This window comes from Salmo salar, chromosome 16, assembly GCF_965601325.2.
Source record: "Salmo salar chromosome 16, fSalSal1, whole genome shotgun sequence".
Classification (NCBI taxonomy): Eukaryota; Metazoa; Chordata; class Actinopteri; order Salmoniformes; family Salmonidae; genus Salmo; species Salmo salar.
Window position 1 is genome coordinate 83,935,463 of NC_138306.1, and position 72,089 is coordinate 84,007,551.

The following is a 72,089-nucleotide window of genomic DNA, read 5'->3' on the forward strand; positions in this document are numbered from 1 at the left end:
CATTTAGGATTGTGACAAATATTTCTTACTTTAAAAAGATTACTTTTGGTTTAGGCTACTTCTCAGCTCTTTTGTTCCCAGTAGCAGGTATTATATGCAAAGTTGCAAGCCCCTCCCCTGTGTTTTGAGTAGTTTCTTTCCCTTCCAGTAGAGCCAACTTCCATTCCCTGTTCTCTACATTAAATATTATATTAGTGATAGTGATTATGAAAGATATTAGTCATCCCACTATGTAACATCTGCTTGTCAACCTTTTTTTGCCCAAGGAGCATTCCTTTGGGTTATAGAGTCTGTGTGTGAAATGTGGACTGCGCTTTAAAGCAGAACTACAGCTCTGACTCTGTCCCTGAAAAAGATTAGCAGCTTGCAGAGGAGCCGCCCCTTTTTTTTGTGCTAACAGTCGCTCCCGCCAAGAGAAAATAATACAGCTTCCTGCATCCCCCCCTCCACCAGACAGTATAAAAACCCCACCTTGGCCCCCTCCCCCATTACAGCCTTCATTCTCCGAATCCTCAACGTCGGCCGAAGGAAAGAAATCTGTCAAAATGGTGAGTGCCGAGTACTGCAGTTGATTCTGAAAAAAAATAACTACATTTTAGACAAACAGTGAGAGAAGTAAAAATGTCCTTGGATTGAACATTTGTACATTTTCGGTCAAATATATAGGGGTATATTTATTTCTAGTTTGTTAGTGTTTGATAGCTATACACTATCATTGGCTAATGTTACAGGGTTTTTTTTATCTTATAGATAGCATTAAAAGCCACGCTGCCGTTGTTGGATAGGCTGTGGGTTTGGGTGCAGTGGAGGAGACGGACTCAGCACTGTGACGAAGGGGACTCAGAGCATGTGGGGCTGACGCCAGAGAACTGGCACGGTTTCCTCCACCAGCGGGAGGAAAGCACACTACAGTCAGAAGCACTTGCCTCAATTTGATGTAGAAATGAATTTTCAAGAACAATTATTCCATTTGTTTGGGTGGAGGGGTATTTACAAAATTGTTTACGTGACCATTTGTTTTGGCTAAATGCCATTTTTTTGTACTTTCCTTCTCAAGTAATAACAGGGGAGGGGATATTTATATCTGGGTTGAGCAGTTATGAAGAAAAAAAAAGGTTTCAGTATGTTCTAGAGGACACAATCAGATATCCTGTCTGTGCGTTACACAAAGCAGCGCGCTTTGGCACTGAGGGCAGAGTGGGGAGTGGCCTGCCGGGCTATGGATTTGCCCCCTGTAGCACTGGGAGTTCATAACTGCACTGCTGGTTTCATTGGAGAACGACTGCCCCCTCTCATTGAAGACAGGGTTAGTTCAAGACCGACCGCAGTACTACAGGCATTGTTAGCAGAAAACAGGATCCCCCCATTATAATGAATGGAACAAACTGCAATCATCCTGGTCAATCTTCCTGTAAATAAATGTTTTTTTGGAAAGACAATCACGGTACCAATAATTGGGATTCACACAGCTCAGTCTCTGTGGGGCTGCAGTAATAACCCTCATATGACTCAGCATTCAGCTGCTCAAAGCTTCACAGCCTACAGAGGAGCAACCCCACCCTTTAACCAGCTGTCGTTGGGCTAATATAAGATTTAAAGATGGGACAGGTGTTAGACACAGTAAAATGCCAACTTTCACTATTGATTTATAATAATTTGTATCCTAACAATAGGACTACTGATTTGCAGTTGGTAAGGATGGTGCTTGTTGCCAAGCAGCAATGACATTGAATCCCTGGCCTATGATCGATTCAGATATCTAAACTGGGACAGTGAGAGAGTATCATTGGAAACTGTGGGCTATATGCATGTGACCAGTCTGCAGCCAGGAATCTAAAACGGAAAACAAAGGAAAGGACCAGAAATAGAAGGTCCTACCTTCATCATGAATAGGATTCACAGATGACAGGGCTGATTTAATTGTATGTATCATTTTCAGATTTTCTTCCACAGCCAGTTCCATGAATAACACTTGCTCTTATTCATCCAACAGAGCTCTTCAGAGTTTGTGGAGGTGTAAGCGGTTTCTTGGCCACAAACAGTTTGGCCTGTGCCTAGAGCCATTCATGAATTGTAGTGTCAACATTTGTCTTTTGTGTTTGATTGAATAACACTAACAGATAGGATATCCATAAAAATTCATCAGTTGAGGGATGACGTTTTCTTGACCTTGAGCTTCATGAAGGCCATAAGTTGACATCTCTGTTTCTCTGCAGCGTGAGTGTATTTCTATGCATGTCGGTCAGGCCGGAGCCCAGATGGGTAATGCATGCTGGGAATTGTACTGCCTAGAGCATGGGATCCAGCCTGACGGACAGATGCCCAGTGATAAGACAATCGGAGGGGGAGATGACTCCTTCAACACCTTCTTCAGTGAGACTGGGGCTGGTAAACATGTTCCTCGTGCAGTCTTTGTAGACCTGGAGCCAACCGTTATCGGTAATGCACCTATCCTCAATCACAAAATGTAAAACATGCCTAGTAATATTTTTTGTTATTTTTTTAGCCAGTATTTATACTTTAATTCTAACTGGCTTTCATCCTGTCATTCCACAGATGAGGTACGCACAGGTACCTACCGCCAGCTGTTCCACCCTGAGCAGCTGATCACAGGCAAGGAGGACGCTGCCAACAACTATGCCCGTGGTCACTACACCATTGGCAAGGAGATCATCGACCTGGTACTCGATAGGACGCGCAAACTGGTAAGATCCATTTCAAAGCTAGGCCTTGTGTTGACCTTGTACTAAAACCAAAAGGTATACATTTGAATGAAGGGTACATTTCTTAATTTTCTTCCCTTTGTTTCTTTCAGGCTGACCAGTGCACTGGTCTCCAGGGCTTCCTGATCTTCCACAGCTTTGGAGGAGGCACCGGTTCTGGGTTCACCTCCCTGTTGATGGAACGTCTCTCTGTCGACTATGGGAAGAAGTCCAAGCTTGAATTTGCTGTTTACCCTGCTCCCCAAGTTTCTACTGCTGTGGTGGAGCCTTACAACTCCATCCTGACCACCCACACCACCCTGGAGCACTCTGACTGTGCCTTCATGGTGGACAATGAGGCCATCTATGATATCTGCCGCAGGAACCTGGACATTGAGCGCCCCACCTACACCAACCTCAACAGGCTGATTGGTCAGATCGTCTCCTCCATCACCGCCTCCCTGCGTTTCGACGGGGCCCTCAATGTGGACCTGACAGAGTTCCAGACCAACTTGGTGCCTTACCCCCGTATCCACTTCCCTCTGGCCACCTATGCTCCAGTCATCTCTGCTGAGAAGGCCTACCATGAGCAGCTGTCTGTTGCTGACATCACCAACGCCTGCTTTGAGCCAGCCAATCAGATGGTGAAATGTGACCCACGTCACGGCAAGTACATGGCCTGCTGCCTGCTCTACCGTGGTGACGTTGTGCCCAAAGATGTCAACTCTGCCATCGCCACAATCAAGACCAAGCGCACCATCCAGTTTGTGGACTGGTGTCCCACTGGCTTCAAGGTCGGTATCAACTACCAGCCACCCACAGTGGTCCCTGGAGGAGATCTGGCCAAGGTCCAGAGAGCTGTGTGCATGCTGAGCAACACCACCGCCATCGCTGAGGCCTGGGCCAGGCTTGACCACAAGTTTGATCTGATGTACGCAAAGAGAGCCTTTGTGCACTGGTATGTGGGAGAGGGCATGGAGGAGGGAGAGTTCTCAGAGGCCAGAGAAGACATGGCAGCCCTGGAGAAAGATTATGAAGAGGTGGGTACTGACAGCATCGGAGAAGAGGATGAAGAAGGAGAGGAGTACTAAAGAGTAACTCCTGATCTGCTGATGTTCCATTAATATAGTGTGCAAGTAGTAAGAAAACAACAAAACGGGTGTAACAGACTAATATTGGAAATCATTCCATAGAGTAAGCACATTCCACCCAGCTACAAGAAGAACCTTCCTGCCTCACATCAGCCAGTTTGAATAAAATATGAAAATAAAATTAGTGTCTTGTGTTTATTGGATGAAACCTCTTGGTATGTCAACATGAAGTAGCAGATCTTTCTGACGCGTTGATCACAACGACAGCGTAATTTCGCAAAATAATATGCAGCATCATCAGGATGTGTGGAACAAAAGTTCAACATTCCTCTTCTGCTACCATTTCTGTCAAGTCGTCTATGTATACAGTTTGAAACATATGTTCAATAAACCCAACGTATGCACCACACAGAACGCACTGCAACTGCCTCTGCAACGCAATGCTGCAAGGCAAATGCAGCATTCCATGGGAAATGAATGTACTTCTGGTGTACCAAAAAATATAATGACGCTGTCGGTGTGATCGAGGCGTGAGGTGATGTGCCAAGCTGAGAAAAAGATTCAGCATACAACTGTAGGACATTTTAAAGTGAGCAGTTTCTAAAATGGGTGGTAGGCCAAGCTATACGGAGCTGCAAAACTTACAAGTTAGACATTTAGAGAGGTTTACTAAACCAGATTTGATCAAACATTAACCCTCTCCGCAATCTCCCCAGATGTTTTCTGACCATACAACCTTATGCTACTGCATGCTATAGTACAGCTCCTGTACATCAAAATGCACTCAAGTTATAATACTGTATGCTTGAAATGTATGGAATTCACATTCATTGGTAAACAATCTCCACTTTGAAAAACAACCCAATCCTCTTACTGAGCTCTTCACTGCCTTACTAGCAGTGAAGAGATTAAAACATGCATTAGGGCCTAAATGTAAACAGCCTTTCCCTTCTATGGTTGATTGAAGTGATGGTTATGCTGCATCCTCATGTTAAATCCCACTTTGTTAGACCCTCAAAGTCAAAATATTGCTGTCTACCAAACCCAGTATCAATAAGAGGACTTAAAGTATAGGCATATATCAGAGAAAACAATAACCCATTGTTTTCGCGGATTGTGTGATTATCTACCTTATGGCATACACTCTACACATTTTCTAATAGTGCTTTCGTGACAACTGGTGCCGTTCAAAAACAACTGGGAACTCCCAACTGGGAACTCTCTGACATCTGACTTCAGGGCGTTCAAAACAACTGGGAACTAGGGGGGAAAAAACGAGCTCCGACTGGGGAAAATCGAACTTGGGTACTCTTTCTGGAGCTCCGACTTTCCGACCTAAATATAACTGACGTCATGATTTGACCTCGTATTTTTCAGAGTTCCCAGTTGTTTTGAACGCGGCATTGGGAACTGAGGACAAAAACGAGTTCAAATCATGACGTCAGTGATATTTACGACGGAGTTCAAGAAAGATGCCCGATTTGGAATTACGAGCTGGATGACCGCTCAAAACCGTTTTCTGAGCCGAAGCTAGTTTCCCCACCTCTTGCTATCAGATTATAGTCGAACGTAAACTAGACTGGACAATAAAATACATTGAGTTGCATTGTTTTTTTTTCACCAAAGGACAATACGACTACCATGAAATTCGTCAGGAGACAATCTTAAAAGTACACATTTTCGCTAATTCTTTTTGTATGAAGGGGATGCTATGCCTGAAGTTTGCTAGCTCTTCTAGCTAACAGCAGAGGTGTGGCCTCCCTGGCGCGCGATATGCCTTCATGGCTGGCCAAAACTTTTATTTTAAATTGAATCAAAGGACTTCGTGGTTGAAAGCACATTTATATTACTGTAACGTTATTCATGTTCATAACACTTGGATTGGATGACTTTGTCAGCATATTGGGATGAAACCTTACCTCACACTAGCTCTCGTTGGCAGGTACCACCCTCGTGATAGGAGACGTCAGACAGTTTGCATGGCAAATAGGACACGTGCATGTTTGAAACCAATTTGACCCCTTGAACGATTGTGATTGGTAGGACTTGAATGTCCAAATGACCCAAAAATTAAATCCTGAACAATAAATAAGTAAACATTGAAAAAAAAATAGAGAAAACAGCACTCAGTCTATTAAGCATTTGCAACACACACATCAACGTTTATTAGTTACCACACAAAGTTACAAAATAGGCATTTTTCATATTTTAACATTTTTTGTTTATTTTTTCTGGTTTGCTTGAAGTAAACAACAACAATTGAACAAATCATTTACAACAATCTATATGGCACAGGAAGAGAAGAGGGAAGTAACGTTTAGTCATTTTACCCAAAGGGTTAGTAAAACACGAGAACATGGAATGTTAATGAGCAGGGTTTGAGATTTGGGTAAATTGTAAACAAATACACTCTGAGGAGCAGGGAGAATCGGAGAGTGACAGCTGGCAACCCTTCTTGACTCACATCCATCCTCAATCACCAACCACAGCCGAAACATTTGGGATGACACTCTCTGAAAAGGACATAGTTCTTTGATGTAAAACATTAAAATATTATGATTTTTATCTACCTTTGAGAGAGAGAACAATAAGCCATCTCAGCTCACCCCAATAACCTGGAAACCGTTGACAAGGGGACTCGTCAGAGGACACGTATAGAAGATGACAGAAACACCCTCTTCCTCATCCCCACCACCACCAAAGAGAATAGCAAGAAATCGAAGGCATCATTCAAACAGGAGAGAAAGCACAAAGAACAGCTTGGTCATTCTACACCATATTGTAGAGAAAAGGTGAGGTAAGACACAGTTGATGATTGAAGATATAATTCCATGGCGCAAGGGAAGGATCATTGAGTGGGGGAGGTCTGTGGTACAGGCATGTAGGCAGGTCTGAATCGAGTTGGTTTCACTGGGGCAGGGCTTTCAGGATGGCATTCACCTCCTCCGCCACAGCGGTCAGGGCAAACTCAAACTGCTCCTGTAGGGAAAATTATCATCATGTGATTTAAATTGAACAGTGAATATATAGGTTATAGTCCAACCTTCAATTGTGGATGTGCATTATGGTCTGATGACACAATGCATGTCATGTTTGGGAATTTATCCACCATAGATGATATACTATACATACACAAGGTTGTGTTTATGACAGTACCTTGGTGCGCACCATCCCTGGTCTCTGGTCACGGACGTGTTCCAGGGTAGCAGCAATGTCAATCTCCTTCACTCCTGAAATAAAACTTCAACTTTAAGCCAAAAATGCATGCAGAAAACACTCCTATACCAAAATCACATACATACACGGAAATGGACAGTAATATGCTTACCCTTGGCCATGCGGTTCAGAACCATGTCAATCAGGATGTAGGTCCCAGTCCGGCCTGTACCATCACTGTGTAGGAAAACATGAACATCTTAACATTAATAATAGACCAAACCACTGACTGAACAATAAACATATCAACTTACAACTGTTGTTTGCTGAGGAGGCTGGTGGGAGGAGCTATAGGAGGAAGGGCTCATTGTAATGGCTGGAATGGAATCAATGGAACAGAGTCAAACACGTTGTTTCCATGTGCTTGGTACCGTTCCATTGATTCCATTCTAGCCATTACAATGAGCCTGTCCTCCTACAGCTCCTCCCACCAGCCCCCTCTGGTTGTTTGTTTCCTGCTGTGTTTTGTGTATGTAATGTGCAAGCTGTGCCAAGATTTCTCGCTTGTTGGACAATAAACGTCAATCTATATTGCATGCATGATTTAGTCATAACACCACCATAGATAATGGAGTGTATTCAGAGAGGAAGAGGCGAAGTGAGAGGGAGAACTCGGCCCAAAATCTCTGTTCCCCAGCAGGTGGCGTTTTTTCATTTTTTTCCCCGCTCACCAAGCAAGGAGTTTTTGTATGGCGGTCAATGAATGTCGAATTTGGTCAACAAAAAATGTAATGGTTCATTTGATCGAATATAAGTGTTGTAATTCTTAGGTTGTTGCGCGTGTATTGATATAAGTACAACACGTGACATCCAGGCAACTTGATATCGAAGTTGTACCTGTGCTTTGCGGGATCTTTAACCGTTTTACACTTTAACGGGATAGGAACATCCCAAGGATCCCAGCTAGCAAATACCATTGCGGTTGTTCACACGCGTATCTGCCCTCTCATTGGCTAGAATTACATTTTTACGTGTTAGTCATTTAGCAGACACTATTATCCAGAGCGATTTACAGCAGTGAGTGCATACATTTTTTGTAACCCTGGTGTTGCAAGCGCCACACTCTACCAACTGAGCCACAGGGGTCAGAAGGGTCCCACCTGTCTTGCCTCGTCCCGACTGTCTTCCATTTTTTAAGACATTTATTTTCATTGTTAGGGCGGCCAATAGAGCATCTGGGTCAATATAGTGGAACATCTGTGCTACATTTCCACTCTCCAACACCTGAGCCAAGCAGCATCTGAAAGAGAATGGCGAGGTTCTGCCACCGTGTGGACAAAAGTTGTATTGCAAATGTTGGTTTACCTGCAGTGTACAATGATCGGACAAGATCTGCCTCTGTAGCACTTATTCACCTTTCTGTGGAGATGCAGAGAGAGAGGGAGATCTAATATAAGTGAATACTGAATGAATACTGAACACTGATGGAGAACATATATCATGCTTGACATTGGCAAGTCATACAAACGTCAGACAAGCTAAAATGAGGACGACAACACACATCCTAACTCGATTGCAGCCGTGTCCTAATTAATAAAAATGTTGTTTACATTGCAGATGTTGCATTGCATCAACCAATGGTTGCGTGCCAGGTCATCCGACTGTGCAGTTGGGCATCAGACTGCGTAATCATACGATGTGGCTCGCTGATCTTTTTTAAAGACCTATGCAAGCATTAGATCTGGCAGCAATATAGTCACACTGGAACGCAGCCTAGCGGTTCTAAACAAGCAGTCAGTGTGTATTCAATATGGAGGAAAACAGCCCTGTTTGAGCTCCACTCCAGTTTAACAATCATTATAGGATGAAAATAACTTTTAGATAAAGAGGAGCGTTCGCAGCATAGTGATGAGGAGGAGAGTCAAAAGGGTGAGAGAAATGTAGACAGAGAGAGTATAAAAAAGGGAGAGAGACGAGGGAGCAAAGGGGTTAGGCGATGGACCTCCTGCTGCAGCCACACCTGTCCATGATCATTTTTGTGACTATGCAACTGGACCCAGACTACTAGCTGCAAATCACAAAGATGACACGGACAGATATGTAAAATATCATGAGCCCGCTGACCTCCATCGCAAGATAGATGTGTGAGAGCAAAGAAGAGGAGGGACAGAGGGAGTGTCCAAGGGAGAGATGTGAGGAGGGATTGAAAGGGAAAGAGAAAGGCTAATTAAGTAAAGAAGCCCCCCCACACACACACACACACACACACACACACACACACACACACCACACACACACACACACACACACACACACACACACACACACACACACACACACACACACACACACACACACACACACACACACAGAGAGACAGAGCGAGACAGAGAGAGGGTAAAAGGAAAGAGAGCAGGATGAGTGAAATGACACATGTTTTATATGTTTTGGTCATCCCATCATCTAGTAGGGATCAGATGAGTAAAATGGATTGAGGATTATAAGGAGTTGTGGACAGAGAAAAGTCTGTGAAACTGACACTGTTGACGAGTGACAAAGGAATTTGAGACCAAACAAGATAGGAGCATTGTCTGGCAAAACCATAGGATGCATCATATAATAAAATCCCTTCCAAACCTCAAAATGTCAGACATTCTGTTGTCCTGTATATCTGGGTTGTGTTCATTATAGCATGCAATATTTTAAAGTGTTTTTGAAACGGAAAACGAAAATGACCAGTAGTCAAACTCCCTGTTTCAATCAATTTTTTCCCCCATTTCATGCCTAGTAAACAACCCTGCGTTCAGTGTCCATGCGGTACCTGCGGAAGTCCAGTAGGGTGCGTGTGGAGGTGGGGATGCCCTGGGCAGGCCAGCTCAGGAAGTGGAACTGGGTGAGTGTACGGGTCTCCTGGGTCTGGACGTTCTTCAGGTAGAAACTACGAACCAGGAAGTCATTGCACCAGATGTGCTCCGAAACCAGGTTCACCTGATGGACACACAGACCATTGTTACAGATCAGGACAGACAGACAGACACACACACACACCGAGTCTCACACACACCTCATAGATGTGGTAGAGGGAGGATCCCTCGTCAGGCCAGTAGCGATCACACTGTTTCTCTCCGTCCTCAACCAGGGCTGTCATCATCACTATCACCGTGCAGCCATTCTCCCAAACCATCTATAGAGGAACACCATCACACACACACACACACACTAGAACATGTAAACATAGAGCTTGGAGACCAATAACATCATAATGTAGTCCATAGTGTAATCTTCTTTCATCATCACATCGGCATGTGTTTTGAGTGTTGATTTATGTGAACAAATGTTTGTACACGTTATATGGTTCAAGTTAGGGTACATTCTTAAAACATTTAGATTAAAGCAGCAGCAGCAACAAATTGTCATTTCCCTTAAGGGACAATAAAGTTTTGCATTTGAATTGTATTCATATTACGCACATATGAATACTCATCCGGAGTGACTGACCTGCCAGAAGTCGGAGATGGTGTGAGACAGGGGTCCTTGGGTGGCGATGTATGTTGGCATCCGGGGGTCATGCTCGATCTAGGGGTCACAGAGGGGAAAGGTCATCATGGGTCACCTCCTGGCGTCCACAATAGAGGACACTATGGACACTGGTGGTCACCGTGGCGATGGTTCCATTCACTGACCAGTGGCATTTACGGGGCGGGTGAGTGGATCTGCTTCCCAAATGGCACCCTATTCCCTATATAGTGCACTTCTTTTGAGCAGGGCTCATAGCGCTCTGGTCAAAAGTAGTGCACTGGGTAGGGGACAGAGTACCATTTGGGAAGCATTATGGGAGAGATTCCACAACTAGTGTTCCAGTTTGATCAATGGAGGGTGGGTGTCGGAGACGGCTATAGGGCCATAGGTGGGACCAGGGCCGTATTCAGAAAGAGTCTCAGAGTAGGAGTCCTGATATAGGATCAGTCTTTTAGATCAAAATGACAGATCATATGGATCCTAGATCAGCACTTCTACCCTGAGGCACTTTTCTAATACAGATCAGAGTGATATATAGAGAAGGCTTTGGGTGGGGATCTATCCCTATGAGCACAAGATGTTGAAAATACATATTTTTGGTTGCAAAGACGTTGAAAAGATGTCTTTCAACCAATTTTGCTCACTGGGATGGATTTGAGTTAACCAGACAGGTACCATGGTGACAGCGGGGATCAGGATTACTTCTTACTATGGTGCTGGCGTTGATGTAGTCAGTCCTGGAGGGGTTGTTCTCCGCCTTCATCTTCACCCTGGAGTGATCATCTGCAGCGCAAAGACACAAAACACAAACCTAGGATCACGGAGGCCACCTGGGTGGTTTAACCTAGGATCACGTTGGCCACCTGGGTGGTTTAACCTAGGATCACGTTGGCCACCTGGGTGGTTTAACCTAGGATCACGGAGGCCACCTGGGTGGTTTAACCTAGGATCATGGAGGCCGCCTGGGTGGTTTAACCTAGAATCACGGAGGCCACCTGGGTGGTTTAACCTAGGATCATGGAGGCCGCCTGGGTGGTTTAACCTAGAATCACGGAGGCCACCTGGGTGGTTTAACCTAGGATCATGGAGGCCGCCTGGGTGGTTTAACCTAGGATCATGGAGGCCACCTGGGTGGTTTAACCTAGGATCACGGAGGCCACCTGGGTGTTTTAACCTAGGATCACGGAGGCCACCTGGGTGGTTTAACCTAGGATCACGGAGGCCACCTGGGTGGTTTAACCTAGGATCACGGAGGCCACCTGGGTGGTTTAACCTAGGATCACGGAGGCCACCTGGGTGGTTTAACCTAGGATCATGGAGGTCGCCTGGGTGGTTTAACCTAGAATCACGGAGGCCACCTGGGTGGTTTAACCTAGGATCATGGAGGCCGCCTGGGTGGTTTAACCTAGAATCACGGAGGCCACCTGGGTGGTTTAACCTAGGATCATGGAGGCCGCCTGGGTGGTTTAACCTAGGATCATGGAGGCCGCCTGGGTGTTTTAACCTAGAATCACGGAGGCCACCTGGGTGTTTTAACCTAGAATCATGGAGGCCGCCTGGGTGTTTTAACCTAGAATCACGGAGGCCGCCTGGGTGGTTTAACCTAGAATCACGGAGGCCACCTGGGTGGTTTAACCTAGAATCATGGAGGCCAGGCCACCTGGGTGGTCTAGCTGGTGATGCCGCCGGTCACCCTCAGCATACAGTCTGTGTGGGTTTAATCTGACCCACTGTCATTTGACTGAATCTCCTCCTAACTTTCCTGTCTGTCCACTTTCCTAGCCTGGTCTCAGATCTGTTGACATGACATGTTTGGTGAGAGATTGACAAGGAGCAAAACATCCCAAACAGCTCTGGGACCCAGGCTATCACTTTCTGTTCAACAAAAATCACCCAAGAAAATACAAAGGGGAAATAAATCAAGGAGGAGATGTGGAAGAAAGGAGGGAAGAAGAAGGAGGAGGATGAGGGGAAGAAGAAGAACTTACAGGGCACAGAGTCAGGGCAGCGGTTCTTCTTCAGGTTGGTGTCACTCTGGGCCACAGACATGGTGCTGGGTTCAGCCTGGTAGGAACACAGGGCCTCCCACTCCTTCAGCAGACGGTCCTTGTTCTTCAGGTGGTCCTCCATGTAAGCCTGTGGGTTAGGAGGACAGAGGGGGCTCTCAGTACTAGGATGACTCTTACTTATATAATACACTACACTTTTCCTCTGTCAATGACTTCAACTGGATGAATCTGTCTTTTAGAGTCTGATGGTTAATGTGTATTTAATTGTCTGTACTCACTGGGATGGATTCAAATAGCATTTGTTATATTTCAAATATTTTTAGGGTTTGATTGAGCCTACCTGCAGTGCCAGGTGGGTAAGATTTGCACTTTTGGGACTAGTCCATTGGTTCCATTGCGCAAAGCAGCTAGGCAAGTTCAATCAAGCGCAGCAAAAGTATTTGATAGAAAACAATAACTATTTTAATCCAGGTGTTAGTCCGAACAGCGGTAGAGATCTGAGGCTGAGTAGGAATAAATGAATGAATGAATAAATGAATGAATGAATAGAGTAAATGTTCAGAGTGACACTGACCAGGATCATGTGACCGGTGGAGATGTCCATGTTGGTCTGCGCTGGTTCCTCACACCAGGAAGAGGTGCTGCTGTGGGAGCTCGGGCTGGGCTGGGGTGCGTCGCTGGGCTGGGGCGCGTCGCTGAACTGGGACGACACACTGCTCACCCTGGACGTGTCCGTACCTCCTCCTCCACCAACACCTCCTCCACCACCTCCACTAGCACCCCCACCGCCCCCCGCTGCTCCTGCCCCCTCCTGACGCTCGAAGAGTCCCCTGGATCCCATGTGCTGACGACACAGGTCCTGACAGAAGGAGATGGGGACCATGACAGTCAATGGGCTTTCTATGAACACAATGTATTTCTAAATCAGGGATCAATGTCCCGTGGATACAGTCACACTGGTAGTCCTGGGATCAATGTCCCGTGGATACAGTCACACTGGTAGTCCAGGGATCAATGTCCCGTGGATACAGTCACACTGGTAGTCCTGGGATCAATGTCCCGTGGATACAGTCACACTGGTAGTCCTGGGATCAATGTCCCGTGGATACAGTCACACTGGTAGTCCTGGGATCAATGTCCCGTGGATACAGTCACACTGGTAGTCCTGGGATCAATGTCCCGTGGATACAGTCACACTGGTAGTCCTGGGATCAATGTCCCGTGGATACAGTCACACTGGTAGTCCTGGGATCAATGTCCCGTGGATACAGTCACACTGGTAGTCCTGGGATCATTGTCCCGTGGATACAGTCACACTGGTAGTCCTGGGATCATTGTCCCGTGGATACAGTCGACCTGGTAGTCCTGGGATCAATGTCCCGTGGATACAGTCACACTGGTAGTCCTGGGATCAATGTCCCGTGGATACAGTCACACTGGTAGTCCTGGTATCAATGTCCCGTGGATACAGTCACACTGGTAGTCCTGGGATCAATGTCCCGTGGATACAGTCACACTGGTAGTCCTGGGATCAATGCCCCGTGGATACAGTCACACTGGTAGTCCTGGGATCAATGTCCCGTGGATACAGTCACACTGGTAGTCCTGGGATCAATGTCCCGTGGATACAGTCACACTGGTAGTCCTGGGATCAATGCCCCGTGGATACAGTCACACTGGTAGTCCTGGGATCAATGTCCCGTGGATACAGTCACACTGGTAGTCCTGGGATCAATGTCCCGTGGATACAGTCACACTGGTAGTCCTGGGATCAATGTCCCGTGGATACAGTCACACTGGTAGTCCTGGGAAGTTGGGGTCTGCAGCATGCACAGGTTTCTTTCAATACATCTCATGTCTCAGACTAGTGAATGCTTGTGCAGGTTGAAAACTAAAGAGTGAATGTGTTCATGTTGGACTGTTTGTGAGTTGTCTTTTTAGGGAGTATTACACTGTGTTGACATTGGTGAAGAGAGGGAGACATAAGAAAACTAAGATATAGCGGCTGGACAAACCCATGTATGATAAATACTTTATTGATCCCCGAGGGGAAATTGGTTTGTCAATCATATCTCATCGAGCAATGTGCTGTCTGTCTGTAGTCTACAGTACTCCCACTTGACTTGGTCCTGCATGACTGTGAGGTGTCAGTTGATGGCTGGGCCTACTTACCTATGTGTGTGTGCACCTACCTGGTACTCCTGGTGTGTAACGCTGCCTCCCTCTGGCCCCAGACCTAGCTTCTCAGACGCCAGGCGGTTGGTATGGCGACGCAGGCAGACGATGGTCATTGTCGCCACCAGGATCCCGCAAACACAGGCCACGCCCACCATGGTCATGAACACCCAACGGGAGCCATCTCGGACCCGGGTGGCCTGAGGTAAGCCCCGCCCATCAGTTCTCTGTCGTGAAGGGAGGTGACAGAGACAGAAAGAGAGAGAGAGAAGGAAGGAAAACTAAATTGTTAGCTGAATATCTCACTGATGAGCCAATAAAATAGCTTTTGAAAGAGTGTTTATCCGTTAGTGGAAGGATGAGACTCTGGTTCTTTAGAGCCCCACTAATGTCCTGCAACAGAAGAATTGATCAAAGTTATTATTATTGCGGAGGTAGATGAGAGAAAACCTCGGTGGTGTTCATTAGGGTGAAAATGTTTTGAAACAGAGTGAAACGTCCAATCAGAACAGAGATATTCACGTTGCGAAACGTTTTTCTACATTGTATCCCACTGAATGCAACACAAGTACTGTTGCAGCCTGACCCCCAATCATTTATTCTCTTTCATCTCTCATTCTCCTCCCTGGTTGCCACGGTTGCCTCTCCTGCCCTCCTGACCTCTCTTTCCTCTTCAGAGGCCCCAGGAATGTGCTGAAGGATTTGGGGGTTGGGGGATGGAGCTATAGTCTGAGACATTGGTGTAGGGAGGGGTGCTATAGTCAGACATTGGGGTAGGGGGGTGGAGCTATAGTCTGAGACATTGGTGTAGGGAGGGGTGCTATAGTCAGACATTGGGGTAGGGGGGTGGAGCTATAGTCTGAGACATTGGGGAGAGGGGGTGGAGCTATAGTCTGAGACATTGGGGGGGTGGAGCTATAGTCTGTGACATTGGGGTAAGGGGGTGGAGCTATAGTCAGACATTGGGGTGAGGGGGTGGAGCTATAGTCTGAGACATTGGGGGGGTGGAGCTATAGTCAGACATTGGGGGGGCCTGAATATGATAGTCTGATAGTCTAAAGGGGCCCGAAGATGAGAGATGGGAGAGAAAAGGGGGGAAGGGGAAGAAAACAGAAAGGGGGAAGAACCGAATGACCCGTTTCTGGAGACGAGTATTAAGATCTCTCTCTGGACATGAGATGAATTTACCTAACTGACATCAGAGGATGCAGGGGTGAGGGGTGGGTGTAGGAGAGGAGAGACGGACGAAGGGGGCGATGGGTGTAGGAGGGGATAGAGGGAAGAAGAGAGGGATGGGTATAGGAAGGGAGGAAGAGACTGATTGATTTAAGGCAACAGAGAGACCAAGAGGTTGCAGTTTAGATTGAAGACAACAGAGAGACCAAGAGTATGATTCAATAGAAGAGTAGCATGAGGAGTACAGTAGATAGACTCCAGATCATTCCATTACTGCAGACATTGACTTCTGTCACTGTGGCAAGTGTCTTAACTCAGTTTGTTGTTGCCAAAAGCGATATGCAACTTTATTCATCACACTTGTGAGTGATGCAAACAGTTAGCAAACATAAGGCCTAACTTTTTTTGTTGTTCACTAAATAAAAATGGAATAGACAACTAGAATTAAAGGGTTTTAAACTTAGATGACACACACTGGTACATTTGTGTGTCTTTGCACAATTTCAGACATCCAAGAGAAATCTAATGGACATTATTGCAGTATTCTTATAATTCAAGAGAGGAGAGATTGCCAATGTGAAATTAAACAAAATGCAAACAAGATACAGTTACAATGTGCACCAACACTAATTACTGTAACCCGATATAGGTCCCCTTAAATGGTATAATATTGATAGACGTGTCCTCAAACAGATTAAATTCGATAAATGTGTTATTTGTTGTACGTTCTTGAATATGTTGTTAAAATCTTCATTATGATTAAATACCCAGATAAACCAAATCATAATCTTTGACAACGAATCATGCGACTATCCCACTAACACCACGCGGGCTGGGCATCTCGTAGATGTGCGTGCGCTATGCCGGCAGAATCTGATGAAAAAGTCTAAATTAACAGATAACATTAATGCGTAAGCAATTTACAAATGGCAACTAAATCGTAGACATATTTGAAGTGGAACTAAATATAACTATTATAGAATCAAATTAGGCCTATAAGAAATGCAATTCGCGACTTGGGCCCATAATAACGCATAACTCTAGACAAATCTACCATTCAAAAGTATGAATAACCTATTATTATGCTAAATATAAGCGACACTCACCCAACATCCACCTTCCGTGAAAGAAAGACGACTTGACTTTGATAACGCACAAAAGAAAATAAGATCTGTCTCTTGCTTTCCATAATGCGTTTCTAAAGTGGAGAATAGCGCATCATTTGATTGAATTTTGGCGGCAGTGTGACCTACTAGCTCAGGCCCAGGGACGATATGAGACAACCAAGAGAGGAGTGGTGCGCGTGACCAATATGAATTAAAGAGACAGTCTTGTGTCTTTCGGGAGCGCGCACGTTTCGTTCGACCGCAAAATACGTTTGTCATATCAAAGGATTTTAGGCATTCAGGCATTTCCGGCAGGAGAAAAGAGTTTGACGGTGAAAATGCACAGAAGGACGCACAGAATATTGATGATGAATGCCAATAGATTCTAATGCAAAGAGACCCCCGTGTCCCTCTCTCTCCACACACACACACACACACACACACACACACACACACACACTAAATGCAGCATAACATGCTCTTACCTCACCGACACCTGTCTGCAGGATCTTCAGAGCAGTTTCAGATTCCAGAAAGTTCTTCTCTGCAACTAAGTAAATTACAATATAAAATAGTTGCCATCTTGCAAAAAAATAATATTCTTGCTATTAAATATTAAAAAAACACCAGAGTGGCTCAAAAATCTATTTTATACCCCTATCTCACTTGTTGTCCAAGTGTGTGTGTGTGTGTGTGTGTGTGTGTGTGTGTGTGTGTGTGTGTGTGTGTGTGTGTGTGTAGATATTGTCTTGGTGGTTTATACAGAGCAGCGGGACATTGGTTCAATTTGACCCCGTCTGACCCCAGTAACAGGTCCACTTACCGGCTTTCTCTGCCACGTCTTCAGCACTCAGGTTCTGGCTGTTGGGCCGGACACGGAATGTCAGGGCAGGCCCCACCACACTGTAGAGAGACAGACAGGAACATTCCGTCAAACTATTGATTGATATAGCTGGGGCCGGGAGAGAGAGAGAGGGGTGGTGGGATGGTGGTAGGAGCAGGAGGACTGGGGGGTGGGGGGAGCCTTCATTTTGGGTGTGAATAAGCCCCAACAACGACTACCCCGAACACTTTTTTCTTATTTTTTTCTTAGGGGGTGGATCAACTTTAATATTGCAGATAGATTGTTGCTTCCATCAATGTAATTGTCTGCATCATTTCCAATCCCCCATATATTTTTGGGGGTAACATACATACATACATACATACATACATACATACATACATACATACATACATACATACATACATACATACATACATACATACATACATACATACATACATACATACAGTACAGTACAGTTGAAATCTGAAGTTACATACACTTAGGTTGGAGTCATTAAATCTCGTTTTTCAACCACTCCACAAATTTCTTGTTAACAAACTATAGTTTTGGCAAGTCGGTTAAGACATCTACTTTGTGCATGACACAAGTCATTTTTCCAACAATTGTTTACAGACAGATTATTTCACTTATAATTCACTGTATCACAATTCTAGTGAGTCAGAAGTTTCCATACACTAAGTTGACTGTGCCTTTAAACAGCTTGGAAAATTCCAGAAAATGATGTCATGGCTTTAGAAGCTTCTTATAGGCTAATTGACATAATTTTTGTCAATTGGAGGTGTACCTGTGGATGTATTTCAAGGCCTACCTTCAAACTCAGTGCCTCTTTGCTTGACATCATGGGAAAATCAAAAGAAATCAGCCAAGAGCTCAGAAAAAAATTGTAGACCTCCACAAGTCTGGTTCATCCTTGAGAGCAATTTACAAACGCCTGAAGGTACCACGTTCATCTGTACAAACAATAGTACGCAAGTATAAACACCATGGGACCACGCAGCCGTCATACCACTCAGGAAGGAGACGCGTTCTGTCTCCTAGAGATGAACGTACTTTGGTGCGAAAAGTGCAAATCAATCCCAGAACAACAGCAACGGACCTTGTGAAGATGCTGGAGGAAACAGGTACAAAAGTATCTATATCCACAGTAAAACGAGTCCTATATCGACATAACCTGAAAGGCCACTCAGCAAGGAAGAAGCCACTGCTCCAAAGCCGCCATAAAAAAAGCCAGACTACGGTTTGCAACTGCACATGGGGACAAAGATCGTACATTTTGGAGAAATATCCTCTGGTCTGATGAAACAAAAATAGAACTGTTTGGTCATAATGACCATCGTTATTTTTGGAGTAAAAAGGGCCGACGCTTGCAAGCTGAAGAACACCATCCCAACCGTGAAGCATGGGGGTAGCAGCATCATGTTGTGGGGGTGCTTTACTGCAGGAGGGACTGGTGCACTTCACAAAATAGATGGCATTATGAGGAAAGAAAATGTGGTGGATATATTGAAGCAACAACTTAAGACATCAGTCAAGAAGTTAAAGCTTGGTCGCAAATGGGTCTTCCAAATGGACAATGACCCCAACCATACTTTCAAAGTTGTGGCAAAATTGCATAAGGACAACAAAGTCAAGGTATTGGAGTGGGCATCACAAAGCCCTGACCTCAATTCCATAGAACATTTGTGGGCAGAACTGGAAAAAGTGTGTGCGAGCAAGGAGGCCTACAAACCTAACTCAGTTACACCAGCTCTGTCAGGGGGAATGGGCCAAAATTCACCCAACTTATTGTGGGAAGCTTGTGGAAGGCTAGCCTGAAATGTTTGACCCAAGTTAAACAACTCAAAGGCAATGCTACCAAATACTAATTGACTGTATGTAAACTTCTGACCCACTGGGAATGTGATGAAATAAATACAATCTGAAATAAATCATTCTATCTACTATTATTCTGACATTTCACATTCTTAAAATAAAGTTGTGATCCTACCTGACCGAAGACAGGGAATTTTTACTAGGATTACATGTCAGGAATTGTGAAAAACTGAATATAAATATATTTGGCTAAGGGGTATGTAAACTTCCAACTTCAACTGTACATACATACATATACACACTTTTGTTTTAGAATATACCTTTATTATTCCCCACAAACCCTACCACCACTCCCCCAATTGGAGTAAACTAATAAACAATAACACTTAGGCTTCTACCTTCAGTTTATACATCTTATACACATTTTACAGACAATTTTACAATAGTTATATTTTGTTTGTTTGTAGTCCTTCCTCTATTTCTGATTTCCTCAACTCCTACGTCCTCTCTCCTCCATTCTGCCTCACCTCCTTTTGAAAAAATTCTAAGGTGATCGAGGAGAGGCAATGTGGATGAAAATGCGCTTGAATGAAATGAGAGTCTCCTTCTCCACTTGCTAATGACGTTTACAGGGTGGATCCCAAAATAAATGTGTAAAGAGATAAAAACAAACTAAGTTAGTTGTGCAAGACATGTTATAGATAAAACGATAAGTAGCATTTTGTTCTTAAACATGTGCATGGTTTTCTCCGCCAAAATAAAAGCTGATTCAAAAGGGTTGTGGCAGATTTCCAAACTTTTCCACGAAGGACTCAGGTAGGATCCAAACGATTATCCTCGATGAAAGGTGGCTATCGAGGAGGGAGGACACTTCCATTCACCTAGCAAGGAATTTACATCTCCTCAACCACTCATCGGTTTCCGGGTCACAGAGGAGAGAGGACGGAGGAGAGAGGACGGAGGAGAGAGGGTGTAGGAGAGAGGACGGAGGAGAGAGGACGGAGGAGAGAGGGTGTAGGAGAGAGGACGGAGGAGAGCGGGTGTAGGAGAGAGGACGGGGGGTGTAGGAGAGAGGATGGAGGAAAGAGGGTGTAGGAGAGAGGACGGAGGAGAGAGGGTGTAGGAGAGAGGACGGAGGAGAGAGGACGGAAGAGAGAGGGTGTAGGAGAGAGGACGGAGAAGAGCGGGTGTAGGAGAGAGGACGGAGGGTGTAGGAGACAGGATGGAGGAAAGAGGGTGTAGGAGAGAGGACGGAGGAGAGAGGGTGTAGGAGAGAGGACGGAGGAGAGAGGGTGTAGGAGAGAGGGCGGAGGAAAGAGAGTGTAGGAGAGAGGACGGAGGAGAGAGGACGGAGGAGAGAGGACGGAGGAGAGAGGGTGTAGGACGGACTTTTGCCCAAATGAGAAAAGGCCACAGAGGGAGCTCCACCTAGCCGCCACACCCAAGTTTGAGCTCAGTCGTCAAGCAGTAGAGGAATGGAGCATGTTGCCGTTGATCATAGAAGTACCTGAGCTGAGATGCCCCCTCTACACTGAGATGCCCCCTCTACACTGAGATGCCCCCTCTACAAATCAAATGTATTTATAAAGCCCTTCTTACATCAGCTGATATCTCAAAGTGCTGTACAGAAACCCAGCCTAAAACCCCAAACAGCAAGCAATGCAGGTGTAGAAGCACGGTGGCTAGGAAAAACTCCCTAGTAAGGCCAGAACCTAGGAAGAAACCTAGAGAGGAACCAGTTTATGAGGGGTGGCCAGTCCTCTTCTGGCTGTGCCGGGTGGAGATTATAACAGAACATGGCCAAGATGTTCAAATGTTCATAGATGACCAGCAGGGTCAAATAATAATAATCACAGTGGTTGTCAAGGGTGCAACAGGTCAGCACCTCAGGAGTAAATGTCAGTTGGCTTTTCGTAGCCGATCACATTGAGTATCTCTACCGCTCCTGCTGTCTACACAGAGATGCCCCTTCTGCACTGAGATGCCCCCTCTGCACTGAGATGCCCCCTCTGCACTGAGATGCCCCCTCTGCACTGAGATGCCCCCTCTGCACTGAGATGCCCCCTCTGCACTGAGATGCCCCCTCTGCACTGAGATGCCCCCTCTGCACTGAGATCTTCTGATCCTCTCATTTTACATTAATACGTTATTTGACAATCAGGACGATGCACATTTATTAACATTTCTGTAAATGTGCCAGATTTAACCAGCCAACTAATTATCATCTGCTTATTATCAATTAGCAGCCAGCTAATTGTCATCTCTCCTCATTTGACCAGTCGGCCAGTGGGCCTCTATGCCTATAGCCTACCTGATGTTGATGAAAGAGCCAGTGGAGAGTGGGATCCTCTCAGCCAGGAGCCCCAGCAGACGCACCCCGTCGTACAGACTGAGGGGGCTGCGGAGAAATACACATGCATTCATACACACGGACACACTCATACACACTCATACACACGGACACACTCATACACATGGACACACTCATACATGCATACACACAGAGCACTGAAGAAAAAAGCAAAAGCACAAACACGCACACACACACACACTTACATACACACGCCATGTACAGTCAAAGACTCTGAGACAGACGCGTAGACAGACAGACAGATATATGCTCCTACACCAACATTTCTGTGTTTATGAACATTAGGGTTAGAAGACCTTTGGTTAGTGACGATGTAGCCGTATTCCTCCTTCACATGTGTGGTCCCTCCTGGTGGTTCTTTCTTCCCCTGCGTCTCTGTTTCCACCGGGGCCCCTGGCTCCTTCACACTGGCTCCCTCTGTGGCAGGAGGGGCCCCTACGGTGGGAGGCTTATCTGGGGAGGCTTGGGGCCCAGGGGGCGGGGCAGGAAGGGAGGTGGGGGCATCTAGCACGGGAGATTTGTCCACCTTGTGTGTCATGGCCCCCTCAGTGATCTGATGAGGAATAGGAGGAGGCACCAAACACCTTAACATCCATTATAATAGGATTTAATAAATACATGTTTTATTTGAATATTACTCCAGGATATGTAAAATAGACCACTGATTTCCTCAGATTGTGGATGTTCTGCCACTTACTGTTTGTTAGATGCAACGACAACAACCAGAAAGACTAATTATTGCCATTCAACATTTACTGTAAATGCTATTAACATTGTATAAAAACAATAAAAAAATCATATTGTTAAATAAACAACACGAGCAATAATTGAATTTGTAGAGTTTTACTGGACTGTTTTATCTCAACTTACCTTCTTACGTGGGGCAGCACTGTTCCGGTATTTATCTGAAAAGCAAAAGAATAACGATTCTCATTACCTGACACACAGATAATAATTGTTTCAGTATCTGTAATTGTCACGGTGTAAATCGTCACAGTATAATCCTACCACAAAATGTCACCTTTTTCAGTCTCATTATTATTATCATGCCATTTTGTATAAAGATACTGCAGGTATTCCTGCAGTGTGTTGTGGTGCACAACGTGACGTCCTTTATTATATCACAGTATCTCATTTAATGAATGATACTAGTGACATATACAGTAGTCTCGCCTTTTGAGGCCACAACTTGGAAGGGTCTTTCTGTGTGGTGAAAAGACTGTGATTTCAGACAACATTTCAGTAAGGTGTTTTCTGTAAAGTGCTGGACCAGTGAATTACACTACCGGTCAAAAGTTTTACAACACCTACTCATTCAAAGGTTTTTCTTTATTTTTTACTATTTTCTACATTGTAGAATAGTAGTGAAGACATCAAAACTATAAAATAACATATATGGATTCATGTAGTAACCAAAAAAGTGTTAAACAAATCAAAATATATTTTCTATTTGAGATTCTTCAAATAGCCACCCTTTGCTTTGATGACAGCTTTGCACACTCTTGGCATTCTCTCAACAAGCTTCATGAGGTAATCACCTGGAATGCATTTCAATTAACAGGTGGGCCTTCTTAAAAAGTTAATTTGTGGAATTTCTTTCTTTCTAAAGACCAAGTCCATATTATGGCAAGAACAGCTCAAATAAGCAAAGAGAAACAACAGTCCATCATTACTTTAAGACATGAAGATCAGTCAATACGGAACATTTCAAGAACTTTCAAAGTTTCTTCAAGTGCAGTCGCAAAAACCATCAAGCGCTATGATTAAACTGGCTCTCATGAGAACCGCCACAGGAAAGGAAGACCCAGAGTTACCTCTACTGCAGAGGATACATTCATTAGAGTTACCAGCCTCAGAAATTGCAGCCCAAATAAATTATTCAAGTAACAAACAGATCTCAACATCAACTGTACAGGGGAGACTGTGTGAATCAGGCCTTCCTGGTCGAATTGCTGCAAAGAAACCACTACTAAAGGACACCAATAAGAAGAAGAGACTTGCTTGGGCCAAGAAACACGAGCAATGGACATTAGACAGGTGGAAATCTGTCCTTTGGTCTGGAGTCCAAATTGGAGATTTTTGGTTCCAACCGCCGTGTCTTTGTGAGACGCGTGTGGGTGAACGGATGATCTCCACATGTGTATTTCCCACCGTAAAGCACGGAGGAGGAGGTGTTATGGTGTGTGGGTGCTTTGCTGGTAACACTGTCTGTGATTATTTAGAATTCAAGGTACACTTAACCAGCATGGCTACCACAGCATTCTGCAGGGATTCGCCATTTGATGCGTTGCACAAGGCATCACCAGGGGGAAACTACCTGCCCTCCATGACACCTACTGCACCCGATGTCACAGGAAGGCCAAAAAGATCATCAAGGACAACAACGACCCGAGCCACTGCCTGTTTACACCGCTACCATCCAGAAGGCGAGGTCAGTACAGGTGCATCAAAGCTGGGACCGAGAGACTGAAAAACATCCTCTATCTCAAGGCCATCAGACTGCTAAACAGCAATCACTAACTCAGAGAGGCTGCTGCCTACATTGAAACCCAATCACTGGCCACTTTAATAAATGGATCACTAGTCACTTTAAACAATGCCACTTTAAGTAATACCACTTTAATAATGTTTAGATATCTTACATTACTCATATCATATATATATATATATATATATATATATATATATATATATATATATATATATATACATATACACACTGTATTTTATACCATCTATTCCACCTTGCCTATGCAGCTCGGCCATCGCTCATTCATATATTTAAATGTACATATTCTCATTCACCCCTTTAGATTTGTGTGTATTAGGTAGTTGTTGGGGAATTGTTAGATTACTTGTTAGATATTACTGCACTGTCAGAACTAGAAGCACAAGCATTTCGCTACACTCGCATTAACAACTGTTAAACGTGTATGTGAGCAATAAAATTTTATTTGATCCCATCTGGTGGGACTATCATTTTTTTTTTTCAACAGGACAATGACCGACACACCTCCAGGCTGTGTAAGGGCTATTTTATCAAGAAGGAGAGTGATGGAGGTTTGCATCAGATGACCTGGCCTCCACAATCCCCCGACCTCAACCAAATTGAGATGGTTTGGGATGAGTCGGACCTCAGAGTGAAGGAAAAGCAGCCAACAAGTGTTCAATATATGTGGGAACTCCTTCAAGACTGTTGGAAAAGGATTCCAGGTGAAGCTGGTTGATGGAATGCCAAGAGTGTACAAAGCTGTCATCAAGGCAAAGGGTGGTTATTTGAAGAATCTCAAATATAAAATATATTTTGTTTTGTTTAACAATTTTTTTGGTTACTACATGATTCCATATAAAATTTCATAATTTTGATGTCTTCACTATGATTCTACAATGTAGAAAAGAGTAAAAATAAAGAAAAACCCTTGAATGGGTAGGTGTTCAAAAACTTTTGACCCGTAGTGTAGGTCTGGTGCTTTGACAGGGTTCAGCTGCTTGCCTGCGCTATAACAAACCTGCTGTGTCGGTGCCCAAGTCAGTAGCACTCTCCATCTGCAGCTGTTTCAGTGCTGCAGGCAGGTTGGCCAGCTGTGGAGGGGTTAAGTCCTTCATATCGATGCCATAGTGGCCCAGGAGCAGAGCCAGTTTCTGCAGGGTGTCATCTGAACCAACAGACAGGGTCATGCACAGTTAGAGGGGACAGGTCAATAGGCAGGTGATGAAAAAAGTACAGGCAGGCCAGACATTAGGCATCCAATGTGTCAGCCACAAGCAAGAAGATAAAAAAAAATACCCTATAGACAGGGGCGCCGTATGGGGAAGGGGGGGGGGGGGGGGGGGGTTAGGACGATTCTAAGGGGGCCAGTCACAGGGGCCCTAAAAAATATTACAACATTGGGTAAAAAAAAATCTATATTAAATGATTAACCTATCATCATTAATATAATATTTTATTTACAATGTACTAAGAAACTAAGAGTTTCTTTTTCTTTTCTTGTTTATGGCAAAAAGTAAACATCCAGAGAGCCTCTGTATTGCCCAACCCCCCTCTATTTACATGAAATGGTTTGATCCTGCCCCAGGACCTTTTGACAGGTCAGAATTCACAAGGCACTACAGAGGGTAGTGCGAACGGCCAAGTACATCACTGGGGCCAAGCTTCCAGCCATCCAGGACATCTATACCAGGCGGTGTCAGAGGAAGGCCCTAAAAACTGTCAAAGACTCCAGCCACCCTAGTCATAGACTGTTCTCTCTGCTACCGCACGGCAAGCGGTACCGGAGCGTCAAGTCTAGGTCCAAGAGGCTTCTAAACAGCTTCTACCTCCAAGCCATAAGACTCCTGAACATCTAGTCTAATGGCTACCCAGACTATTCGCATAAAATAATACAATTTGATTTGAAACCAGGCGTGATAGGTACTTGCTAGCAGTGAATTGCGAGTGACAAGTGGCTTCCAAAAACGAAAAGAAAGAAAAGAAAGACAGGAGAGAAAAAAGGGCGACAGTATGTCACCCGATTTTTTACAAAGGAAGGTGGGTGTAGACCGTGAGTGGTGGAAATGAACCTGTTAGCTTCGTCCATAGTGAAATAAGCTACTTTCACTCCCCTAACATTAGTTACTTAATATTATCTTCACAGAAAATTCTGAGTGTTTACATTCTGAGTGTTTACATTCTGAGTGTTTACATTCTGTGTTTACATTCTAAGTGTTTACATTCTGAGTGTTTACATTTCGCTCCTCTTTTAGCCGACATTTAATCAATGCAGGCAAACTTTTAGCAAGCTATTCATACTAAATCAGTTGTCCCTGCCCCTGCCTGGTGCCAGGCCCAACAGAAACAGCTTCAGGCTCAGCAGCCCTGTCTCCCCATCCCCCTGAACCAGCCCTGTCTCCCCATCCCCCTGAACCAGCCCTGTCTCCCCATCCCCCTGAACCAGCCCTGTCTCCCCATCCCCATCCCCTGAACCAGCCCTGTCTCCCCATCCCCCTGAACCAGCCCTGTCTCCGCATCCCCATCCCCCTTGAACCAGCCCTGTCTCCCCATCCCCATACCCCTGAACCAGCCCTGTCTCCCCATCCCCATACCCCTGAACCAGCCCTGTCTCCCCATCCCCATACCCCTGAACCAGCCCTGTCTCCCCATACCCCTGAACCAGCCCTGTCTCCCCATACCCCTGAACCAGCCCTGTCTCCCCATCCCCATACCCCTGAACCAGCCCTGTCTCCCCATCCCCATACCCCTGAACCAGCCCTGTCTCCCCATCCCCATACCCCTGAACCAGCCCTGTCTCCCCATCCCCCCTGAACCAGCCCTGTCTCCCCATACCCCTGAACCAGCCCTGTCTCCCCATCCCCCTGAACCAGCCCTGTCTCCCCATCCCCATACCCCTGAACCAGCCCTGTCTCCCCATACCCCTGAACCAGCCCTGTCTCCCCATCCCCATACCCCTGAACCAGCCCTGTCTCCCCATTCCCATACCCCTGAACCAGCCCTACTCCCAACTGAAGGAGGTGAGCAGCCTTGTGTTGAATGACATGTCAGTTGGCATAATTGCAGGTACTGCAATGCATTGAGGACAGGAATGTGATTCTCCAGTCAGGAAAAATCTCACTTGACACAGAAGCAGCCAATATCAGAGCCTTAAAGGAAGAGATGCAGTCTCTTAGAAATGGATGGGAGTCTCTCCTGTCTGAGGCAACACTGCAAATGGATGTTGCACCTGAATTTAGCAAGAAACACAGCCGCCAGAGGAAAAGGAAGAGATTCCATGATGAGACCTCTCAAGAGACAGTTCAGGACAGTGCTGCAGCGGTGTTTCGGAACACTGTGTTTTTTACTGCTATGGACAACATCATAAGTGACTTGGACACTAGGTTCCACACCACTGCAAAACACTTTGAATCATTTTCTGCTGTTCTGAAAGTTGGGCAGATTAGTGAGGGTAAAGTCCCTTCTGTGTGCCAATCACTGATCATGAAGTATTCCAGAGATCTTACACCTGAGTTTCATAATGAAGTAAGACACCTGAACACTGTATCTGCTGACACTTTCCCCCCTAACTTGTCCCCTCTTGGTCTCCTGAATACAATCTGTAAGATGCAGCTGCAAAGCCTTTTGGAGAAGTGTGCATTGCTTTACGTATATTTCTGGTGACGAGAGAGCTTTCAGTAAGCTAAAACTGATAAAAAACTATTTGAGGTCCACTATGTCCCTGGACAGGCTTTGCAGTCTTGCCATGCTGTCCATTGAAAGCCAGTTAGCTAGAAAGCTGTACTTCAAAGACTTGTTCAGTGACTTTGCTAGCAAGAAGGCTCGGCGCTGGGCCCTTGGTAAGTAAGGCTGAACAAGGGCCAGTGATAACTGTTAAATGGCATGGCTATGGATATTGGATCACTATGTCAGGATTCACCTAGCGGTCATGATTTGGGTCTGTACAAATATTTGATGTATTAGAATAATTGATTATGCTTATGTCATATTAATAGAAGGGGAGGGGTTATAGGGTCCTAGACTACAGATTAACAATATATACATATTCATTATATAGTTTTAGAATTGGTCCACAGTTGTTTGCTCTTTCTTTCTCTCTCTTATAAAGAAGACCCATCTTAGAAATGTGTGACTGAGACAGAACTCTGCAGGGGAGTGTGGGAGATAAGAGACTACTCAGACATTCCACAAAAAATCTACTTTGGGGAGGGGACATTTATTGCCTAGCTTTTAGATAAACACTGAAACTCTCTGTTTGTACAGCTGTGGACGCAGGGTTTTGGTCTCAGGAGTAACATGCGTGCTGTCTGCAATTGCATTAATAAAGGTTTTTGAATGATTTAATTAAATATATTGTCATAATGCTAATTTCACCAATGAGCCAATGATGATTGACAAGGAGGAAAGGAACGAACCATAACAACTACACACATGATGCCCACAGGCTGAGAACAAGATATATCTCAAAGTAATGGCTGGATTGCCATAAAATTCGTTGTGCACAATCAAGACTCCAAGTGGAAGAAAGTTATTGATTTGGTGACCTCTTGACCTTTCCTCTAGCGCCACCATCAGGCCTTTTCATTTCCATTTTGTTTTCCATTTCTACTTTTCCAGCTGCTTATTTCCTAGTTGGTATGTATACTTAGTTCAACAATCTGCTGCTGATTTGATTATTTTGTTTGTTATATTATTCTATCGATGATAACGTTAATTTATTTTAATTGAAAAGGTTAATGTATATTTAAGTTGTGTTTATTTTAAGTTATTCATTAATGTTAAGAGAATTTTCCATTGAAGAATTTTCCAAATAAAATGACATTTAGACTGTAAAAGATGGCCTTTAGCACATTTCTTATAGAGGGTATCAGTCTTGCATTAAATAGTGAATTCCACTGTATGCAGAATGTTGCATGCATGTCTGCACAGTGTTATATTTTCACAGCTCACTGTCAGTAAATATTGGACTACAAGAGAGTTGCAAGCCTGCAAAGCTAAAGTTATTTAAAGCTTTCAATGGGTCGATTGGGTTCTGGAGGTGTGTGGTTACAGCAATTGCACAGGGTTGGTGTGGCCTGTGGTGGTGGTGGGGCCCAATGTGATATATTTTCATGTGGCACACACCCACCCACCCACCCACCCACCCAGTGGAGGCTGCTGAGGGGAGAACTGCTCATAATAATGGCTGGAACAGAGTGAATGGAATGGCATCAAACATGGAAACTATGGAAACCATGCATTTGATGTATCTTTGATACCATTCCACTGATTCTGCTCCAGTTATTGCCACGAGCCCGTCCTCCCCAACCTCCTGTGACACACACAACACCCCAACCCCCCCCCCCCCCACACACACACACACACACTGACTGCCACACACTCACCATCCAATCCAGCCAGCGATCCATAGTCCTTCTGAGCTTTCCTCTGCGTCTGATCCAGCTGCTGCTGCTTGTGGACCTCCACGTCCTGCTGGGAAACGTAGTTCTCTGCATAGTCCAGAGGGAAGTCCAGGTCCTGGTACAAGGGAGAGGTAGAGATCGGTGCTGCTGCCCCACGGTGGCGGGAGGTCGGCTGGGCGGGGGAGGAGAGGTACAGGGAGACCAGGTCCTGGAGCACCTGGCGGTCTCGGTCCTGGGGGCGGGACCCTTTACCCCCGGCGTGAGAAGAAGGGCGGGGGAAACCACCACCCTCCAGAGAGTTAAGAGAGCGCTCCTCGTCGTCCTGGTAACCATACTGCTGCTTAATAAACCCATAAACAGACACAGAGATGCCCTCTGGGAAAAGGAATTGATACAATCTACTGTATTTGTATTTATTATGGATCCCCATTAGCTTTCTGGGGTCCAGCAAAATTAAGGCAGTTTATACAATTTTAAAAACATTACAATACATTCACAGATTTCACAACCCACTGTGTGCCCTCAGGCCCATACTTCACAACTACCACATATCTACAGTACTAAATCCATGTCAACGTGTGTGTATAGTGCTTATGTTATCGTGTGTGTGTGTGTATGTCTATGTTTGTGTTGCTTCACAGTCCCCACTGTTCCATAAGGTGTATTTTTACCTGGTTTTTAAATCTAACTTTACTGCTTGCATCAGTTACCTGATGTGGAATAGAGTTCCATGGCTCTATGCATTTTTATTAATTTTTTTATTAAAATGTAACCTTTATTTAACTAGGCAAGTCAGTTAAGAACAAATTCTTATTTACAATGACGGCCTACTGGGGAACAGTGGGTTAACTAACTTGTTCAGGGGCAGAATGACAGATTTTTACCTTGTCACCTCTGGGATTCAATCTAGAAACCTTTCAGTTACTGGCCCAACGCTCTAACCACTAGGCTACCTGCCGCCCCATGTAGTTCTGTACACCTCCCATAGTCTGTTCTGGACTTGGGGACTGTGAAGAGACCTCGTGGCATGTCTTGTGGGGTATTATATGGTATTTATCTACAGTGTATTTATATCATAGTATCTATCTACTGTAGAGATTAAGTGTATTTACACCATACTACTCATAGTTATATAGTATCTATCTACAGTGTATTTATATATCATAGTTATATAGTATCTATCTACAGTGTATTTACATAGCATAGTTACATGGTATCTATCTACAGTGTATTTATATATCATAGTTATATAGTATCTATCTACAGTGTATTTATATATCATAGTTATATAGTATCTATCTACAGTGTATTTACACCATACTACTCATAGTTATATAGTATCTATCTATCTACAGTGTATTTATATATCATAGTTATATAGTATCTATCTACAGTGTATTTATATATCATAGTTATATAGTATCTATCTACTGTAGAAATTAAGTGTATTTACATCATACATCATAGTTACATGGTATCTATCTACTGTACAGATGAAGTGTATTTACATAACACTACTCATAGTTATATAGTATCTATGTACTGTGTATACATTCGTACACACATGAACTATATGTGGTAATAGTAGTTATGTGTGTATGAATGTATATACAGTAGATAAATACCATATAACTATGAGTAGTGTTATGTAAATACACTGTAGATGTGTGTGTGTGTGTGTGTGGTGGTGTGTGTGTGTGTGTGTGTGTGTGTGTGTGTGTGTGTGTGTGTGTGTGTGTGTGTGTGTGTGTGTATATGTGTGTCCATTCCCACCTGGCGGTAAGGGTCCAGAGTTTGCATGTGGAGGGACTGGGAGGCCTTTGAGGGATCCACGATCATGTAGTCCAGGTAACTCTGCATCAGGTCTGGGTTGGGATCGTCCCCTTGAGCCTTGGTCCTGGAGCTGGGAGGATACTGCATCTTGGAAAGATGGGCATTCTGCACAGGTTCTGAGGACCTGAGAGATACAGTGTGAATGGACAATATCAGAATAAGGCCAACCCCTTAGCACTTGCAGACCCTCATAGGGAACATAGCTTCCCTCACTCACAAGAACTCAACTTCCAAGTCATCCTGCACCTGTCTAAAAATGGCTTCCCTCTACTGCAGGAGTATTTGGCTCCAGTCCTCTGAGGATGGCTTCCCTCTACTGCAGGAGTATTTGACTCCAGTCCTCTGAGGATGGCTTCCCTCTACTGCAGGAGTATTTGACTCCAGTCCTCTGAGGATGGCTTCCCTCTACTGCAGGAGTATTTGACTCCAGTCCTCTGAGGATGGCTTCCCTCTACTGCAGGAGTATTTGATTCCAGTCCTCTGAGGATGGCTTCCCTCTACTGCAGGAGTATTTGATGCCAGTCCTCTGAGGATGGCTTCCCTCTAATGCAGGAGTCTTTGACTCCAGTCCTCTGAGGATGGCTTCCCTCTACTGCAGGAGTATTTGATGCCAGTCCTCTGAGGATGGCTTCCCTCTACTGCAGGAGTCTTTGATGCCAGTCCTCTGAGGATGGCTTCCCTCTAATGCAGGAGTCTTTGACTCCAGTCCTCTGAGGATGGCTTCCCTCTACTGCAGGAGTATTTGACTCCAGTCCTCTGGGAGGCCCCACTGCGGGCTCCGTCCCGGGAGGCCCCTCTACTGCAGGAGTATTTGACTCCAGTCCTCTGAGGATGGCTTCCCTCTAATGCAGGAGTATTTGATGCCAGTCCTCTGAGGATGGCTTCCCTCTACTGCAGGAGTATTTGACTCCAGTCCTCTGAGGATGGCTTCCCTCTACTGCAGGAGTATTTGATGCCAGTCCTCTGAGGATGGCTTCCCTCTAATGCAGGAGTATTTGATGCCAGTCCTCTGAGGATGGCTTCCCTCTACTGCAGGAGTATTTGACTCCAGTCCTCTGAGGATGGCTTCCCTCTACTGCAGGAGTATTTGACTGCCAGTCCTCTGAGGATGGCTTCCCTCTACTGCAGGAGTATTTGACTCCAGTCCTCTGAGGATGGCTTCCCTCTAATGCAGGAGTATTTGACTGCCAGTCCTCTGAGGATGGCTTCCCTCTACTGCAGGAGTATTTGACTCCAGTCCTCTGAGGATGGCTTCCCTCTACTGCAGGAGTATTTGACTCCAGTCCTCTGAGGATGGCTTCCCTCTACTGCAGGAGTATTTGACTCCAGTCCTCTGAGGATGGCTTCCCTCTACTGCAGGAGTATTTGATTCCAGTCCTCTGAGGATGGCTTCCCTCTACTGCAGGAGTATTTGATGCCAGTCCTCTGAGGATGGCTTCCCTCTACTGCAGGAGTATTTGATGCCAGTCCTCTGAGGATGGCTTCCCTCTAATGCAGGAGTCTTTGACTCCAGTCCTCTGAGGATGGCTTCCCTCTACTGCAGGAGTATTTGATGCCAGTCCTCTGAGGGCCACTTTTTCTAACAACATTTGAGTCTGACTTAGTCTAGTTGTGCTCTATGTCAGACTCTCAGTGACAGTGACTTACTGTCTGGTTAGGTCACTCATCAATGGGACCACAATGGAAATAAGTATCTGAATGAACTGTGCTATCCCGACCACGTTTAAAGAATATACATGTACTGTGTGTATACGTTTTTAACTGACAAATAAAACCAACCAATCAATCAACTACCAGTGGAAGAGAGAGACGCAGAGGCTGTGGCCTGTCCCTCGTGGACTGGATTTTAAACATCTCTTCTCTAAACTCAAAGATCTGCTTCTGGGGTTTTCTAACGGTCTCTTCCTAATCTCATAACCTTTCCTGGCTGCTATTACAAAACAATTCCCCCATTGAGTCACAGACCTTCCCGTGAAAATCTGCAGACAATAAATGGAACAGATGTAATTATAGATCTGCTTTTAATTATAGCCAACAGAGCAGGAGACTCACTGAGACGAGGGGTTGTCATGACGTCCAGACGAGGGGCGGGTCAGTGAAACACGGCTCAGCTCCTTTCGAATGACGTACTGGGTGATGTCATCCTGCCAGGACAATCCTGCACAGCCATAGGCCGATACAGATGTCAATCACAGTAGTCATAGATATAACCTGGTAACTTGAGGAGTGTGACCTTATAGAGCCCTCAGCCCTGTTGCCGTGGTAGCAGATGAGACCTGCTTATCTGTTCATTATCTTTACCACCATCACTAAGGTAACAGTTTACTTTTACAACCACACTCTGAACCTAACAACCTTTGTGGGAATGGGTTAGTGATTATGCATGGAGTATGGATATGTCTATATGTGGCTGTGTGTGTGTGTGTGTGTGTGTGTGTGTGTGTGTGTGTGTGTGTGTGTGTGTGTGTGTGTGTGTGTGTGTGTGTGTGTGTGTGTGTGTGTGTGTGTGTGTGTGTGTGTGTGTGTACATGTGTGTGTGTACATGTGTGTGTGTACATGTGTGTGTGACTTTAATTACCTTGCATCATCAGTTCCTTGAGCACTTCCTGTAGTCTGTGCAGCACAGGCACTGACACCTCATACAGAACCCTCTCCTGCTGGGGCAGCAGACACTGGCCAAACAGTCCATCTACAGAATATAGAGAACACATCAGAACACATCAGAACCCAACAGAACCCTCTCCTGCTGGGGCAGCAGACACTGGCCAAACAGTCCATCTACAGAATATAGAGAACACATCAGAACACATCAGAACCCAACAGAACCCTCTCCTGCTGGGGCAGCAGACACATCTACAGAGCACAGAGAACACAGCAGAACACACACACGCATGCATGCACACAAACACACATATGCACGCGCACACAATTATGGTGATGTACTATGGTGATGTTTGTGTGTTTGTAGATGTGTGAGTGGGTCTCGATGAGTCATCGCCCAGCTCTATTCTCTCTCTCTAACATACACATGGGGGAGAGACACTGCCGTCAGCTGGGTGATGTCACTGTTGCCATGGAAATGGTGGGAAAGAGACGTGATTGGTTAAGAGCAGGTTGACGGAGAGAGGCCGTATGTTTACACACCGATGCTCAGAGTGTGCCTCATCGTACATGAAGGCACACATGCTCAAACACACTCGCAAACACATTTGCACACATGCAGTTCTGTAGACAAAAATCAGGAAACACATGACAACTGCCATTGAGTTAATTGAGTATGAATAATGTAGTATTTCCTATGAGACAGTAGACAGCAGAACACCTGCCCATCACAACAGTTGAACTGGTTAACGTCATTATATGCACGAAGTCCCAAATGGCACCCTATTCCCTATATAGTGCACTACTACCCAGGGTCCATAGAATAGGGTGCCATTTGGGATGGACCCTGGAACTGGGGAGCAAATACCATTTCCAAGACAGGATGTGACTGATTACAGATTAAACAACAGAGTCAAGAGACAAGGGGGGTGAAACAAGGGGGATGAGACAAGGGGGGTGAGACAAGGGGGATGAGACAAGGGGGGTGAGACAAGGGGGTGAGACAAGGAGGGTGAGACAAGGGGGATGAATGAAGGAGGGAAGACATAACGGACGAGGGGGGAAGGAAAGAGATACAGGGTTCAATGTGTGCTGTAGGTTTTACTCTTAGCGGACTGTTTGTTTTAATACTGGGTGTCAAACTCTAGTCCTCCAACGCAGAGAGGAAGAGGCGAAGTGAGAGGGTTTACTCCACCCAAAGTCTGTCCAAGAAAATAAAACCAGGAAGTGAGGAATTTTTGTATGGAGATCAATGAGAGAGTGTGGAATTTGGTCAACACACTTTTTTATTGCTAATTTGCTACGTGAGGCTTATTCGATCTAATAGAGGTTTCGTAATGGTTAGGTTGTTATGAATGAACTGACATAAGTAGATGTATGTAGCATTTTGGCAACTTTATATGGAGTTTTTCCTGTTGTTGACAAGCGTATCTGTCCTCTGATTGGCTAGAATAGTGCCACCTTACACAAATGACTGATGATTGGTTGAGAGAAATTGATGATAAAATGATTGTGGGGGCTGTCTTGTTAGACTTCAGTGCAGCTTTTGACATTATTGTGTTATGGCTTTACACCCCCTGCTATAATGTGGATAAAGAGTTACTTGTCTAACAGAACACAGAGGTTGTTCTTTAATGGAAGCCTATCAAATATAATACAGTTAGAATTAGGAAATCCCCAGGGTAGCTGTTTAGGCCCCTTGCTTTTTTCAATTTTTACTAACGACATGCCACTGACTTTGAGTAAAGCCAGAGTTTCTATGTATGCGGATGACTCAACACTATACACGTCAGCTACTACAGCGATGAAATGACTGCAACATGCAACAAAGAGCTCAGTTACTTTCAGAGTGGGTGGCAAGGAATAAGTTAGCCCTAAATATTTCTAAAATTAAAAGCATTGTATTTGGAACAAAACCCTCACTAAACCCTAAACCTCAACTAAATCTTGTAATAAATAATGTGGAAATTGAGCAAGTTGAGATGACTAAACTGCTTGGAGAAACACTAGATTGTAAACTGTCATGGTCAAAACATATTGATGCAGTAGTAGCTAAGATGGGGAAAAGTCTGTCTATAATAAAGCGATGCTCTGCCTTCTTAACAACACTATCAACAAGGCAGGTCCTACAGGCCCTAGTTTTGTCACACCTGGACTACTGTTCAGTAGTGTGGTCAGGTGCCACAAAAAAGGACTTCGTAAAATTGCAATTGGCTCAGAACAGGGCAGCACGGCTGGACCTTGGATGTACACAGAGAACTAATATTAATAATATGCATGTCAATCTCTCCTGGCTGAAAGTGGAGAAGAGATTGACTTCATCACTACTTTTATTTATGAGAGGTATTAACATGTTGAATGCACCGAGCTGTCTGTCTAAACTACTGGCACACAGCTCGGACATACATGCATACCACACAAGACATGCCACCAGAGGTCTCTTCACAGTCCCCAAGTCCAGAACAGACTATGGAAGGCACACAGTACTACATAGAGCCATGACTACATGGAACTCTATTCCACATCAAGTAACTGACGCAAGCAGTAAAATTACATTTAAAAAACACCTTATGGAACAGCGGGGACTGTGAAGCACACACACACACACACACACACACACACACACACACACACACACACACACACACACACACACACACACACACACACACACACACACACACACACACACACACACACAAATTTAGTACTGTAGATATGTGGTAGTGGTGAAGTAGGGACCTGAGGGCACACGGTGTGTTGCGAAATCTGTGAATGTATTTTAATGTTTTAAAATTGTATAAACTGCCTTAATTTTGCTGGACCCCAGGAAGAGTAGCTGCTGCTTTGGCAGCAGCTAATGGGGATCCATAATAAATACAAATACCTGATCTCGACTCCTCCTGCCTGTCTGCCTTCCATCTTTGAGGACATGTATTTCCATTGTTAGAGCGGTCACTCGACCATCTTGTCAATATAATAGAAAATCTTCGTCAAGCGTCAAAGTCTCTTCCTGTTTCCGTTTCAACTTATTGATAAATTACTTGAAATGGAAACAGGAAGAGACTTTGGCACACGAGGACTAAGAATTTGACACCCCTGTCTTATTAAAGAACTGCCAACACCCCCTGGAGTGTCTGGTGACAGTGAGATGATTGTATAGTGAGACGACGTGAAGAAGATGGGTTAGATAGAGAGATGGTGTTATCATGTCATACTGACCATCTGAGCAGTGCTGGTCTCTGGGGCAGAGCTTCTTCTCAAACAGACAGCCTGAGAAGCACATGGAGAGGGGGAGGAAAAAGAGAGAGAGAGAGGAAAAGAGAGAGAAAGAAAGACAGAAAGAGGGAGGGGGAAGAACAGAGAGAGATAGAGAGGGAGGAAGAGGGCGAGAGGAGGAAGGGAGAGAGAGATTTTCTATTATTTCAGATTTTCTGGCAATTGACAATACGTCATGACAATAATGTACCCTTGAATTAAACTGGAGGAGGGAAATGGAGAGAGAGAGAAAGAGAGAAAAAGAGAGATAGAGAATTTAAGAGCCGTTAAATTCTACAACCACCTAAAAATAAGCGATTCCCAAACCTTCCATTACAAAGCCATCACCTACAGATGAATGAACCTGGAGAAGAGTCCCCTAAGCAAGCTGGTCCTGGGGCTCTGTTCACAAACACAAACACACCCCACAGAGCCCCAGGACAGCAACACAATTAGATCCAACCAAATCATGAGAAAACAAAAAGATAATTACTTGACACATAGGAAAGAATTAACAAAAAAACGGAGCAAACTAGAATGCTATTTGGCCCTAACAGAGAATACACAGTGGCAGAATACCTGACCACTGTGACTGACTATTGAGAAAGGTCGCCGTAGGCAGACCTGGCAATCAAGAGAAGACAGACTATGTGCACATTGCCCACAAAATGAGGTGGAAACTGCGCTGCACTTCCTAACCTCCTGCCAAATGTACGACCATAGTAGAGACACACACAGTGCTTTCGGAAAGTATTGACCCTTTGACTTTTTCCACATTTTGTTCCATTACAGCCTTATTCTAAATTGGATTAAATAAAACATTTTCCTCATCAATCTACACACAATACCCCATAATGACACAGCAAAAATAGTTTTTTAGACATTATTGCAAATGTATTAAAGATAAAAAACATAAATACCTTATTTAAATAAGTATTCAGACCCTTTGCTATGTTTCCAGTGATCATCCTTGAGATGTTTCTACAACTTTAATTGGAATCCACCTGTGGTAAATTCAATTGATTGGACATGATTTGGAAAGGCACACACCTGCCTATATAGGGTTCCACAGTTGAGCAAAAACCAAGCCATGAGGTGGAAGGAATTGTCCGTAGAGCTCCGAGACAGGTTTGTGTCAAGGCACAGATCTGGGGAAGGGTACCAAACTATTTCTGCAGCATTGAAGGCCCCCAAGAACACAGTGGCCTCCATCTTTCTTAAATGGAAGAAGTTTGGAACCACCAAGACTCTTCTTAGAGCTGGCCGCCCGGCAAAACTGAGCAATTGGGGGAGAAGAGGCTTGGTCAGGAAGGTGACTAAGAACCCGATGGTCACTCTGATACAGCTGCAGAGTTCCTCTGTGGAGATGAGAGAACCTTCCAGAAGGACAACCATCTCTGTAGCACTCCACCAATCAGGCATTTATGGTAGAGTGGCCAGAAGGAACCCACTCCTCAGTAAAAGGCACATGACAGTCCGCTTGGAGTTTGCCAAAAGGCACCTAAAGGACTCTCAGACCATGAGAAAACAGATTCTCTGGTCTGATGAAAGCAAGATTGAACTATTTTGCCTGAAGGCCAAGCGTCACGTCTGGAAGAAACCTGGCACCATCCCTACGGTGATGCATTGTGTTGGCAGCATCATGCTGTGGGGATGTTTTTCAATGGCAGGGACTGGGAGACTAGTTAGGATCGAGGGAAAGATAAACGGAGCAAAGTACAGAGAGATCCTTAATGAAAACCTGCTCCAGAGCGCTCAGGACCTCAGACTGGGGTGGAGGTTCATCTTCCAACGGGACAACGACCCTAAGCACACAGCCAAGACAACACAGGAGTGGCTTCGGGACAAATCTCTGAATGTCCTTGATTGGCCCAGCCAGAACCCAGACTTGAACCCGATTGAACATCTCTGGAGAGACCTGAAAATAGCTGTGTAGGGATGCTCCCCATCCAACCTAACAGAGCTTGAGAGGATCTGCAGAGAACAAATGGGAGAAACTCCCCAAATACAGGTGTGCCAAGCTTGTAGCGTCATATCCAAGAAGACTTGAGGCTATAATCGCTGCCAAAGGTGCTTCGACAAAGTACTGAGTAAAGGGTCTGAATACTTATGTAAATGTGATATTTTAGTTGTTTATTTTTAATACATTTGCAAAAAATTCAAAAAAACTGTTTTTGCTTTATCATTATGGGGTATTGTGTATAGATTGATGAGAGGGGAATTGAAAAAATATATATTTTAGAATAAGGCTGTAACGTAACAAAATGTGGGAAAAGTCTAGGGGTCTGAAGACTTTCCGAATGCGCTGTATATCCCTCAGACCCATAAAGAATTTGAAAACAAATCCACATTTTGATAAACTCCCATATCTACTGGGTGAAATACCACAGTGTGACATCACAGAAGCAATATTTGTGACCTGTTGTCACAAGAAAAGGTCAACCAGTGAAGAACAAACACCATTGTAAATACAACCCATATTTATGTTTATTTATTTTCCCTTGTGTACTTTAACTATTTGCACATCATTGCTAAACTGTATATAGACATAATATGACATTTGAAATGTCTCTATTCCTATGGAACTTTTGTGAGTGTAATGTTTACTGTTCATTTTTTATTTAACTTGCTTTGGCAATGTAAACATATGTTTCCCATGCCAATAAAGCCCTTTGAATTGAGAGAGAGAGAGCAGGGGGGGGGGGGGGGGGGTGTGTGTGTGTGTGTGTGTGTGTGTGTGTGTGTGTGTGTGTGTGTGTGTGTGTGTGTGTGTGTGTGTGTGTGTGTGTGTGTGTGTGTGTGTGTGTGTGTGTGTGTGTGTGTGTGTGTGTGTGTGTGTGTGTGTGTATGAAGGAGGTAATGGGTGACCTTTACAGAGCTCCAATCTGCTCGGGGAGGAAACACGGCCAGATGTGACACAACACGGCTGTACACACTGTGTGTGTGAGTGTGTGTATGTGTGAGTGAGTGAGTTTGCATTCATGATTATGTGTGTACAGTATTACAAAAACAGAAACTGGAGACAGACTGGCCTAGAGGGCTGTCTCTCTGTGGGTAAAACAATATGATTCCCCAGACACAAAGACAAGATCACAGACAAGACAAGATGAAACATAAAGGAGAAAACAGAGCATGTCTGTCCGTGCACCAGAAATAGTATTAGTTGTCTTTCAAATACTTTAGCTGCATTTGATTGAGTTTGCCCGGCGCCGAGCAACGGAACAGTTCCAACGGTCCAAGCCTCGTCCATCTGGCACTTCAGGCAGGCTCAATCAAAGGCTCGAAGTATTTGAAAGAAGTCAGATACTATTTGAATCCATGTCTGGATATATCTGCCACATGATGACTAATACACACTCTATCCCTCCCTTTCTTCACACGCCTCTCTCTCTTCCTCTGTCCATCCCTCTCTCGTCTGTCTGCAGCAGTAGCAGGGGAGATTGTTGCCAAGCTAGAGTCCATCACAGACTGGACAAACCACTAGTGCACTGCCCCCGAGCCGCAAGAGCATGTCAATCAATCAACCGCATACAAAAATACAGACTATCAATCCCAGGGGGCTACATCATAGTACATCTCTTGTTCTAGTAATGAGTATAGCTGTATCCTGCATCTAAGATAATATACTTTGGCCCTGTATTCTAGACCTATTCTTGACTGTTGTACAGCACTGTGTTGTATCACCTATTTTGCATTCTGTTGGTGTGACCTTGTGATGTCATCTATGGCAATGTCCATTGTGTTCTACCTCAAGAAACTCAAGATGTGAAATAAGACCAATAAAGTGAAGTGAACTGGGTTGGAAGTATCATAGCAACAGTCATTTGATCAAACTGCGTGGCGTTATTCTCTGGGCTGTTTTGTTGTTATTTCAGCTGTTCAGAAATATGAGGGAGAGATGTAACACACAACACAAGTTTAGCAGGAATCTAGGATATCTCTGGGGAAGAGGCATGTGCTGAAGGCTGATTATGTGTATCCCACAACAGTCAATAAAAGCTATTACAGCAGTCAATAATTAGCACAGGGCTGTATCATAGCAACATTTGCTGCATTGTGCTGTATACATGCATGAGTCAGAGCTCCATAAACAAAAGAGTTCCAAACAGCATGGACATAATTATCACCTTGGATGTTTCCACCCCACACACACTTTTATGAATTCAATCCCAGAGTTAAACTCAGTCACATGACTGGGTGTTTCCTGTTCTTTCTCCACGGTGATCTGAGTTTGTTTTCCTCCATCTCCCTTCCCATAAATCTCCCTCTCAAACTCTCTCTCTCTCCCCCTCAAACTCACTTTCTCCCTCTCAAACTCACTCTCTCTCTCCCCCCTTCAAACGCTCTCTCTCTCTCCCCCCTTCAAACTCTCTCTCTCTCCCCCCTTCAAACTCTCTCTCTCTCCCCCTCAAACTCTCTCTCTCCCCCTCAAACTCTCTCTCTCTCTCCTCTTCAAATTCTCTCTCTCTCTGTCTCCCCCTCAAACACACTCTCTCCCCCCTCAAACTCTCTCTCCCCTTCAAACTCTCTCTGCCTCTCTTTCTCTCCCCCTCCCCCTCAAACTCTCTCTCTCTGCCTCTCAAACGCTCTCCCTCACTCTCACTCCCCCTCACTCTCCCGCTCTCTCTTTCTCTCCCCCTCAAACTCTCTCTCTTCCCCTCACTCTCTCCCTCAAACTCTCTCCCCCTCACTCTCTCTCTCTCTCCCCCTCAAACTCTCTCTCTCCCCCTCTCAAAGTCTCTCTCTCTCCCCCCATCAAACTCTCTCTCAGCCTTCAGATGCGCTACCTTAATTTGACCCTGCTTCTCACAGCAGGAAAATAATCCTCTAGCAACAGGAAATTTGAATTATTATGTGGATTATAATTAATGGACATTTTTGTAGGGGTTGATACATTTTTCGCTGGTGCAAATCAGGTGGAAATGACCAACTTTAGAAGCCTTTTAAAACCTTGAATACACTACAATTTGCAGGATATCTCTGCGACAACAGAGTGATCAAATTAAGATAGCAGATCTGTACCACTGGGAGTCAGGGCCTGGACAGAGGAAGTGGGGGAGCACTCTACAACACAAGGGCTATTTTTAAAGTGTTACTGCAACTACAATCATATCTGAAATGAGAATAAAATAATGGGCTATAAGTACAGGGATAGAGTGAGGACAGACACAGCATGTTGAGTTGAATAATGGTGAGTCTGGTGAGGCTTTGAGTCCATTTGAGTTCTCTTTTATAGCTTCAGATAAGAGTCTGAATATCAAATGGTACCCTGTTCCCTATGGGCCCTGGTCAAAAGTAGTGCACTATATAGGGAATAGGGCCCTGGTCTAAAGTAGTGCACTATATAGGGAATAGGGCCCTGGTCTAAAGTAGTGCACTATATAGGGAATAGGGTGCCATTTGGGATGCAGACTTATATTTGACAGATTTAAAGGGGTAATCTACAGTTGCTACATCCATTCTTGGACTCATACATTAATGATATGTACCCATTGATTCTTGAAGAATATAACTTAGAAATGCCTCATGAAAATGTTGTACCCCATCAGAATCCAACATGATAAGCTTGATTTACTCCAATGTGAATGTAAACAAACACTGTATAGCCTCAAAACATGGTTACAACTATCATTTGTATATAATTGATGGGCAGAATTTCAGAGTGGTTACATTTCTCCAGCCACCACATCCCTCAACTTTTTATCGAAACAGTGGCGGGGAGGCCTCTTTGTTATTGTTTCAACTGCAGATGGCCCCTTTAATCTTCAGATAACAGACTTGTTTTTGTCCTCTGAGGTGTATATAGACAGATGGCCATGACAGGTGATGCTAAGGGCTGAAATCACACACCATTTCCCTGTGTCTCACCTCTCACTGTCTGACAACCTGAGAAATGTAACACCCCACCAGATCTAACAAGTATCATATTCATAACCATCAGTACCACCGGATTTAAAGACTATCATATTGTGATTCATAACCATCAGTACCACCGGATTTAAAGACTATCATATTGTGATTCATAACCATCAGAACCACTGGATTTAAAGACTATCATATTGTGATTCATAACCATCAGTACCACCGGATTTAAAGACTATTGTTATGTGATTCATAACCATCAGTACCACCGGATTTAAAGACTATTGTTATGTGATTCATAACCATCAGTACCACCGGATTTAAAGACTATCGTTATGTGAGTCATAACCATCAGTACCACTGGATTTAAAGACTATTGTTATGTGATTCATAACCATCAGAATAGGTGAGTTATACTTGATACATACACGTGTATATGCCTCTTCAGCTTTGTTAGTATTGTGCCTTAAACATGCTCAGTAAATTGGTCTGGTCATCCAACAAAATCTCCAACTACATTAGAATGTATGCAGTTCTCACTCATTCCTGTTTATTCACATGGGGTGAAGCCATATGAATGAAGGATCCTTCAGGTTCTGACGACAGTCCTCGTGGTGAGTCACACCGATGGGGGGAGGGGGGTATAGAACACACAGTAGTACGCTACTATTGGTTTATTAGTTACCTGCACAATGTTAGGCCTAGGCCTACTGTTTCAGATGCACTATTGTAAAGTGGTTGTTCCACTGGATATTATAAGGTGAATGCACCAATTTGTAAGTCGCTCTGGATAAGAGCGTCTGCTAAATGACTTAAATGTAAATGTAAATGTAAATGTTTCACTTCTGCTAACTTCACAAACCTGCATGTCAAAAGGAAGGCAGTCATAGCCAGTTAGATATGGTATAATTCTCCTTAGATTGACACAGCTGGAAATGAAGGAGGCAAAGCAATACCTTTTCCCCTAGTGTGATGAACTAACAGTAGTCAGGTCGACGTCTCACCAGAACGGAGTTAAGGTCAGTGGACAGGCAGTGTGTGTGCCTGCCTGTCTGCCTCCACAGCACAGGTTTAGCCTGCCCTACATCACCGAAATATCAAGCGGCCATCGACACCGAAACCAAGCGAACCATCAGTCTGTTTGCCGTCTGTCCATGGTTCTAAAAAGACTGGCTATAACCAACGCACATGCCATTGCGCCTGCGCGCTCATTTCAGCACCATGGACAGTGCGCTATTGATGTAAAGTTCGAGGTGGTAGGATTGGCTGCAGCTTGATAAACTGCCATCAGTAGGCTGGCTACATTAGAACAGGATCCAACTTTAGTAATTGAACTACTAACCAGCCTGGAGGGCGCGAGGTCTAACCAGCCTGGAGGGCGCGAGGTCAGTGGGTGGTTGTAATCGCAGTATTACAGAACGGGCCTTTGTAAACCTATAATGACAGTGGTTGTTGTCATTCAATTTCATAACATTTTTTTATCCTTTATTTAACTAGGCAAGTCAGTTAAGAACAAAATCTTATTTACAATGTCAGCTCGGGGATTCGATCCAGCAGCCTTTCGGTTACTGGCCCAACGCTCTAACCACTAGGCTACCTGCCGCCCCATACATTGTGCTCACATTGTTGTTTAAACTTAGCGCAGGTCATTTTACACAAATCAAAATGACATCGTCATCTACAAAAAGCAAAAACACCAGACGCGTAGCCGACACAAAAACATAACCCTAATCTTCTGACTTCTGAATGACGTGAAGAAGCGCTCTCCCTCGCAGTTTTCTTTTTATTGAGCGCGCCGAGCCAAGGCGTGGGGCACAGCAGGCTATTACTGGTCCTTCATCCACTATTATTGCGGAGAAGAGCTATGATGAATCATGCCTATCTGACGCTGTTTTCGCAAACCCATCATTCAATCCAAGCAGAAGTCTATAGCCCCAAGTCACTATTCAAACCAAGTGTGTTGTGACGCAATTTCATATTTAGCCTACATAAATAGCCTCCAATAGCCTAAACAAACATAACTGACATCCAGAAATGTTGAATCACATCTGAATCTCTCAATTTCTTAACATGTGTTATGTATAAGTAAATGCACGTTATGTTTAGAACACTATACTAGTATTGCCTGCTACAATGCACAGAAAAGCAAAACAGTATGGTGAATGATACTAAAATAATTGAGCATATGTGGCTATATTCTTAGTTGCTATTCTGGCAAATCCAGTTTGAAGTAGCAGAATATGGCTCATAGACCCCGTCAATATATTGCATTGATTTACTCACTGTACGCTATTGCCTTGGCTGAGATTTCTAAATGGCTGTGTATGTAGACCTGTTACCTGCCTCTGAGTGACTCAGTTCATTTTCTCCCTTACCGTATCTGCTTGACATCCCCGTCTGATAGCACACCGTCATCACACATAACACGCTCCATAGCCGCTGAGATCCCATGGTTTCCCCAAGACAGACAGAGCTGTTCAGCGGTGCGTTTTAAACCCTCATGATCCGTGACAACTATCGAAGAGACTTTCTAATGCCGCACATCCACTCCGACTCCAAAGGACGTGGATTTTCGGCAGCAGAAGTGCACCAACTGAGTGCGACAGCAAGTGTTGCGAGAAATGTGTAAATCCCGGGATGCGCGCTGCTTCGGATCAGGAGCGGAAGGGGTTAGTCTTTCTGCATGGCTGGTTCACCTTTGGGAGATCCACCATTGCGTCATAGCCCACTGGGCAAAATGAACAAAGTTCAAGTAATTCTTACCATGTAGTCCTCAGTTCCTCTAATTATACTGAAGAAAAAATATAAATGCAACATGTAAAGTGTTTGTCCCATGTTTCATCTGCTGAAATAAAATATCCCAGAAATGTTCCATACTCACAAAAAGCTTATTTCTCTCAAATTGTGCACATATTTGTTTACATCCCTGTTAGTGATCATTTCTCCTTTGCCAAGATGATATACCACACCTGTCAGGTGGATGGATTAAGAAGCTGATTAAACAGCATGATCATTACACAGGTGCACCCTGTGCTGGGGACAATAAAAGGCCACTCTAAAATGTGCAGTTTTGTCACACAACACAATGTCACAGATGTCTCAAGTTGAGGGAGTGTGTAATTGGCGTGCTGACTGCAGTAATGTCCAACAGAGCTGTTGCCAGAGAACTGAATGTTCATTTCTCTACCAGAAACTGCTTCCAACCTCGTGTAACCACGCCAGCCCAGGACCGGACAGCTGATGAAACTGAGGAGTATTTCTGTCTGAAATAAACCCCTTTGGTGGGGAAAAACTCATTCTGATTGGCTGGGCCTGGCTCCCAAGTAGGTGGGCCTATGCCCTCCTAGGCCCACCCATGGCTGCACCCAGTAATGTGAAATCCATAGATTAGGGCCTAATGAATGTACTTCAATTGACTGATTTCCTTATATGAACTGTATCTCAGTAAAATTGTTGCGTTTAGATTTTTGTCCAGTATATTTGTCAACATTGTATGTTGTTTCACCACTGGTACTAGACTTGCTATGGACTGTGGGCCAAACACTTTCTTTGAATTGGAGATCCAGTGCAACATAAGAGGCAGCGGTTAGAGAAGCAGGCCTCAACCAGAGGGTTGCTGGTTCGAATCCCAACTCAAGACGGGAAAATCTAGTGCGGAAATGCATCATCTGCCATTGTGCCTTTAAGCAAGTTACTTAACCCCCTATAATTGGTCCAGGGGCGCTGCGGTGCCCATTGCTTCCAGCCTTTTGGGTTGTGTGTGTGGATCTCTGTGAGCATATAGACAAATGTATGCTCTATATCCTATGACCTCTACGAATTAGTCAGTGTCTTTCGTATTAGAATGAGTCAGCAAAAACAAGGGAAGGAAAGAGGATGTGTAGATTAAAGATATTATTTTATAAACCATTTCAGTTCATCAGAAACATCATTTGAAGGATCTTTCCTTGCCTCTGAATGTGTGCAAAAAGTTCTGCTGTGGCACTGTGTCATGTGAGTATAGAAATAACACTGTGTAGAGGGACCCAGAGGAGGACATCTGTCCTTCTGTCCATGTTGTCCTTTCCCCAGGCTAGTCCACAGTCACCATGTCTCTCACAGTGGGGAAGAGCTCAAAGAAGCCCTGGTAAGAACAGATGGAAGACATATCAGCCCCTCATCATCATCATCATCACACACCAACATAGTGAGACATTATGGTTCACTATGTCTGGTCAGATTACAACACAATTAGACCCATGAGACGACTGTCTGATACCACTTTCACACTATCGTGCTGTTCCCAACCACACAGTGCTGGCTCTGATATCTTCCTTCCACATTGCCCAGCAACTACAGTAGATGCGCACCCAGGCCAGGCAGAACCGCTTGGCTCAGTTTGGTTCAGAGAAACAGCAGAATGAAAAGGGTATCAGGGTGATGGAGTGGGTCAGGGTTTGGGGGTCATTCCAAAGCCACATTTTCCTACTTGACAAGCATTCAAGGGAATTGTATTTTAGTGTACTTCCTGATTTGAAATGGAGTGGGTTAGTACAGGGTCCAGTACCTTGAATAGGTTGGTAGACTGGAGCACTCCAGAGGTGCAGCACATCTCCCTGATGGAGTGCATGGCGAGCTGGGGGGCACCGATGTCCAGCACGGGGATCCCCAGGCGGGAAGACAGGATGGGGCCGATGGTGGTCCCACAGGGGCTGTCGTTACGCACCATCACATCCTGGGGCCACAGAAACAGGGTCAGGAGGGTAATGAATTAACTCATGCTTACTAGGTACAGTTGAAGCATCTGTGGAAACAATACACAAATGTACTGTTGCATTCAGTTTTATTGATTATATTTCCATGTGCCATGGATGCTCATTAATCACTCAGGCATAAATTGGATGTCAGCTGTGTGGGGAAACTCAACATGTGTCAGAACTGGAAGTGTCGTTCCTGCATCTCTGCTATTTAAATCTGGTTTTACACCAGTCCATTCCTTCTGAGTCCACATGGGGGTGAATGAGTGCACACTCCAGGGAGGGAAATGGACCAGAGCCATAGTTTCACCAGACACTAAGGTGAATAAAGTGTCCTTGTGGGAGCTGAACATCCTTCATCATCTACTCTTAAGAGGCTCTCGATTTCAGTCTCCCTCTCCCATAAGCTTGGTTTAAATCCCCACTGCACTAAGGCTTCTGGTTTAAATCCCCACTACACTAAGGCTTCTGGTTTAAATCCCCACTGCACTAAGGCTTCTGGTTTAAATCCCCACTACACTAAGGCTTCTGGTTTAAATCCCCACTACACTAAGGCTTCTGGTTTAAATCCCCACTACACTAAGGCTTCTGGTTTAAATCCCCACTACACTAAGGCTTCTGGTTTAAATCCCCACTGCACTAAGGCTTCTGGTTTAAATCCCCACTGCACTAAGGCTTCTGGTTTAAATCCCCCTGCACTAAGGCTTCTGGTTTAAATCCCCACTACACTAAGGCTTCTGGTTTAAATCCCCACTGCACTAAGGCTTCTGGTTTAAATCCCCACTACACTAAGGCTTCTGGTTTAAATCCCCACTACACTAAGGCTTCTGGTTTAAATCCCCACTACACTAAGGCTTCTGGTTTAAAATCCCCACTACACTAAGGCTTCTGGTTTAAATCCCCACTACACTAAGGCTTCTGGTTTAAATCCCCACTACACTAAGGCTTGGTTTAAATCCCCACTACACTAAGGCTTGGTTTAAATCCCCACTACACTAAGGCTTGGTTTAAATCACCACTACACTTTCTTACATTTACATTTAAGTCATTTAGCAGACGCTCTTATCCAGAGCGACTTACAAATTGGTGGATTCACCTTATGATATTCTTCACCTCAGCACTACTTTGCTAGAAGATGTGCTCCTTGCAGAGTGGATTTAAGAAACAAGATCACAAACCCACGCAGTCCACAAAGCACACAGAGAAACAAGCGTGTATGAACAAAAATCACACGCGCGCACACGCCAATTACCTGAAGAGGCACACCAACACGACTGGCGATCTCTCTCAAGATGGAGGCTGTCACAGCCGTAGTGGCATAGCGCTGGTTACTGTTGAATTTAACTACAGGACCCTGAGAGAGAGAGGACATTCAGACAACCACACCGACTAGGACTTCAGATATTTGTATAGAAAACATACAGAAATAATTGTATAGCATGTCTGCCACAAATATTACACACAGGACCATTTGACCTAAATCTAATTGTAGACATTCTTTGTAGAAGATTCCAACAATATGTCCACCAGTTCTAATGGGGGTTTTCAGTGTATTGCTGAGGGGGTAATTTGAGCTCTGTACCTTGTGGAAGGCTGGTCTGTGGTTGTCATCATGCTTCTCCCTAGGGTGAAAATGAAAGTCGATTAAAACTATAAACACAGCAAACATCTTTCAAACTGTCTTCTGGTCCCAGCCGGCACAACAACAACAAAAACATTACAACAGCAGTTAATTATATATCTAATATGATATACATGAGACTATTAATCCCCAGGCATACTGTACACTGACTGGTAGTTGGGATGTTGTTCTAGAACCTGATTGCTAGTTGGGATGTTGTTCTAGAACCTGACTGCACTGGCACACTTTCTATCATGGACCTAAAAACATTTGATTGGTGTAATAATGGGCTGGAGGGAGGTTCCACCATTAAATCCATGGCAGGAAGTAGACACTTTGGGAAAATTGTGAGAATTGAGATGCAACCACAGAGTGATTAACAGTGTGGTGTTTCTATAGGGAGTAGGGGTAAACTGACTGGTAGTTGGAGTGTTACTATAGAGACAGAGTGATTAACAGTATGGTGTTTCTATAGGGACTAGGGGTAAACTGACTGGTAGTTGGAGTGTTACTATAGAGACAGAGTGATTAACAGTATGGTGTTTCTATAGGGACTAGGGGTAAACTGACTGGTAGTTGGAGTGTTACTATAGAGACAGAGTGATTAACAGTATGGTGTTTCTATAGGGAGTAGGGGTAAACTGACTGGTAGTTGGAGTGTTACTATAGAGACAGAGTGATTGACAGGTTACTGTATGGTACTGACTGGTAGTTGGGGTGCAGGGCGTGGGCCATGTCGGCGCTGATCATGAAGGAGCGTGGCACCGCCTGCTGGAAGGCTGTGAGGTTGGTGGGGGAGGAGGACAGACGACTCAGGATCAGCTCTGTCAGGTTGGACGCCGCCCCCTGGGCGCTCTCTGACCCCACCTACAGGCCACAGGGGGAAGTGTTAGCACACCAGATGGTTTGGAGAGCTCTAACCTTGTTCCCTCCTGTAGGTTTATACTCCAACCCTAATTTAGAGCACCTGATTCTAATAATTAGCTGGGTGATAGGCTAAATCAGTTATTCTACAACTGGAGTTGAAGTGAAAACCTACAGGAGGGTCTGTCTCCAGGAACAGGGTTGGAGTATAAACCTACAGGAGGGTCTGTCTCCAGGAACAGGGTTGGAGTATAAACCTACAGGATGGTATCTCTCCAGGAACAGGGTTGGAGTATAAACCTACAGGAGGGTATCTCTCCAGGAACAGGGTTGGAGTATAAACCTACAGGAGGGTATCTCTCCAGGAACAGGGTTGGAGTATAAACCTACAGGAGGGTCTGTCTCCAGGAACAGGGTTGGAGTATAAACCTACAGGATGGTATCTCTCCAGGAACAGGGTTGGAGTATAAACCTACAGGATGGTATCTCTCCAGGAACAGGGTTGGAGTATAAACCTACAGGATGGTATCTCTCCAGGAACAGGGTTGGAGTATAAACCTACAGGATGGTATCTCTCCAGGAACAGGGTTGGAGTATAAACCTACAGGATGGTATCTCTCCAGGAACAGGGTTGGAGTATAAACCTACAGGATGGTATCTCTCCAGGAACAGGGTTGGAGTATAAACCTACAGGATGGTATCTCTCCAGGAACAGGGTTGGAGTATAAACCTACAGGAGGGTCTCTCTCCAGGAACAGGGTTGGAGTATAAACCAACAGGATGGTATCTCTCCAGGAACAGGGTTGGAGTATAAACCTACAGGAGGGTATCTCTCCAGGAACAGGGTTGGAGTATAAACCTACAGGAGGGTCTCTCTCCAGGAACAGGGTTGGAGTATAAACCTACAGGAGGGTCTCTCTCCAGGAACAGGGTTGGAGTATAAACCTACAGGAGGGTATCTCTCCAGGAACAGGGTTGGAGTCTAAACCTACAGGATGGCATCTCTCCAGAAACAGGGTCGGAGAGCCCTGGGTTAGATATACAGAGGGTCAGGGCCCATATTGACAAAACATCTCAGAGTAGGAGTGCTGATCTATGATCAGTTGTACCTTTTAAATTACAATTAGAGGGTGAACCTGATCCTATATCAGCACTCCTTAGAGATACTTTGTGAATATGTTCCCAGGGGGTTTTCCTGACCACCAGACAACTCTGGGCTCTAGTTATAGTTCCTAGCTATAGGCCAGTGATAAGGAGAAGCTCTACACAGAAGGAATTTAGCCAACACAGGACTGGGGTACTGACCTCTTCATTGTCAAACAGAGTCACCATCCTGATGTTGGGGTCTGTGGCCAAAGAGTCTCCAGAGATGCAGGAGTCCATCAGAGCCTAGTGGACAGAGGAAAAGAGGGTAAAGGTTAGGGGAATGAAGGTTAAGGTTAAAGAGGAAGTAGAATGAATGGTAAGGTTAAAGAGGACGTTCACATTATGGTGGTAGTCATGTTCCGATTCCTCTCGTCCCCCTCAAACACGCTGGAGGAAAAGATGTGAGGTTCCTACTCTCAGATCTTTATGTAGTTTGAGAAGGAGACCTGTTGTTAGTGTCTGGAGGTGGAGTGTTGAGTTGGAACAGAGGAGAGAGGAGACTCACCTGTAGGGCACAGTAGCAGCTGTGGAGGTTGTCCAGACGGGGGGAGTAGATGAACTCTTCAAACACACCTCCAATTGCCTACACAGCAAACACACACGTCAGTAATCTGTTATCGATGTCATTCAACAGAGGGGGAGGAGGTGTTGAGGAGACGAGACTCACCCCTGGCTGAGTGTCAGCCAGACACAGCTCAAAGTCCAGCAGGGCCTCAGGCTGAACGTCCAGCTCTGAACACAGCACCTTGACCAGGGTCGGGTGGTGCTTCTCTGCCTGGACGAGTGAGAGAGAGGGGAGAGATGGAGAAACGTACTGAAGGCCTACTGAAGTTGAGTAAGGCAAGTGATTGATTAGGTGTGTGCGTGCGGGGTACACTGGACTGTGTATAACTGGTATCTAGTACTGTAGAGTGTACAGTCGTGGCCAAAAGTTGAGAATGACGACAAATATACATTTTCACAGTCTGCTGCCTCAGTTTGTATGATGGCAATTTGCATATACTCCAGAATGTTATGAAGAGTGATCAGATGAATTGCAATTAATTTCAAAGTCCCTCTTTGCCACGCAAATGAACTGAATCCCCCAAAAACATTTCCACTGCATTTCAGCCCTGCCACAAAAGGACCAGCTGACATCATGTCAGTGATTCTCTCGTTAACACAGGTGTGAGGGTTGACAAGGACAAGGCTGGAGATCACTCTGTCATGCTGATTGAGTTCGAATAACAGACTGGAAGCTTCAAAAGGAGGGTGGTGCTTGGAATCATTGTTCTTCCTCTGTCAACCATGGTTACCTGCAAGGAAACACATGTCATCATCATTGCTTTGCACAAAAAGGGCTTCACAGGCAAGGATATTGCTGCCAGTAAGATTGCACCTAAATCAACCATTTATCGGACTTCAAGGAGAGCGGTTCAATTATTGTGAAGAAGTCTTCAGGGCGCCCAAGAAAGTCCAGCAAGCGCCAGGACCGTCTCCTAAAGTTGATTCAGCTGCGGGATCGGGGCACCACCAGTACAGAACTTGCTCAGGAATGGCAGCCTGCAGGTGCGAGTTCATCTGCACGCACAGTGAGGCAAAGACTTTTGGAGGATGGCCTGGTGTCAAGAAGGGCCGCAAAGAAGCCACTTCTCTCCAGGAAAAACATCAGGGACAGACTGATATTCTGCAAAAGGTACATGGATTGGACTGCTGAGGACTGGGATAAAGTCATTTTCTCTGATGAATCCCCTTTCCGATTGTTTGGGGCATCCGGAAAAAAGCTTGTCCGGAGAAGACAAGGTGAGCGCTACCATCGGTCCTGTGTCATGCCAACAGTAAAGCATCCTGAGACCATTCATGTGTGGGGTTGCTTCTCAGCCAAGGGAGTGTGCTCACTCCCAATTTTGCCTAAGAACACAGCCATGAATAAAGAATGGTACCAACACATCCTCCGAGAGCAACTTCTCCCAACCATCCAGGAACAGTTTGGTGACGAACAATGCCTTTTCCAGCATGATGGAGCACCTTGCCATAAGGCAAAAGTGATAACTAAGTGGCTCGAGGAACAAAACATCGATATTTTGGGTCCATGGCCAGGAAACTCCCCAGACCTTAATCCCATTGAGAACTTGTGGTCAATCATCAAGAGGCGGTTGGACAAACAAAAACCTACAAATTCTGACAAACTCCAAGCATTGATTATGCAAGAATGGGCTGCCATCAGTCAGGATGTGGCCCAGAAGTTAATTGACAGCATGCCAGGGCGGATTGCAGAGGTCTTGAAAAAAAGAAGGGTCAACACTGAAAATATTGACTCTTTGCATCAACTTCATGTAATTGTCAATAAAAGCCTTTGACACTTATGAAATGCTTGTAATTATACTTCAGTATTCCGTAGTAACATCTGACAAAAATATCTAAAGACACTGAAGCAGCAAACTTTGTGGAAATTAATATTTGTGTCATTCTCAAAACTTTTGGCCATACTGTACAGTGAGAGATATGGATAGTTAGAGTCTTACAACAGTGGTGGCGTCGCAGGCATCCCCAGTGGAACAGCAGCCAGTCTCCAACTCCTCCTGGACAGCAGTGGCTAGGATGGGCACTCTGTCACACACACAGTAACTAAACGCTTATTTCTCTGTCCAATTCATGTTTGTTCTCCTGGTTCCCATGAGGGGTGTATCTCAATAGTCTCAAGCAGCCTCCGCTCCTGGTCTCCTCCCCTTCAACTGCACTGAAAGAACAGAACAGGTGAAAGCAAATTCCTGCCATACTGCCTTCACCTGTCCTGTCGTCAGATCAGTAGATGGAGGAGAGGCGGCAAGGAGAGGTGGCAAGGAGAGGGAGCCAGTTAAGACTGTTGAGATGCAATCCGGGACTTACAGGTGGTTCTCCTTGTTGGGGCCGAAGGAGTCGTTGATGTCCCTCTGGAGGTGGATGGCCAGGTGGGGGATCCTCATGATCGGCCGGGGCACGTGAACCAGACGATGGACCAGCTTATCTCCAGTCTGCACCACAACAACACAACAACTCCCACGTAAGGTCCTCAAAGAAAACACTGCCATTCTCCAGACACACTTCAACACATAGTTCAGTACAAGTTCAGAAACCAAAGAATGGGCCAACCTTAATGTTTCACCGGTGAATGAAGGGTTAGATCGGTAGGGTTACATTGCCATACCTTGACCATAACACGACCGGCGATGGTCAGATCACGGTCGAACCAGGTGTTCCAGATTCCTCCTCCGTAGCACTCCACCCCGACCTGCAGACAGCCCTGTTTGGTCTTCTTGGACCGTGGCTTAATCTGAATCAACCACACAGAGAGAGAAGGGTGTCAAGTTAGCGACCAAATACAAGTATGACATACTATCCCCAGTGGTTGGCGGTGTTAGCCCTGGGTCGTGTTCAGTAGGGTACACTGTAGTAAGTCGTTTGGCAACAGAAAACTAAAATATTTCAGACATTACCTGACAGTTTCAAAACATTTTGTCCCTAACAAACACAGCTCAGTTCTTTGCCCAGTGTAGAATTTCATCCTTACCCTCAGACAGGGGCTGTCTGTGTGTGCTCCAATCATAGTGAAGCCATTGCCTGGCTGGAAATGTCCGCCCACAGCAAAAGCGATGATGGAGGAGTAGTTACGGGTCACAAAGTACTGTTGAGAGAAGAGGAGTAGTTAGTTCTCAATCAAACACAGTTTGACAGGAAAATATTATTTGATCCCTATATGATGAAGCCCTATAAAGCTGTGTAGATCAGTGTGGGACTGGAACCTCCATGTACTGACTGACCTTACTGGCAGGCTTGATGTTCCACTGCTCAGTCTCCTTCAGCTCAGTGAAGCCAACCCCCAGCAGACGAGACTTACACTCCTCAACCACTGCTCACACATAGGACAGAGTGAAAAGAGCAGGACATTCACTTCAAGCCACCTCGTTCCTTTTATGAGTTACAACCTGTGCAACCAGGGGACATATGAATTAAATGTCTGATAAGAGGGTGGCTTTAAGACAGCTCAGGAGGGATCTAGGCCAAGGATAGTGTGAACGGACTGTACATGGATCAGAGTGCAAAGGTTAGCTGCACAACAAAACTGGCATCAGTACAGGCTCAGAAAGAGGACATCCGCCTGCAAGATATCTATCTTATTTAAAGATCAAGGTCCATTCAAGTTAGGTTGGAATAGTCTCCCACTGCATTTGGTTACATGCTCTTGACAGCTACATGCCTACTAAATATTATATTGCCATTGTTCTGAACCTGTAGCACGGACACCATTTCTTTAACCATCAAACTACCAGTCCTAGAATGATTGGGGTTCTTACCGTGGTATGGAGACACTCCTTTGTTCACGAACTGGAGGAACTCCTTGGCAGCAGTCTGCACAGCTTCCTTTGAACTTTTCATGATCAGTGACTAGTGAAAGCAGAAGGATAACGTTACATGCCATGACTGACACAGCATTGCATTGGGAAGCAAAACAGAAAGAGATATTGCTGAACAGCAAGCAAAATACAATTTAGCAAGAAGCAGTGTCATAACATGACAAACGACTGTGTGGCTAGTCCAAAAACAGAATACACGTTTAGCTGAGTGAAGAATTAGACAGCAGGCTAATACTGGCTAGCTAAATTAGCTACGTTAGCTAGCCAACACATTGCAATGTAAACCTTAGACACAGCAAACGCAGCTTCTAAAAGTCAAATCAGTACGCTCTGAGCTAGCTACACCTCTTAATAACCCGACTGCAAAATCATAATTTATGGCGCTTACCTGCATAAATGTTTAACTAGACTTTTAAACTCTGTACCCGGTGTACAGCACCCGAGAAATCTGACAGATTTGATAAAGACCACCGATGTAGAAACTAACAATGGGTAATTTGAGGGGAGGGGAACGTGGTATTGCCCTCTGCTGGCCTGGAGGTGAAAGTGAAACAAACAGTGGATAAGAACCAAATACATTATACACATGATCGTTCCAAGCATCAAACTTGGCCCACTAATACTAGACACCTTAAGGAACATTTTAAAGATTGGAGGCAGTTTGGGAAGCATGACAGTCAACCAGGGATCAGTTTTCCCCACTTCTCTACAAAAAGTTTAAAGAATACATATATATGGCATTTCTGCGCCATTTTATTGTGTTTCCAGACCCCTCAAACATTTTAAACCATCAATGGGCTGTATGTATCAATTATTTATGGAGATATCGTCATGTGAATCTAGTCCAATATCTCCCCATGCATGCAGCTGGTTGGTGGCCATATTGGAAATTACCACCAGGGGACTAATGGACAAAATCAGTTAATAACCAAAATTACTTATTTAGACATTACCTAGCTGTGGTCAAAAGGACCTCAAAATGACCCCTATTAAACATGCAATATGTAACGTTTGGGAGGACCAGACCTAATTCACATAGAAATGATCTGTCATTCTCATTGAAAGCAAGTCAAAGATGCGGCAGATCTGTTCTATGTGAGCTATTTCTATGCTTCCCATTCTTAAATTTAGTTGTTACGTCTTTTACTTTCGGTTTTGTACACCAGCTTCAAACAGCTGTAAATACAATATGTTTGGTTATGGAAAATATATTTAATAGCGGTTCAGATGGTACAATGATTCTTTGCACTATACTTGCTTGTTTTGTCACAAACTGAAATTTGGCGAACTCTTAAGAGTACTTTATGATCAGAATTACTTTCTATATTACCTGTGGGATTTATTTAGTGGGTAGATAACATTAGCAATTTGTATATTGTTTGGAATGATTTTACCCTATTTTATCCTGAAGAAGGCACAGTGATGCTGAAAAGTTGGTGTTAACTACTCAATAAATTACTGGGAGGTTATACGTATGGAGTGTGCGACTCTGTTTCTATACCCTATTTTCTTCTAACAGGAAATCCAGATGTCAGCCATTTTATTAAAATATCAGTCCTGGTTGATTGACAGGCTTCCCAGACTGCCTCCAATCTTTAAAATAGTCCTTAAAGGAAGTATTAGTGTACCAAGTTTGATACTTGTATTATAAAATTGTACAATTATTTAATTTATCCACTGGACTATATTGCGTGGAAGCAGAAAGATGAGCACCAAACTGTCACCCTCAACAGGCAGACAAATAATGTTACAATAATTGAATGTTTAAAAAACAATAGTGTATTATACAGCTTTCTGAAGAAGCAACAGCATGGGTATTTGTGTGCGTGCGCGGGCGTTTATCACTTTGTGTAGTCAGTTAGCGATAAACTACTAATGATACTGCAACTGTCTTATGAGTAGATAGAAAGGCTTTCCCACTAACATTCTCAATTAAATGTTAACTACAAAATATGCCTACCTGGCAGAATGATATCATGATTATTATTTGTTTCAATTGGGAGGGGATTTGTTTTGCAAACTCTGCCATCGCAGTAGCCTACAGAAACATCGCTCGAGCCTAATTTCGTTCGCATTCCGCCAAGGTGTCAAAAGGCAACCAGAAGAGTCTTCAGCTTGTCACTGAAGATAGCCACGCGAGACTGTGGCTTTAATAGAGCAGCTCGCCGCAAGACAATATTATACTTCACTGCCATGTTTCGTCTGTTATGGGGTTTGAGAAGTGAGAACACACCACACATTAGGGGGGAGGCGCAGATGACTACTTAACCTTAGAAACTGTACCTTGCGGTTTCTCATGAGAGGAAGAATGCATTGTTTTTTAGAAGTGAGACCTTTAGTGTGATGTAGATAGCCTAAATGTGATGCTAATAAAATATGTGTATTTGATCAGTAAAATGAATATCAGCACTCAGCAGTGCCACAGTGCAAAATCCTCACACCCTCTCACAAACTCCCTTAAATTCAAATCATGTGTTGCTCTGCTGTGTGTCAATAGGGCATTTATTAAGGTAATCATTTAAATGAATGATTATACTAATGTTATATCATAAACAGAAACATAGCACTTGATAGGTTTTCCTGTTATTAATCTGGAAATCCAGATCTAACCATCACTTACATACACTTGATATAACCCCCCTCAGTCTTGTGGTGGTGTCAGAATCTATCACTGTTGCTGGAGAAGGAGGTGGACCTCTTGACACATAGTTTATTATCTGTGGTGGTTGCACTGCATCACAGGCAGCTGGTGGCACCTTAATTGGGGAGGAATGGCTCATAGTAATGGCTGGAACAGAATGAATGGAATCGAACACAAACACATTTTCCATCTGGTTGATACCATTCCATTTACTCCATCCCAGCCATTATTGTGAGCCGTCCTCCCCTCAGCAGCCTCCTGTGCACTGTAGAGCCCCTAGATACAGCCCAAAATATGTATTGTCATTGTGAAAGTCACACATAGAAGCTAGAACACATTTACACAGCACCACTTCCTCCTCTTGGATAGCACATTTAAGAGAGTTTGCGACTGGGTCAAACCAGGTCAAGGACCATCACTTTGGTTTGCTTTAGTTTGAGTTTTGTTCTGCTGTGGGTCTGAGCAGAACATATTGGCCTAGCTTTTCGTTCTGCTGCTGGTCATTATGTGCTTTCAGTCTTGCTCTGCTTCTGCTGATATGGGGTGTGTGCACCAATCCTCAAGGTAAGAGTTGTTTTCTCAATATACACAGCATGTAGAAGCAACACAAAAAAAGGGAAGCTTACATGTCCTAAGATTTTTTTAAATGTTGGCGGCATTTCTGTTAAGATTCAAACCTTTTCTAACAATAGAAGGGTAACTCAGGACAATGTTAACTGAGTAAGAACAGTATTATTGTTTATTATACATCTTTCGCTTTGCAGTTTTGATGCACTTGGTCAACTCAAAATACATTTTCACTTCGCTATTCATGCTCAAGTCAACCAATCCCATGAAACAGTACACCCACAATTGTTTCCCTTCCTGTTTACAGAGACACAAGTGAAAACATTGAAAAAAGGAAGAGCAGATCTTTAATCTGTCCAAACCTAACACTTAACATATTATTTGTAACATGTACGATAAGTAGAGGGGTTGAATGTCAAGTCTCATATCTGTTTGAGACAAGTGATATCAACAGCACTTTTAAATTGCTACAGTGTGATAACGAAAGTCACAGTTGACAGAAATGTTATAGTTGCAAAACCTCTCACAACCTCCCTCACAACCTCCTCAAACTCCCTCACGACCTCCCTCACAACCTCCCTCACAACCTCCTCATTCTCCCTCACAACCTCCCTCACAACCTCCTCAAACTCCCTCACCACCTCCCTCACAACCTCCCTCACAACCTCCTCAACCTCCCTCACAACCTCCCTCACAACCTCCTCAAACTCCCTCACCACCTCCCTCACAACCTCCTCAAACTCCCTCACTACCTCCCTCACAAACTCCAGGGTCCTCATTCAAAACCGTTGTGTAAATTTCACACTAAATATATGCGTGTGGTGCCATTTCTGAAAAGACTGCGCACCTATAAAAATAGAGATTTATAAACTTGGAGCACGCCATGCATCAGTATGTTTCCCATTATAAATCAAACCGGTCCTGAAACTGTACGCTAGTGAAAGACCATTAAAACTCCACTTGAAAACGTCCATCATTCAGGTGTGAATCGTCCTGGTGTCAAGGGAAGCCAGTTTGGATTTGGCTTCAGACCAATCACATCACAAGCCAAACGTCTTTATTGACAGAAAAAAACTTGAATTGTTGCATCTCGTTGTGTTGTTGTACTCCAGTGGCTAACTAGCTAGCTAAAAATCATCCCTTTCCCAAATTAGCCATGGATGGAGATAGGGATTTGGACTTGTGGTTTTACTTAATTCTCCGTACAGGCCAATGATTATAACAGAGATTGTGATCCAACCATTAATTAATATATTGTGCCCCTGGCTTGAGAGGATGGAAGTTCAACATGTAGCTAGATGTAGTAGGTTAATGTTAACTAGCTGGCCTGGTGTATTGTTGTCCATGAAAGGAAGTTAGTCTAGTGAGCAAGTATTTTAGCCAGGTAGCCTAGGACAACAAACTAAAAGCGTGTACTGTATGACAGTGATAGACCGTTTAGGCAACATGAAAGAGGAGGATGGCATCGTTATTTCTCTACAAGTAGGGTGAGTCAACCTGCTTTTTCTACTTGCACACACACACAGAAATCAGTGCCATGGACAGCCACAGCATATTTAGTTTATGTTGATTAGACTAAATCGTTTTTGGTATCTTTTAGTTGTCACTGTATTAGACTAAGCATAGGTGATTATATGTTGAAATGTTGAAGTTGAAATATGGTGCTGGAATAGTGGAGGCAGCTCCTGTTATTCTTTGTGACTTGCGGTAACTCTCCATTAAATCAACAGTTGTTTAGTAGTCTGAAAATGTAAGAAACATTAAACAAAGGTGTGGTTGAATTTATTCTGCCACTGTCTTCTTATTGACTCGGCCTGTATATCACAGTGTCAAGGCATATGAACTAACAGGTTACAGAGAAAACAATGCAATTATCACAACACATAGGTTGTAATATGGCTTTTTTTCTGCGATTGGTTTCCCCAGTGATTTTACCAATGCACCCCTACTGGTGCACACACATTCTGGGCTCTATTTTATAAGTACGCAGGGTTTATAAATGAGGCCCCTGGACTTTATTGCCCTGCTGCAGATGTATTAAAAAGGTATTGGTGTATATAAAAGGTAATAATTGAATTGAATGATTATAATAATGTTCAATCATAAACATAGCACTGGGTAGGTTCATTTCCTGTTATTAACCTGGAGGACCAGATCTAACCATCACTTACATACACTTGGTATACAGTTGAAGTCAGAAGTTTACATACCTTAGCCAAATATATTTAAACTCAGTTTTTTACAATTCCTGACATTTAATCCTAGTGAAAATGTCCTGTCTTAGGTCAGGTAGGATCACCACTTTATTTTACGAATGTGAAATGTCAGAATAAGAGTAGAGAGAATGATTTATTTCAGCTTTTATTTCTTTCATCACATTCCCAGTGGGTCAGAAGTTTACATCCACTCAATTAGTATTTGGTAGCATTGCCTTTAAATTGTTTAACTTGGGTCAAATGTTTCGGGTAGCCTTCCACAAGCTTCCCACAATAAGGTGGGTGAATTTTGGTCCATTCCTCCTGACAGAGCTGGTGTAACTGAGTCAGGTTTGTAGGCCTCCTTGCTGGCACACGATTTTTCAGTTCTGCCCACACATTTTATATAGGATTGAGGTCAGGGCTTTGTGATGGCCACTCCAATACCTTGACCTTGTTGTCCTTAAGCCATTTTGTTACAACTTTGGAAGTATGCTTGGGGTCTTTGTCCATTTGGAAGACCCATTTGCGACCAAGCTTTAACTTCCTGACTGATGTCTTGAGATGTTGCTTCAATATATCCACATAATTTTACTCCCTCATGATGCCATCTATTTTGTGAAGTACACCAGTCCCTCCTGCAGCAAAGCACCCCCACAACATGATGCTTCCATCCCCATGCTTCACGGTTGGGATGGTGTTCTTTGGCTTGCAAGCCTCCCCCTTTTCCTCCAAACATATTTATGGTCATTATGGCCTGTCACGTCCTGACCAGTAAAAGGGGTCATTTGTCATTGTAGTATGGTCAGGGCGTGGCAGGGGGTGTTGTTTTTGTGTGTTTTGGGGTTGGTTTGTTTCATGGGGATTTGTTCGAGTTTTCATTTTCTATGTTCATTTTCTATGTGTGGCCGAGTATGGTTTCTAATCAGAGGCAGGTGTCTTTCATTGTCTCTGATTGGAAGCCATACTTAGGCAGCCTGTTTTTTCCTTTGGGTTTCTGGGTGGTTGTTTTCTGTATAGTCTGTGCACCTTACAGAACTGTCGATTGTCGCTTTGTTAATTTTGTTTAAGTGTTCACTTTATACGTTATTAAAAGAAGATGAGCACTCAACACGCTGCGCTTTGGTCTGTCCCTTTCGACGCATATGACAATGGCCAAACAGCTCTATTTTTGTTTCATCAGACCAGAGGACATTTCTCCAAAAAGTACGATCTTTGTCCCCATGTGCAGTTGCAAACCATAGTCTGGCTTTTTTATGGTAGTCTTCCCTGTGGCTCAGTTGGTAGAGCATGGTGTTTGCAACGCCAGCATGGTGTGTGCAACGCCAGGGTTGTGGGTTCGATTCCCACGGGGGACCAGTACAAAAAAATTAAAAATGCGTGAAATGAAATGTATGCATTCACTACTGTAAGTCGCTCTGGACAAGAGCGTCTGACTAAAATGACTAAAATGTAAAATGTTTTGGAGCAGTGGCTTCTTCCTTGCTGAGCGGCCTTTCAGGTTATGTCGATATAGGACTCGTTTTACTGTGGATATAGAAACTTTTGTACCTGTTTCCTCCAGCATCTTCACAAGGTCCTTTGCTGTTGTTCTGGGATTGATTTGCACTTTTTGCACCGAAGTATGTTCATGTCTAGGAGACAGAACGCGTCTCCTTCCTGAGCGGTATGACGGCTGCGTGGTCTCATGGTGTTTTATCAGAAGCTTCTAAAGCCATGACATCATTTTCTGGAATTTTCCAAGCTGTTTAAAGGCACAGTCAATTTAGTGTATGTAAACATCTGACCCACTGGAATTGTGGTACTGTGAGTTATAAGTGAAATAATCTGTCTGTAAACAATTGTTGGAAAAATGACTTGTGTCATAAACAAAGTAGATGTCCTAACAGACTTGGCAAAACTAAGTTTGTTAACAAGACATTTGTGGAGTGGTTAAACGAGTTTTAATGACTCCAACCCGGGAACTTCTGACATCAACTGTAACCCCCCTCAGTCTTGTGGTGATGTCAGAATATATCACTGTTTCTAGAGCAGCAAGTGGACCTCTTGAAATGTGTATTTATTGTTATGCAATAAGTGGTGGTTGTACTGCAGAGCCCCTAGACACAGACCAAGAGATGTATTTTCATTGTGAAAGTTACATATAGAAGCTAGAATACTTTTACACAGCACCACTTCCTCCTCTCAGCCAGCACCAGATCATGTAACTGGTTCAAACCTTTCAACAGAACCATCACTTTGGTTTGCTTTGGTTTGACTTTTGTTCTGCTGTCGGTCTGAGCAGAAAATATTGGACTAACGTTTAGTTTGGCAGTTGGTCATTATGTGTGGAAGATGTGCATTCGGGCTTTCTCTGCTTCAGCTGGTGTGGGGTGTGTGCACAGCCTTGAAGGTAAGATTTGTCCTTTTCTCAAACACAGAAGAAAAGAGGTCCTGTCCTCATGTTTCATTTGTTAAATTTTAATGGCATTAGCAACATCGTATACTCGTATAGGAGTTCTACTCAGCACAATCTGAACTGCATTTATGGAAGCAGAAACATTTGCGTCAGTATATATACAGTGCCTTGCGAAAGTATTCAGCCCCCTTGAACTTTTTGACCTTTTGCCACATAAAGATATAAAACTGTAATTTTTTGTGAAGAATCAACAAGTGGGACACAATTATGAAGTGGAACGAAATGTATTGGATATTTAAAACTTTTTTAACAAATAAAAAAACTGAAATTGTCCGTGCAAAATTATTCAGCCCCTTTACTTTCAGTGCAGCAAACTCTCTCCAGAAGTTAAGTGAGGATCTCTGAATGATCCAATGTTGACCTAAATGACTAATGATGATAAATAGAATCCACCTGTGTGTAATCAAGTCTCCGTATAAATGCACCTGCTCTGTGATAGTCTCAGAGGTCCGTTTAAAGCGCAGAGAGCATCATGAAGAACAAGGAACACACCAGGCAGGTCCGAGATACTGTTGTAGAGAAGTTTAAAGCCGGATTTGGATACAAAAAGATTTCCTAAGCTTTAAACATCCCAAGGAGCACTGTGCAAGCGATAATATTGAAATGGAAGGAGTATCAGACCACTGCAAATCTACGAAGACCCGGCCGTCCCTCTAAACTTTCAGCTCATACAAGGAGAAGACTGATCAGAGATGCAGCCAAGAGGCCCATGATCACTCTGGATGAACTGCAGAGATCTACAGCTGAGGTGGGAGACTCTGTCCATAGGACAACAATCAGTCGTATACTGCACAAATCTGGCCTTTATGGAAGAGTGGCAAGAAGGCCATTTCTTAAAGATATCCATAAAAAGTGTCATTTAAAGTTTGCCACTAGCCACCTGGGAGACACACCAAAAATGTGGAAGAAGGTGCTCTGGTCAGATGAAACCAAAATCGAACTTTTTGGCAACAATGCAAAACGTTATGTTTGGGGTAAAAGCAACACAGCTCATCACCCTGAACACACCATCCCCACTGTCAAACATGGTGGTGGCAGCATCATGGTTTGGGCCTGCTTTTCTTCAGCAGGGGCAGGGAAGATGGTTAAAATTGATGGGAAGATGGATGGAGCCAAATACAGGACCATTCTGGAAGAAAACCTGATGGAGTCTGCAAAAGACCTGAGACTGGGACGGAGATTTGTCTTCCAACAAGACAATGATCCAAAACATAAAGCAAAATCTACAATGGAATGGTTCACAAATAAACATATCCAGGTGTTAGAATGGCCAAGTCAAAGTCCAGACCTGAATCCAATCGAGAATCTGTGGAAAGAACTGAAAACTGCTATTCACAAACGCTCTCCATCCAACCTCACTGAGCTCGAGCTGTTTTGCAAGGAGGAATGGGCAAAAATTTCAGTCTCTCGATGTGCAAAACTGATAGACATACCCCAAGCGACTTACAGCTGTAATCGCAGCAAAAGGTGGCGCTACAAAGTACACTGCTCAAAAAAATAAAGGGAACACTTAAACAACACAATGTAACTCCAAGTCAATCACACTTCTGTGAAATCAAACTGTCCACTTAGGAAGCAACACTGATTGACAATACATTTCACATGCTGTTGTGCAAATGAAAGACAACAGGTGGAAATTATAGCCAATTAGCAAGACACCCCCAATAAAGGAGTGGTTCTGCAGGTGGTAACCACAGACCACTTCTCAGTTCATATGCTTCCTGGCTGATGTTTTGGTCACTTTTGAATGCTGGCGGTGCTTTCACTCTAGTGGTAGCATGAGACGGTGTCTACAACCCACACAAGTGGCTCAGGTAGTGCAGCTCATCCAGGATGGCACATCAATGCGAGCTGTGGCAAGAAGGTTTGCTGTGTCTGTCAGCGCAGTGTCCAGAGCATGGAGGCGCTACCAGGAGACAGGCCAGTACATCAGGAGACGTGGAGGAGGCCGTAGGAGGGCAACAACCCAGCAGTAGGTCCACTACCTCCGCCTTTGTGCAAGGAGGAGCAGGAGAAGCACTGCCAGAGCCCTGCAAAATGACCTCCAGCAGGCCACAAATGTGCATGTGTCTGCTCAAATGGTCAGAAACAGACTCCATGAGGGTGGTATGAGGGCCCGACGTCCACAGGTGGGGGTTGTGCTTACAGCCCAACACCGTGCAGGACGTTTGGCATTTGCCAGAGAACACCAAGATTGGCAAATTCGCCACTGGCGCCCTGTGCTCTTCACAGATGAAAGCAGGTTCACACTGAGCACGTGACAGACGTGACAGAGTCTGGAGACGCCGTGGAGAACGTTCTGCTGCCTGCAACATCCTCCAGCATGACCGGTTTGGCGGTGGGTCAGTCATGGTGTGGGTGGCATTTCTTTGGGGCTCCATGTGCTCGCCAGAGGTAGCCTGACTGCCATTAGGTACCGAGATGAGATCCTCAGACCCCTTGTGAGACCATATGCTGGTGCGGTTGGCCCTGGGTTCCTCCTAATGCAAGACAATGCTAGAACTCATGTGGCTGGAGTGTGTCAGCAGTTCCTGCAAGAGGAAGGCATTGATGCTATGGACTGGCCCGCCCGTTCCCCAGACCTGAATCCAATTGAGCACATCTGGGACATCATGTCTCGCTCCATCCACCAACGCCACTTTGCACCACAGACTGTCCAGGAGTTGGCGGATGCTTTAGTCCAGGTCTGGGAGGAGATCCCTCAGGAGACCATCCGCCACCTCATCAGGAGCATGCCCAGGCGTTGTAGGGAGGTCATACAGGCACGTAGAGGCCACACACACTACTGAGCCTCATTTTGACTTGTTTTAAGGACATTACATCAAAGTTGGATCAGCCTGTAGTGTGGTTTTCCACTTTAATTTTGAGTGTGTTTCCAAATCCAGACCTCCATGGGTTGATAAATTGGATTTCCATTGATTATTTGTGTGTGATTTTGTTGTCAGCACATTCAACTATGTAAAGAAAAAAGTATTTAATAAGATTATTTCTTTCATTCAGATCTAGAATGGGTTGTTTAAGTGTTCCCTTTATTTTTTTGAGCAGTATATTAACTTAAGGGGGCTGAATAATTTTGCACGCCCAATTTTTCACTTTTATTTGTTAAAGTTTGAAATATCCAATAAATTTCGTTCCACTTCATGATTGTGTCCCACTTGTTGTTCATTCTTCACAAAAAATTAGTTTTATCTTTATGTTTGAATCCTGAAATGTGGCAAAAGGTCAAAGTTCAAGGGGGCCGGATACTTTCGCAAGGCACTGTGTGTATATATATATGCACACCTTTCTCTTATGCAAACTGTGCATTGAATTGTAATGGTAGTCAATGCAAAACAAACATTTAAAATGAAACAATACACTTACAAACCATTTCCCTTCCATGTTTACAGAGATTCAAGTTAAAACATTGAAAACAGGAGCAGATTTGGGCACTCTTACCTGTCAAACCAAACCAGTCATGACATGACGTTTGTAATATGTAAGATAGATAGAGTGATACGTGGTGGGAATGAGTGTCAAGTGTCTCTTCGGTTTGACAAAAATGTTACAAACAGCACTTGTGACCCCAGAGTCACACTACAGACAGAGAATGACAGAGTGTTTCTACACATCACCAACATACAACCATCTGATGAAGGGAACTACACCTGTGATTGTGTATACAATGGAGGAACACATCTTTTGTATCTCAATATTTCTGTCAATGGTAAGTGTTTGGTTTGCGTGTCACATGTAGCTTGTACTGTGAATGTTTGGTCTCATTCAGTAATATCTACCATGTCAGTGAACTGGATTGTATCAGAAATAGTCTTCAAATTGAGCATCTGTCAACAATGTAAATGACCAGAGTGGAGGAAGAGAAACAAGTCCATATAGGATCCCAATGAGTTCTTCCCTTTTCTTTTTCAGGTTCCCATGACACAAACAAACTTTCATTCCTACGTCCTTTCCATTTCATAATAACAGCCTTTGCAGGATTTGTAGCGTCGCTGTCCTCGTTGGAATAATCATGAGGAAATGTCATCTCAAGTAAGAGATTCTTATTAGCTTGTTAAAAGAAAAGTTGATGGGTATTTAGGTAATTGAATTAATCAATTCCTTTGTTATGGAGGTACTGTAATAATATACTGTAAGTTCAATCTCAAATGGCAATCTGATCTACAATTCATATAGAGAACTATGGGCCTCAGAAATATGCAGTAGGCTATACTGTAGGTTCAAGATATGTTTGTGCTCTCTTGCCAACTAAATGTCAATGGTGTGACTATGAGTGACAAAGAGCTGGCAAGAGAGTATAAACAGATCTATCTGAGATCATATGAAATACCCTGATGTGTGATATAGGCTACTTGACCTATGTTCAAGTCTGACTCTATAAGGTTATTGTAGGTCACTAATAACTGAACTGTTGAGGCTTCTCACTTCCTGCCTTGTCAAAAATCGGAAAAAAACATGTACGCAGCCACGCACAAACACACACATACAAACATTTTGTTCCAGAAAGCATCTTGTGTAAAACCATGTTATGCTACATTCATTCACTGGTCTTCTCTTCTTTTACACAGCAGAAAGCAGTGTACACCTTTAAAAAGGTGATGCAACAACACTGTATTTTCTGTCAGGGCTGTTATTGCTTGATGTTACCTGTAGCCGTAAGGCTGTCAGGGCTGTTACTGCTTGCTCTGTTACCTGTAGTTATAATACTGTCAGGGCTGTTACTGCTTGCTCTGTTACCTGTAGTTATAATACTGTCAGGGCTGTTACTGCTTGCTCTGTTACCTGTAGTTATAATACTGTCAGGGCTGTTACTGCTTGCTCTGTTACCTGTAGTTATAATACTGTCAGGGCTGTTGTTGCTTGCTCTGTTACCTGTAGTTATAATACTGTCAGGGCTGTAGTTGCTTGCTCTGTTACCTGTAGTTATAATACTGTCAGGGCTGTAGTTGCTTGCTCTGTTACCTGTAGTTCTAATACTGTCAGGGCTGTTACTGCTTGCTCTGTTACCTGTAGTTATAATACTGTCAGGGCTGTTGTTGCTTGCTCTGTTACCTGTAGTTATAATACTGTCAGGGCTGTAGTTGCTTGCTCTGTTACCTGTAGTTATAATACTGTCAGGGCTGTAGTTGCTTGCTCTGTTACCTGTAGTTATAATACTGTCAGGGCTGTTGTTGCTTGCTCTGTTACCTGTAGTTCTAATACTGTCAGGGCTGTTACTGCTTGCTCTGTTACCTGTAGTCATAATACTGTCAGGGCTGTTATTGCTTGCTGTTACCTGGAGTCGTAAGGCATCTGCAGACTATGCTCTTTCACATTTTCAATTGAATTTTCCAACATTTCCAAATATTTCCACAGCCCCAAATGTAATTTTCCAGTGTAATATGGTGCCATATTGTTAATGTCTTTATAGGAGGAGCAACAGGACATTGAGCCCTACAGCACGTTCACAAGGAGAGACAATGGGCTTTACTCAACTCTGCAGCTGACACATTCTAACCCCTGACCCTCTGGCACCGTTAACCAATGACAACAGGGCATTAGACACCTTTTTCTATCACTAGGGGTTAAATAGTATTTCAGCAGCCCTGGATATAGAACTGTACAGTATATATATTTACTGTATATCTTGATTACTGTAATGCCCCTATTTTTACAGCTGATACACTGACTTTATATAGTTCCATTGATTGGTTACTGACACATGGCTGAATAGGTCCTTTACTGTAGATCGTCTTCTGTTGCTGTAAATATCAGCACTTACTGTATGAATACTGCACATTGTGTTACGTAGAACCAATGTTCCTGTGGACAGATGATGTGAATCCTGCACATTATGTTACGTAGAACCGAGTAGAACCAATGTTCCTGTGGACAGACGTGATGTTTATTTCCACCAGGTGTCAGTGTATTGCATTTGTAAAAGGTATTACCTGCAGCAGTAGAGATTTACAGTCATCATGACAATGTATTTTCCTTGCTTTCATTGTTCCATCTTCATTAATCATGTAGGCCTCATTAATTACATGTTTAAGTGAAGAGATGTAACGACAAAACTAAACCCTTCATTAACTTCATTTCCAAACAGATCCATGACCTCTATAGTAATATGTATACAGTATGGACTGTATGTATCTAACCCAGCATGTACACTCTAGAGGAAAACAAACAATTATCTACATCAGGCTCAGTAGTGTAGCATAATCATGACGGGCCCCTATCACCACCCATATTTCCCTTAAAATTAAAATAATTTTGTTGGTAAGGCTGTGTTAATATTACTAAGCATTGTAACAGCAGAGCAGAACCTAATCTAAGGGCACATTTGAAGCTGTTACAAGAGAAGCCGCAATGTAGCCAATCCATTCAGCACCATGGACGGCAGTCAGAAATGAACCTGTATATGTCGATCAGCACCACGGAAAGCACAAAGCGGTGAAAAAACACCCTATTTTATCTGCAAATAATAGGCAATGGCCTATATTATAAAACATAAATATATAAATCAATCTCTTAACAGTAACACCGAAACACAGCTAATGACCCAGTACATGCTCGCTGAAGTTATGCACGGCGGCAAAACTGCCATACTGGTATTTCAAAAGATCTCCCTCCTGTAGAGGCCTATAGCAAAAACACCAGCAAATCAATCAAGTGGAGCATTCAAACAGATTGCTTAAATGGCAGCATGCCTTTTAACAGTATATGATGCGTATGTGCTTACTATTATTCTTATAGCCTAGTTAAACATGTAGGCTATGATGACAATGAAATGGCTCAGCGGCCGTGCAACAGAACATGGTTTCCAAAGACAGATCGAGCATTGTCATAGACTGACAAGCAATGTAAATTAATCTCAATGAAGCTTGATTCATATAGGCTGTCTGGGTAGCCTGCCCTGTAAAAATATAAGCTTACTCAGTCATTTGATTGGCATACGAAGGGCCTTGCGCTCTGCGAAGTCGTTGACTATGGCATTCAAATCCATGGTCCTGGCCCTGGTGTTTTCAATGGACAGAATGGCCAACCCACTCAGTCTCTCCTGTCCCATGCTGCTCCTCAGGTATGATTTCATTATTTTCTGTTTGTTTAAGGAGCGGTCGGCACTGCTACCGTTACAGACAGTGTCTAGAAAAGAGCATCGCAGTAACTACTTCCCCAAATAAAATAAAATTGTATTAGTCACATGCGCCAAATACAACAGGTGTAGATCTTTCAGTGTAAAGAGGAGCAGTAATAAATAACAATATATACAGTGGGGTGCCGGTTCAGAGTCAATGTGCGGGGGCACCGGTTAGTTGAGGTAGTATGTACATGTAGGTAGAGTTAATTAAAGTGACTATGCATAGATGACAACAGAGAGTGGCAGTGGTGTGGGGAGGGGGCAATGTAAATAGTCTGGGTAGCCATTTGACTAGATGTTCAGGAGTCTTATGGCTTGGGGTAGAAGCTGTTTAGAAGCCTCTTGGACATAGACTTGGTGCTCCGGGTACCGCTTGCCATGTGGTAGCAGAGAGAACAGACTATGACTAGGATGGCTGGAGTATTTGACAACTTTCAGGGCCTTCCTCTGACACCGCCTGGTATAGAGGTCCTGGATGGCAGGAAGCTTAGCCCCAGTGATGTACTGGGCCGTTCGCTATACCCTCTGTAGTGCCTTGCGGTCGGAGGCCGAGCAGTTGCCAAATGTAGCAGTGACTGAATTGTAATCCACAATGGGCATCTTGGCCAGGTCTCTCACTGTAGTGTGCATTGCTATTTCCTTCTTAAAACAGGCCCTGAAAGAGTAATTGGCCAGGGAAGCTTGCTGATATCTTTTCTGTAATGTTCAGCCAGCCGGCTGGCAGTCTCGTAGAGCTCATCTTCATCTGCATTAGCCAAACAGACTCAATGTTGCCCACAGACTTAAATCTGTTTGACAGCTGGTGGACAACGATGTCAAGGTTTGCAATAAAGACGCTGACTCTAAAACTACTCTTCCCATCACACAGTCGCTCGTCCTCGCATAGCTCATCAAAATGACGCCTCGCCTTCCTTCTCCGAGTGTCTTCAAATGCGTTCTGAGCTCCCCATTTGTCAGCAA

General features: G+C 44.1%; 3 protein-coding genes across 10 annotated transcripts; 1 reads left to right on the plus strand and 2 right to left on the minus strand.

The window, feature by feature from the left end:
- Window positions 1–408: 408 nt before the first annotated feature.
- Window positions 409–3,974, plus strand: tba1a (Tubulin alpha-1A chain). Of its 2 annotated transcripts, XM_014149227.3 has the most exons (5): window positions 409–548; window positions 751–1,306; window positions 2,217–2,439; window positions 2,557–2,705; window positions 2,816–3,974. In XM_014149227.3, the coding sequence occupies exons 2-5, from the start codon at window positions 1,220–1,222 to the stop codon at window positions 3,791–3,793; spliced, it is 1,437 nt and encodes a 478-aa protein (XP_014004702.1). In that variant the 5' UTR covers window positions 409–548; window positions 751–1,219; the 3' UTR covers window positions 3,794–3,974.
- A 1,953-nt stretch (window positions 3,975–5,927) lies between these two features.
- On the minus strand, window positions 5,928–46,081 carry ptprnb (protein tyrosine phosphatase receptor type Nb). 6 transcript variants are annotated; one of them, XR_014380782.1, is made up of 24 exons: window positions 45,787–46,081; window positions 37,514–37,564; window positions 34,269–34,379; window positions 33,743–33,848; window positions 31,631–31,814; window positions 29,840–30,197; window positions 25,477–25,623; window positions 22,838–22,872; window positions 22,264–22,520; window positions 21,908–21,994; window positions 17,758–17,837; window positions 17,420–17,484; window positions 14,670–14,879; window positions 13,052–13,336; window positions 12,457–12,604; window positions 11,178–11,251; window positions 10,448–10,525; window positions 10,014–10,133; window positions 9,771–9,937; window positions 8,315–8,368; window positions 7,122–7,186; window positions 6,950–7,023; window positions 6,400–6,772; window positions 5,928–6,306 (listed from the first exon to the last, which is right to left on the minus strand). XR_014380782.1 is itself a non-coding variant. In XM_082962337.1 (23 exons), exons 1-23 carry the CDS (start codon window positions 45,860–45,862, stop codon window positions 6,701–6,703), a joined length of 2,901 nt encoding a protein of 966 aa, XP_082818463.1. In that variant the 5' UTR covers window positions 45,863–46,081; the 3' UTR covers window positions 5,928–6,700.
- A 1,209-nt stretch (window positions 46,082–47,290) lies between these two features.
- On the minus strand, window positions 47,291–56,689 carry LOC106575848 (aspartyl aminopeptidase). 2 transcript variants are annotated; one of them, XM_082963064.1, is made up of 15 exons: window positions 56,540–56,689; window positions 56,092–56,182; window positions 55,558–55,646; window positions 55,308–55,421; window positions 54,945–55,070; window positions 54,647–54,771; window positions 54,283–54,367; window positions 52,446–52,553; window positions 52,284–52,361; window positions 51,938–52,021; window positions 50,475–50,635; window positions 49,730–49,769; window positions 49,400–49,501; window positions 47,958–48,125; window positions 47,291–47,534 (listed from the first exon to the last, which is right to left on the minus strand). In XM_082963064.1, the coding sequence occupies exons 1-15, from the start codon at window positions 56,543–56,545 to the stop codon at window positions 47,484–47,486; spliced, it is 1,428 nt and encodes a 475-aa protein (XP_082819190.1). In that variant the 5' UTR covers window positions 56,546–56,689; the 3' UTR covers window positions 47,291–47,483. The 2 variants fall into 2 exon arrangements, with proteins under 2 accessions (XP_082819190.1, XP_082819192.1); XM_082963066.1 differs by lacking the exon at window positions 56,540–56,689 and adding an exon at window positions 56,437–56,508.
- Window positions 56,690–72,089: the final 15,400 nt, after the last annotated feature.

Bases quoted from the DNA above. Each gene is read 5' to 3' on its own strand.
- tba1a (XM_014149227.3), top strand. From the start codon at position 1,220: ATGGATTTGCCCCCTGTAGCACTGGGAGTTCATAACTGCACTGCTGGT. The intron at 2,440-2,556 runs GTAATGCACCTA...GTCATTCCACAG, and splicing joins CCTGGAGCCAACCGTTATCG to ATGAGGTACGCACAGGTACC. The intron at 2,706-2,815 runs GTAAGATCCATT...TGTTTCTTTCAG, and splicing joins TCGATAGGACGCGCAAACTG to GCTGACCAGTGCACTGGTCT.
- ptprnb (XM_082962336.1), bottom strand. From the start codon at position 45,862: ATGGGATCTCAGCGGCTATGGAGCGTGTTATGTGTGATGACGGTGTGC. The intron at 37,565-45,786 runs GTAAGGGAGAAA...TGTGCTTCTCAG, and splicing joins GGGGATGTCAAGCAGATACG to GCTGTCTGTTTGAGAAGAAG. The intron at 9,938-10,013 runs GTGTGTGTGAGA...TGTGTCCATCAG, and splicing joins CCCTCTACCACATCTATGAG to GTGAACCTGGTTTCGGAGCA.
- LOC106575848 (XM_082963064.1), bottom strand. The intron at 54,772-54,944 runs GTATGGCAATGT...GTTGTGGTGCAG, and splicing joins CCGGTCGTGTTATGGTCAAG to ACTGGAGATAAGCTGGTCCA. The intron at 52,554-54,282 runs GTAAGACTCTAA...TCACTCGTCCAG, and splicing joins CCTGCGACGCCACCACTGTT to GCAGAGAAGCACCACCCGAC.